Source organism: Triplophysa rosa, linkage group LG10 (assembly GCF_024868665.1).
Source record: "Triplophysa rosa linkage group LG10, Trosa_1v2, whole genome shotgun sequence".
NCBI lineage: Eukaryota > Metazoa > Chordata > Actinopteri > Cypriniformes > Nemacheilidae > Triplophysa > Triplophysa rosa.
In genome coordinates, this window is record NC_079899.1 from 6,101,387 (window position 1) to 6,173,475 (window position 72,089).

At 40.8% G+C, this 72,089-nt stretch overlaps 1 protein-coding gene and 1 long non-coding RNA gene across 5 annotated transcripts; one reads left to right on the plus strand and one right to left on the minus strand.

The window, feature by feature from the left end:
* Positions 1 to 19,622: 19,622 nt before the first annotated feature.
* On the plus strand, positions 19,623 to 48,387 carry LOC130560501 (BRISC and BRCA1-A complex member 2-like). Of its 3 annotated transcripts, XM_057344322.1 has the most exons (7): positions 19,623 to 19,731; positions 19,918 to 19,999; positions 25,715 to 25,814; positions 45,309 to 45,379; positions 46,723 to 46,805; positions 46,911 to 47,064; positions 47,672 to 48,387. In XM_057344322.1, exons 2-7 carry the CDS (start codon positions 19,953 to 19,955, stop codon positions 47,733 to 47,735), a joined length of 519 nt encoding a protein of 172 aa, XP_057200305.1. In that variant the 5' UTR covers positions 19,623 to 19,731; positions 19,918 to 19,952; the 3' UTR covers positions 47,736 to 48,387. The 3 variants fall into 3 exon arrangements, with proteins under 3 accessions (XP_057200305.1, XP_057200307.1, XP_057200306.1); XM_057344324.1 differs by lacking the exons at positions 19,623 to 19,731; positions 19,918 to 19,999; positions 25,715 to 25,814 and adding an exon at positions 33,106 to 33,630; XM_057344323.1 differs by lacking the exons at positions 19,623 to 19,731; positions 19,918 to 19,999; positions 25,715 to 25,814 and adding an exon at positions 33,749 to 34,095.
* Positions 48,388 to 60,128: 11,741 nt separating this feature from the next.
* Positions 60,129 to 67,790, minus strand: LOC130560503 (uncharacterized). Of its 2 annotated transcripts, XR_008963695.1 has the most exons (4): positions 67,486 to 67,790; positions 65,825 to 66,843; positions 64,550 to 64,671; positions 60,129 to 63,330 (listed from the first exon to the last, which is right to left on the minus strand). It is a non-coding gene; the product is annotated as an uncharacterized LOC130560503 (long non-coding RNA). The 2 variants fall into 2 exon arrangements; XR_008963694.1 differs by having other exon boundaries at positions 64,550 to 66,843.
* Positions 67,791 to 72,089: the final 4,299 nt, after the last annotated feature.

Below are 72,089 nucleotides of genomic sequence, written 5' to 3' on the forward strand. Positions count from 1 at the left end.
AGATGCTTTATTAATTACTTTTTTCTTTTACTAGGATCTTTTCTGTAATTTTAAGGGGAAACGCCCACATTTCTAAGAATTTTCTTAGAATTTCATCACTAGGAGCCACTCTTTGCACTCTTTGCCCTGGCAAACTATTGCTGCTGTAACCCCAATGATAAAAAACATGGCCTTGATCCCTCTTCCCTACGTAGCTATAGGCCTATTTCAAATCTATCTTTTCTTTCTAAGATATTAGAAAAAGTTGTAGCCTCCCAGTTACAGGCTTACTTAACAGCACAAGACCTTCATGAACCCTTTCAGTCTGGTTTTCGTCCTCTACACAGTACTGAAACAGCACTGGTTTAGGTTCTCAATGATCTTCTCCTAGCTTCGCCTGTTCCTAGCACTCGGTCCTGGGCCCTCTTTTTTTCACAATTTATATGCTTCCAATTGGTCAAATAATCAAACGCCACAGGCTTAATTTTCACTGCTATGCAGACAACATTCAGATTTATTTTAACACTCCTTCCACCTCTGTTTTTCCTCCACCTGCACTAACATCCTGCTTTAAGGAAATCAAGCTTTTGGAGCAAACCACCTTAAATTTAACTCTGGTAAAACTGAAATAATTCTTATTGGTTCTAAAGCTGTAACTTCTAAACTGACTGGTCAACTGATAAGATTTAGATGGTGATTTGATTATGCCCTCAACGACTGTTCGAAATCGAAATATCCTTTTACACCTTCGTAATATTTCTTGTATTGGATCCTCTCTTAAGTCATCAGTATGCTGAAATGGTTATACATGCTTTTGTCACATCTCAATTAGATTACTGTTATTCACTTCTTTATGGCCTTTCTTCTAAAAATATCAAACGACTACAATACAGGTGCTGGTCATATAATTAGAATATCATCAAAAAGTTGATTTATTTCACTAATTCCATTCAAAAAGTGAAACTTGTATATTATATTCATTCATTACATTATTATATTATATTCATTCTTGGACCTCAGAAAACACAGTGGACCAACACCAGCAGATGACATGGCACCCCAAACCATCACTGACTGTGGAAACTTTACACTGGACCTCTTCCTCCAGACTCTGGGACCCTGATTTCCATAGGAAATGCAAAATTTACTTTCATCAGAGAACATAACTTTGGACCACTCGGCAGCAGTCCAGTCCTTTTTGTCTTTAGCCCAGGCGAGACGCTTCTGATGCTTCCTGCTGCTGACCAACTATAGTTAAGGGGCAGTCGTGGTCTAATGGTTAGAGAGTTGGACCTTACCCCTACTTGCTCCCCGGGCGCTGCAGTGATAGCTGCCCACTGCTCCGGGTGTACGTGTGTTCACGACTTGCTGTGCGTGTGTTCACTACTCTCTGGATGGGTTAAATGCAGAGGTCACATTTCGGGTATGGGTCACCATATCTGACTAATAGGTCACTCATGAATGAATATAATATACAAGTTTCACTTTTTGAATGGAATTAGTGAAATAAATCAACTTTTTGATGATATTCTAATTATATGACCAGCACCTGTATGTACAAAACTCTGCTGCTCGTCTGATCACAAAATCACAAAAGAATGATCATATTACCCCTATCCTCTTTCACCTTCACTTCCGATCTTCTTGCATATAAACTTCAAGGTGTTAATCCTCACGTATAAAGCTCTTCACAACCTTGGTCCCTCATATCTATCTGACTTGCTCCAGCCTTATGTTCCTGCTCGTTCTTTACGATCTTCTAGTATGGTACTGTTAGTCACACCTAAATCTCTTTTGGTGACTATGGGAGCTCGGTCATTCGGTGTTGACTTTTTGAGTATCTGTACTTTACTTGAGTATTATTTTTTCTGAGTACTTGTAATTTAACTTCACTACATTTGAAAGACAAATATCATACTTTTTACTCCACTACATTTATAAAGGTCCAAAAGTAGAAAATGGTTTCTATGCAGCGGGGTTTCCTGTGTGCGCAATTTATCTGGCTTGCGATCTGCCAGGACCTTTTACTGTTGCCAAGTATTTCAGTTTTACTATGCTCGCGGTTTTCCGGCAAGCTTTGAATGGCCATTTGGCAGATTTTTTTACACAAATCTGGCAACTCTGGGATCTTCCCCGCTAAACTAATGTAAACGTAGACGCTGCTACACCATTGATAGCACTCTAAAAAGGCAAATAGAACAATAAAAAATGAAAAAGGCACATGTTAAAGTGTGGCGTAATCATATGTGTGTTACGATCAGTCAAAGATCGTAGAAACATTGTAATGAAAATGATCGGCATAGCGGCTAAACCGTAAATAAGCATCACATACACCTTGAGCTACGCGTGCGTGTTAACTTCTGATCTGCTGCTATATCATTTAAAGCGATTTGGAAAATGAATGATGTTTTTACTGAAGTAACTATAGTTGAAGTATTCCTGTTGAAATAAAAACAATAGAACCCTTCCCAAAATATAACACAAAATGTAATGGATTTAATGGTTATAATGGGAATTGTACTATGGATACTTGTTGTCTAGTTGTATGTGATGGATTCTATTGATGGGATGGTAAATCCTATTGGAATAAAACCCAAAACAAACTACAAAGAGGAATTTAATTTAAAAATCTCATTCTAATTCAAAAATTAATTGGTTTTTTTCAGCAGGGATGGTATTTGCAGTAAAACCACAGTATCCACAAATTTACCATTTTCTATATATAGGAACCATACTCCAATTAATAATCTTTAGTAAAACCACAGCAACTAAACATACCATAGTTTCATTATACTAGCTATAGTTTATGTTTGTAGTTAAATTATGGTAATACAAATGGTAATAAATCCAACAAACACATGGCTTCTACACTTTACTATTTACAAGAACCTTACTACTTACTGGTAAATTGCTGCTAAAACTGGTAAAGGGAATATACAAAATAAAAGAACACTGCTCATAAATACATATAGGCCTAGGGGGCTAATGAGGATAATTAGGCTAAATGATCATACAGGATTATATCTAAACTAAACATATATGTGCTAAACATATAAAGCTCTTAAAGGAGTTGCTCACTGCAAAATTTGCCCCCATTGACTTTCCATAGTAGGAATAAAAACTACTATGGAAAGTCAATGGGGGGAAATTTTGAAGTGAACTACTCCTTTAATACAACTGATACTATGAGCGTGAATTCAGTAGGTTGCTTCAGAGGCATAAGGTATACGACAATAAAACAATGCACAACTGACATAAAGGAAATTTATTTTTAATACTTGAGTACTTTTAAAAGCACGTACTTCTGTACTTTTACTTAAGTAAGAATATGTCTTTACAATTTTTACTTGTAGTGGAGTAATATTTGACCAGTAGTATCTGTACTTTTACTCAAGTAAGGAAGTTGTGTACTTCGTCCACCTCTGCTCCTATCCAAATCTCTGTTGGTAATCTAATTGTTGTGGACAATGTATTTCTATGTATTTCTCTCTGTATTTCTAACCTAACTTTGTTAATCTTCTATATTTCTTAATAATCTTCTTTTTATTTAATTGGCGGTTGGCAGTAAAATGAAATCTCCCATATTGCATGTAATTTATTATTGCATTAAGTAGGCTGTATTGTTTTAAACAGCATTTGTTTATTAATCTACTTTTAAATATGTTATTCATGAAAGGTAGTATTCTATATACCGTTTTTACCGTTATTATGTGAAGTAAAATAAGTTTAAATCAAGAATGTTTTGAAATTCACAACATTTCAACACAACTTTTTCTCACGAATTTAAAGGCTGCTATTGGACTGTTGAAGCTAAATGTCATATTATGCGACTACGCATTACTTTACGGAGAGCTTACGAACTAGCTACGTTCTGCATTAAGACCAAATGGTGCAACCGAATAACATACAGATTTAGTTACAAACTAGCTAGTAGTAGTTACTAAGCCTCTAGTGTGGACTTTACGTTCATGTTTAAGAAAGAATTTACGAATGGCTGGTGCAACCCTACCCTGATCCTTCTGCTCGCGATGAACTTCCATGGTACACAGACACACTGTCACGAAGCGAAGAGGTTAGCAGCTGTTCAGCTAATAGCACTCAGACTGTTTGCGTCAGTGCGTCAGCGTATGACATCATATTAACGCGAGAGTAATGTTCTCGCGTTACTTTCAGTGCATTCGCTAAATGATCTGCGCAGCACTCTGTAAACTCCGACACGCATCTCAAAACTGCTTCGCACAACAGAGGTGGCCAGATAGGTGGCCATCCATCATTCACGGGTAGCCGTGGCCACCCATGGCCACCATGTAGCTACGCCCCTGGTTGTATTTCACTGCTAAGTTTAATGTTTTTAACTATAGGAAACATAAATAAGCACTTTGCACAGCCTAATCTATTTATTTTGATCTAAAAATCCCAATGTATTAATATTTAACATTTTAAAGACATGTAGTTAATATTGCAGTGCATGAGAATTTAAGTATGTAGTATAATACGTTTCCTTGTTTATGATACAAGTGTCCGACTCTTCCGTGTTTATGCTGGAGAGTTTGCAGTCAATTTCCAGAGCTTTTTCGCCACTGTATGGCCCATTTTGTAACTGCAGTGGCTCCGGCCACGTTGTGTAAAACTCAAATCTAATTGGACGGAGAGTTTCATCGCGGGGAGGTGGAGGAAAAATCGACATACTGGTTGAACATAAAACCCATCGCTTTCTCGAGGCGCGATTGATCACGCGCACTGTGGAAGGTTTAAATGGGATCCATTGTTTTTATTCAAGCATGTCATCGCGTGCACTCTGAAGGACCCTTAACTCTACACCTCAGCTTCATTAAGTATACGCAGATACATAAATATGAATATTAGCCCCGCCCACACTCAGTCACACTCTGCAGTTCCAGACGGTGCTAAAACTGAAAGTGAAACTGAGAGCAGACACAGCAGTGCAGTGATTGTCTATGCACCATTTTTGCATATTTATGCTTTAAAGTTTAAACTGCTGATCCACAGGGGTCAAATGAGTTGATGTGATTGGTTATAGGTTTATGACATCATTAACCGGGGCAGTTTCAAACTTCATCTTTGAAGACTTCGACTTTGGCACATGGTTTGTCTTAAAGTATATTAAGTCAAGTCAAGTCAACTTTATTTATATAGCGCTTTTTACAATTTTCATTGTTACAAAGCAGCTGTACATAAAACATATTGACTAAGCAAAACATTTAAAGCACACATTTAAGATAAGGGAGAGAGAAACACAGTACAAATATTAAACAGACAATAAATTCCTATATGTAATATTAATTAAGTAAAACTTCAAAATAAATAAATAAAGCAGCCCCCCCGGCCAGGCAAACAGTGCAAAACAGTATGCAAACGGTGACGAGGAATCCAAAACTCCAATGGAGAAAAAAGAAACTCAGGAGAACCCAGGCCCAACCAGGGGATTCCAGTTCCCCTCTGGCAAAAGCTGCAGCCTCTGCTCAAGCTCAACAGTACTTGCACAACTAGGCTAAATAAAAAAATTAAAATAAACTTAGTAATAAGGTAAATTGTAGGTTTAAGATTATCATTAATAATCTAGTAGCAGTTGAAATTTTGTAATGAAGACGTGTCACGTCGCCGTGTCCGTCTTTATCCCGCTCTATCACCTCTTGTCCGGTCGCTGCTTTCCATTCTCTGCTCTACCATCAGGTCTGGGCATGAACTGCATCCTGCTCGCTGTGGTAACCTCGGAACAATGAGAGAAGACAGCTGAGAGTAGAGTACTGTTCTGCACTCTTTGATGCAACAAGTACATCATTTGTTTTTGGAAGTGTTCCTGGTTCCGGTTGATCTAACTAATGCAGCCTAAACCCTCAGAGGATTTATATTATGTAAGTGTAGTGTATGCAAGATTAAAAAGATGCGTCTTTAGTCTAGATTTAAACTGACAGAGTGTGTCTGCCTCCTGGACAGTGCAGGGAAGACTATTCCAAAGTTTAGGCGCTAGATAGGAAAAGGATCTACCACCTGCACTTGATTTTGAAATTCTATGTATTACCAACTGACAGGACACCTGAAAGCGTAATGCACGTGAAGGACTGTAATATAAGAGAAGTTCACTCAAGTACTGAAGAGCTAAACCATGTAGGGCTGTATAGTAGGGATGGGCGATATTGCCCTTAAACTCTATCACGATAATTCCTGGTATTTGTTGCGATAACGATAAAAAAGACGATATATCCATAACGCCATCCACCGCTGTTTTTTGCGTCAAGTGATAATAGCTGCATGTAGTCTAGACCCTCAAATATTATCAAAAAGTAAAACTTAGCCCAAATCAAACAGCTCCTAAAATATAGCTACAGTATTTTTGTAAATATAAAATATAATAGTGAGATTCGACTTCAAAAGGTTGTAGTAAAGACAAGTTAAATGAACTAAAGCTCAATAAACACATCATGTCATACCTAAAACTGCATATATTCTATTGTTGGGTGGAAACGATCGATCGCATCACGCTGTCAATCACTCTCTCTTGAACTGTGTGAACCTTCTCTTCTCACAGCAACATACACTGAATCTGTCTATGACTCGCGCTACAGAAAGAGAACAGAAAAATGTGGATAAAAGAAATCTAATTAAAAAATCCATGCTTTTATACGCTCATAAACATATTTAAAATAACGTAATACAAACTCGCATGTGTACTGTATGTAAACAGGCAGCAGTGCTGTGCGCGCTGTGTCGCTATGAGAGCACATGTGGGCGCGAGCTGCGCACGGGACGCTCCGTTCATCCTATATAACAGGCAAGAAATCATATTAAACAATTTGCGCACGCGCGCATAACATCTAACGAATGTTTAAATAAATACTTTTAGCCAAACTAAATGTTGTGGTGTAACGTATTATGACTATCAACGAATACTTAACAAACGAATTAAATAAAACGAAAGTGAAACTAAACATTAACTCGGATGCATCTACAGTGCCAACCTAAACGAGATTTAGAGCATGTCACAGTACAGAGACTGCTTTGATCAGAGTTACAAATGATCTGCTATTGGCGTCTGACCGAGGTTGTATCTCGTTATTGGTGCTGCTAGACCTTAGTGCTGCATTCGATACCATTGACCACAGCACACTCCTACATAGACTCGAAAATTATGTCGGCATTAAGGGAATAGCTTTGAAATGGTTTAAATCTTATTTATCCGACCGTTTTCAATTTGTAGCAATAAACAATGAGGTGTCACGCAAATCGCAAGTCCAGTACGGTGTACCACAGGGCTCAGTCTTAGGGCCTCTGCTCTTCGCATTATACATGCTACCTCTAGGAGATATAATAAAGCGACACGGAGTTAGCTTTCACTGTTATGCTGATGATACTCAACTTTATATTTCCTCGAAGCCTCATGAAACACAGCAGTTCCATCGAATAATGGAATGCATAGTCGATATAAAAAACTGGATGAGTAACAACTTTTTATTACTGAACTCGGACAAAACGGAAGTGTTACTTATTGGACCGAAAACTGCTATAAGTAACAACCAAGAATACTGTTTAACTATTGACGGATGTTCCATAAAACCCTCGTCGTCAGCAAAGAATCTTGGCGTTCTATTCGATAGTAATCTGTCATTTGAGAGCCACGTCGCCAACACCTGTAAAATTGCGTTTTTCCATTTAAGAATATATCTAAACTACGTCATATGCTGTCAATGTCAGATGCAGAGAAGTTAATTCATGCATTCATGACATCAAGACTAGACTACTGTAATGCACTGTTAGGTGGTTGCCCTGCAGGCTTATTACAAAAACTCCAATTGGTCCAAAACGCGGCAGCTCGAGTTCTTACACGTACAAAAAAGTATGAACATATTAGCCCGGTTCTGTCAACCTTGCACTGGTTACCTATAAAGCATCGCGTTAACTTTAAAATCTTGCTTATTACCTATAAAGCCTTACATGGTTTAGCTCCTCAGTACTTGAATGAACTCCTTTTGTATTACAGTCCTTCACGTGCATTACGCTCTCAGGCGTCCTGTCAGTTGGTAATACCTAGAATTTCAAAATCAAGTGCAGGTGGTAGATCCTTTTCCTATCTAGCGCCTAAACTTTGGAATAGTCTTCCCTGCACTGTCCGGGAGGCAGACACACTCTGTCAGTTTAAATCTAGACTAAAGACGCATCTTTTTAATCTTGCATACACTACTCTTCCATAATATAAATCTTCTGAGGGTTTAGGCTGCATTAGTTAGATCAACCGGAACCAAAAACACAACTGATGTACTTGTTGCATCAAAGAGTACAGAACAGTACTCTACTCTCAGCCAGTCTTGTCTCATTGTTCCAAGGTTACCACAGCGAGCAGGATGCAGTTCATGGCCTGACCTGATGGTAGAGCGGAGAATGGGAAGTGGGGACCTGACAAGAGCTGAGATGATAGAGCTGGATAAAGAAGGACGCGGTCTCTTGACATGTTTTCACCACAAAATTTCAAATGCTATTAGATTATTAATGATAATCTTAAACTATAATTTATTTTATTATTAAGTTTATTTATTTTATTTAGCCTTGTTGTGCAAGCTCTCTGGAGCTTGTGCAGAGGCAGCAGCTTTTGCCAGAGGGGAACTGGAATCCCCTGGTTGGGCCTGGGTTCTCCTGAGGTTTTTTTTCTCGATTAGAGTTTTGGGTTCCTCGCCACCGTTTGCATACTGTTTTTGCACTATCTGCCTGACCGGGGGGGCTGCTTTAGAATTTTAAAGTTTTACTTAATTAATATTGCATATAGAAATTTATAATCTGTTATATTTGACCTGTGCTTCTCTCTCCTTTATCCTAAATGTGTGCTCTCACTGAGCGTGTGTGTGTGTGTGTGTGTGTTTGTGTGCGTACTTGTCTGTGTACGTACGTGTGTGTGTGTTGTGTGTGTGTGCGTGCGCATCCGTGTGTGTGTGTGTGTGTCTCTATGTCTATGTGTGTTAGTACGTGTGCATATTGTGTGTGTGGAGTGTTTTGTATGTGGGTATGTCTGTCTTCTGTGTTTTCAACCTTTTCTTGTTTCTGCAGGTACAACTTTAATTATTTTGCTTATAGTCAATATGTCTCATGTACAGCTGCTTTGTAACAATGAAAATTGTAAAAGCGCTATATAAATAAAGTTGAGTTGAGTTGAGTTGAGTAATTCCGACTTACCAAGGTTGCTCGATGAATCGTAGTACTGTATATACACTTAAAAGAGAAACAGTTAACACACAAGACAAACTAGAAGGCAAGCTGATGTTCCACAGTGTAAACAGAAAGCAAGCTAGCATGCTAATGCTATGCTAATGGCGTTGACTTAACTATCAATCTTGGTTTGGAATATTCAAGTAAATAACAAGGACAGGGTTATTGAGATATCAGGATAAGTTAGCGACCACAGTAATAAGTAACAATTATAAAATACATTAATATTAAAACGAAGTGCAAGTGCAAGGATACAAACAAACAGGACAGGCAGACAGGAACCGAATTAAAACACCACATAAACATGTAAATACAATAATAACTTTACTTTCACCACAAGGGTGTACACAATGCTGTACTGGGGATCGGCACATTCTTGTAATCAAAATTGTTTTTAAAACTTAAGAAATGAGCAAAAGAGATTGCTAGGTCACCCCTATTTCCCTCTGTCCTTTTTGGTTACTACTGTATAACACAAGGTCACCTCTCAGAAGTGAAGGTAACATCAGCAGGACTTAACAACAGATATAAGAGGTTACTGACTGGTAATGCCAGCTTCTTTCTACCTTCTTTTTAGCTTTCTGTGCCATCCGCTTAAATCAACGTAGCAGAAGAGGAGGGAGAGCAAGCCCATTTTGTTTGCTCTCCAGCCATGTCAGCTTCTATCTGTCACATGGGGTTTGGATTATATGGGACCACACAGCAACCTTGCCTTCATATATGCACGTTAGCTGCTCAGACTAGGGAAAATTATGAGAAGGGACAGCCAGTAGGTTGTGTGTCTGTGGGTGTTTTTAGCAAAGATAAATGTAGAAACAGGCCTCCTGAGGATATACCTGAATATGATAATAAATTCTTAAACAAGGGCAAAAAGGTTTTAAAGCACACATTTCTATGTAGGATCTGAACTTTTGCACATGCACAAAGCTCTAACTTGTAAACAGATTTTCGGTGTTTTGTTTTGTGTTGGTGGATGTTTATCAGACACGTACCTCTATCTGTATTGGGCTTCTTTTGTGCTGTTGCTTTTTATGCATGTTTGCAAGTGTGTGCACATTTCCCATGCTTCCAGCACTATTGGCTTATACGTTCCCGTAGTCTTCAAAACCAACTTCAGCATCTCACTTCTCACCCTCATGTCATTCACTTTCTTTCAACCAGAATGTTAATCCTGCAACAAAAAGTACTTACAAAGGCAAAGACTCCAATTTATCCTTTATCACCGCACTCAAATTTAATTTATCTTGCTGTATGTGTTTGAAGAAGCATATCTGTTTGACTGCTGTCAGTATTGCAGCCAGTTGAGTTATACTGAAGTAAGTGTCAGTAAGATGTGAGAATTACTGTGGAGGGGATACAATTGAAAATGACTGAAAATGAAATTGATGGTTTTTGTCCTTTTAGTAGTTTTATAAGATGCAGTGACAATGGGCCTCATTTCTAAAATGAGCATACGACCGAAAACTGCACTGTAAAAATGATTCTGGAGGGTGGTAAATACAACCCATTAAAATCAGTAAGATTCTACTTAACTACATTAGTTAGCAGGTTTAATAAATAAGAATGGGTACATTTTACCCACACAACATATTTGTTTAGAGTAACAATGGCAACTTAAAAAAAAGAAGTAAAATGTACCCCAATAGGATTGATAAAAACAACCCATGAAACTTTTTACTTAAAGATATTAGTTATAGAAAAATGTATAAAAATGCTTACGTGTCTGTGTTATTTAACGTTTTTTGCCTCATTACTAGCTGCTTCGATAAAGCCGCTTTTAAAAGCACTTTTTCCAAATGTTGCTGCTTCTGTATCTTCTGGTTAGGCCACAGTGTTACAAGGGAAGGATTTATAGAGTTAATGTCTGTGTTTCTGACCTTTTCTTTCACAAATAGATGTTCAAACTATATGAAACATCAGAAGACCACGCAGGGAGAATTTAGCAGTTTTGACCAAGATAAATTTACTTCAGTACACGGAGTAATATTATAGGTGTTTTATTTTATTGGAAATTAATTGACTCTGCAAAGTATGCTGAAACTTAATCAGTGTTTCGCACAGAATTTTGTGAGACTATGGGGGCTAAACATATTTTCCTGTGGGGGGTCCGGGGGCATGCTCCACCGTAAGAAAATTTAGCATATTTTAAAGGTAAATGCTGCAATCTGGTGCATTTTAAGAGCAAAATTAAGTGACTCAATCTATAAGAATACAATAGCTACTGTATAGTAGTAATTTAATCATTGGCACCATAGATATAAATGGGGATAACACATGGTAAAATGAGAGTTCACAAACAAAAAAAGTCAAAAACATGTAGAGCATGAGCCATCAAAAACTGAAGCAAAAAAATGTTTAACAGTTGAACTAATTTATATATTACCATATACAGTATATATGGCATCAGGCCTTTTTCACAATGCCATTGTCCCACTCCCCCGCATGGCAGTAGGCCTATCACTTTACTATCTGGACCAGAGCATTCATACGTTATTATGATGCGGCGACTGTTTAGAGTTAACCCGTAAGAAAAGCGCACACTCTCTCAGCACAACAGAGTAATGTTAAGTTTGTGATTTATTATGTTTTCAACTTTATGCGCGCGTTGCACAGACCTAACACGAGAGCAGTTAATGACAGACGCTTTCTCCTGTGGTATACGGTATGTCCGACAAACCAAATATATTGACAAGTTTGGACACGGTGACACAGGGCAGCATGTAATCGTGTGTGGCACGCCCCCATATAATTTATTTTTCTTACGGTGACAGCCGAAGCTAAAGGGGGAATTTAAGCAGACTCATGCCCATCATGCATTCAAATCATTCAAATTGGCGGTTGGCAATCAAACTACGTTCTGTGCCTGAGCAACAAACAAATATACTCAAAACATTTTTCTAACCTAATAAAGAAACGAAACAAAATATAACTTTTTAACTGTTTATTTATTCTAAACTATTTTAACAGTTTAAACAGTGTCTTTCACATCATTAATTCAAATTCGTGCTCCAGCACATTTGGCTATCAAACTAAACGTTCTGCACGTGAGCCACAAACAAAAAAATAATCCAAACATTTTTCTAAATTAACTTAATATCGAAATGAAACGAAACATGAATAATTTGCCATTAAAAACAAAACGGAACTATTTTGGCGATTTGGAAAAGGTTAAATGAAGTGCTAGATAATCATTATAAATGCTGTGACGAGGGAGGCGTGACGAGAGCCGTGGGAGCAGGAAGCGAGGCCGGGACGCGATTGATAATGAGTGTCAGCTAGGCATCACACCGGCCTCATATCTCTCAAGAAGGAGATCGGAAGCATAAAAGGACGAACGGCAGGAGAATACGGCGAGAGAGGACAGGGCCCGGACATACGTTAAGTTTTGTTTATGTTCGTGTGGCCGGCAGTCGTCCGTGAGGGGCTGCTGGCCTGTTTTGCTGATGGTTTATTGTTTATTTATTTTTGATTAAAGTGTTTGAATGTTCGCCGGTTCCCGCCTCCTTCCTTCCATTTTATTGAGCTTTATTACAGTGGTGCCGAAACCCGGGAGGAAGGAGGGACATGCTGTCAAGAGTCCTCGCCGCTGAGGGGGATCGCGGTGCCGAAGAGTTCGGACAGCGCGGTGCCGAAGAGTTTGGGCAGCGCGGACGAGGGATGTCCGCGAGCGGCTGCCCGAGGCGGTGGTGAAGACCTCGCGCCATGTCCTGGGTCGAGGTGGGGTGGCTGCCGTCCGCGAGGGAGCGGAGAGGTCTGCCCCGCTTGCCTTTGGCCGGAGCCTGCTACCGTCCGCCGGATCGGGGAGGAGCAGGAAGCGGGGGACCTGCTGCCGGCTTCCCTCGGTCGGAGGAGCCACCGCCGGCCGCCAGGACATGAGGACCTCGGTGCTCATGGAGGGGAGGAGCAGGAAGCGGGGGACTTCCTGCCGGCTGCCCTCATCCGGAGGAGCCATCGCCGGCCGCCAGGGGGCGGACGAGGAGCGAGGGACCGTCCAGGACCACCGCATGGCACCGCGAGGAAGAACCTCTCGGCTGGCTGAGGACCGAGAGACAGCGTGTCGGGGAACCGGACCACCGTTCCTGGTGCTTCCGTCTCCGTTCTCTCGTCTCGTCTGTCCATACTCCCAGGCGCCGGGGCCGTTGAGACTGGCCCCTCGGGGGGGGGGTAAGCACAGTCTCGTGGGTACCCCCCGGGAGGGGCGATGGGGGTATGTGACGAGGGAGGCGTGACGACAGCCGTGGGAGGAGGAAGCGAGGCCGGGACACGATTGATAATGATTGTCAGCTGGACGTCACACCGGCCTCGTATCTCTCACGGAGGAGATCGGAAGCATAAAAGGACGAACGGCAGGAGAATACGGAGAGAGATTACCGGGCCCAGACATAGGTTAAGTTTTGTTTGTGTTCGTGTGGCCTGTTTTGCTGCTGGTTTATTGTTTATTTATTTATTATTAAAGTGTTTGAATGTTCGCCGGTTCCCGCCTCCTTCCTTCCATTTTATTGAGCTTTATTACAAATGTCATGGGTGCGCGTGCTGCATAGTGTAGATGCGCTGCTCATTTTAAACGACAGAAATGGTGCATGTCAAATAATATGATGCTGAAGCTGAACATAATGATGTTAATGAGGTAATGCTATCTGCTTGCTCTGTCATACACTGATAAAATCATGTTTGTACTGTGGATAACTGCAGTGAATAATACTGAAACATTAGACTTTACTTCCCTCAATCGATGTTGTATTCCGTATGGCTTGGCGACGTCTTAAATCCTGGCCAGTTCACGTGTCTGCATTTCAACCATGAAAGCTGAAACAGTAGCGAGCGAGCGTACATTCGTATGTACAGTATGTGTCTGTGTGTGTGCGTGCTGCGCACATTGCTCTGAAGCAACAGAGAGGGGGATGCATTTTTAGCCGTGAACAATGGCACAACAATGAAACAGCGGTGCAGAATTCAACGTTACAAATAGTTATGTTGTTGTAAGAAAAACAATTCAGCTCGTTTTAAGACTGTGGCAGAACAAAATAGTCTATGGCGGGCCGCCATAGTCTCGTCAATGAATGGGAAACACTGTTAATGTTTGTTACTTGTTAAATAAAAAGTAAATGATTCAATCTTTTGTGTCTGACCATTTTTAGGTAAATTTAATCTTCCTTAAATAAGTAATATATAAAGTTTAATTATTCTTATTGATTATTTCATATGAATAATAATTAGGTAGATGAAGGTTGCCTGATGACAATGGGTTAAAATTACTCAATTTTATTAAGTAATTAGTTGTATGTTTTAGGTAGACTTTACCCAATTTCTTTTAGTGTCTTATAGCTCATATACTCTTAACTCAAAAATAGAGGATAGAATGTACAGTGTGGGCGTACAGTCGTTTTCACGCAAAACTTGGCATTTATCAATATGGATGTGAGCGGTTGCTACGATCAAATCTCATGACAGGTCTCAGCAAGTTTTGAGATAGGGTGAAGGTCCGTGTACGTTTTACTCTTTTGATAACTGAAAAGGAATAATGATAAATAGAAAGATTGTGTTTTTTCATTTAGTATAACAAATATAAAAATAGATTCCGATGCGATTTCTTATTTTCCTTATGTGAATAAAGTATTTTCTTTTCTTGCCTAATTATATGATAATTGAATTGTTTGAAATTACAAGGTTAACGGGTGCTTTGGAGTTAAAAAAAAACTTTCATGAGATTTTAAGCTACTTCTAAGATAATTTACGGCAATTAAAATGCATAATTAAAAGTAAAACATAAAAAACGATAATCAATATAATTATAAGCAATGGGTAAGTTTACCTATTTGCAAGGTGATATCTTATTTGTTTGACAAATATGCATTCTAATGAAAACCGACAACGCATGCTTTAAGGCTTTTTTTTATTTGTGTGATGTTCGCTTAGGGGTGGAAGACGTGCACTGAGTCACATCTCGAGGTTGCCTGGCTTTGTGTGGCAGGCTCCAGGCCGGTTTGTGGAGGCTGAAGACCACTGGTTCTTGCCTCTGACGGATCAGAAAGGGATAAAATAAATGGAGCAAACATAAAACTGTGTGTGCTTGATTTAAGCAGCCTGAAATGCAAGATTAGCAGAATTAGATTTTAAACCTTTATCCTGTTTAGAAACAATAAATATCCAATAAAAAAACCTCAGATGGAGTTTTGGTTCACTACGCTAACGCTGTTGACCGCAGTAGTGATCTCTTTCTAAACTGTTACTTCCTTTGATTCCGCTTTTCAATGTTAAAGTTTCAATTTCTAAATCGGAAAAAGTCCTCTTTTTGGCCGGATTACGTTTCTCCATGCTGAATTTATAGGGGCGTGATATGTAAATTACGATCGATTTAAATAAGGCTGCATTTATTATGGTACGATCATTTGTATGATCAGATTGGCGGCATAGAATGTTTCATGAATCACACGTAAACCCTGTTGTAAGATGATTTCTGTGCACGGATCTGCGCATATCGGTTGAGAAATGTAGTCCACAGGATGTGATAAATCTACCATCATCATACCAACATAAACATTTTTTAACAACATGAGGGTAAAATGTTTTACAAAATTCATTTTTTTAATCATTTTACTCGCGTGTTTTTCTTGAAGACCATACAGTGTTAATGATTACATGCATCTCATGTAATGACATTAAACTATGAGCACATTCAGTTTAATTGATGTTTAATGTTTGTTATCTGTTTGCTTGAATTAAGCACTCCACTTATATAGTATTTAGTATTTACAAGAGCAGTACATATTTTAAGGTTTGTCTTTTGAAAACTGTACAGTTTCTAAGAGGAGCAACCCATCTTAACTTTATCAGTGTTTGAAGTGCTTTTCTTTAGAACACAAATTAAGCATCACTGGGTTGTAACACTGGTTCTACAGCAGACTCGCGCGACCAGTGTGACGCAACACGACATGAAAAAACGGCTTGTTCTTAATGGGTTTGTCATGCCACGTCACACCGCATCCATTCTCGCATGAAGCAAACACTATTATAATTCAACTCACAAATCACAAAATTATTTACTGCCATCAGAAAAAGCCATTCAATGCTGCTGCACTACTGTCACTGGAAGTTTCATCTGTAATCTTTCTTACAGGAGCAGTCCCATCACAGAACTAGAGAGAGCATGAGTGGGACTTAAAAAAGAAGACCGAAAGAGGTCTCTCTCTGCATGGCCTGAGTGAAATAAAAAGCCTCCCAGGAATCTCTATCATTCTCTCCTACCATCTTTCTCACACATTCAAGGTTTAGCTGCTGTATCGCTGTTAACTCCAAACATGCCTGCTGTTGCACTGATGGCTGCTCTCAACTCCCACACAGCAGGCTCTGTTATTATGACGGTGAAGTGCTCACTGAGTTTGACTGTGGACTTCACATCTTCAACATGCGATGGTGCGAGATTGACTCCTACACATTCGTCTACAGTTTGATGGAGCGCTGAATACTTTTTTCTTTCTACTTTTCAGTTGTTGATTGCATCTTATCTGTTTATAAGATGCCTGTTTGTTCCCTCTGTTTCATATTATTGCAGAGTTTGTTTGCATGTTTTCTTATTCTTCTCTGGCTCTTGTTTATTCTGCATTGATGCCCATAAGAACGTTTGCTCCTTAAGGGTGCTACAGACCTCTAATGCGAAAAGCCAATGTAATCTTCCGACAATTTTAACAGCATTCTGGAAAGCACAAGAACAACCTGTAATATTCCAAGGCAAGCTAAATTCACTTTTATTTTTATTATTAACTACCTACACTTCATTTTAATCAAGTATTAATGCACTGAACACACTTATTATGAGTTAAGTTGTGACTCTCCTGTTTTTGCCAAGTGGTTGATGTCCTTAGGGCAACATCATGTTGACCCTGGGACAACATTTAAATCAACCAACCAGATTTCAGAAATAAGTTTACAGTTTATTTTAAGTTTAATCTTCCAACCAGGATAAGGTGCTTCTAGACCAGGGGTCGGCATGCAAGTTTGTTATCGGGCCAAAAAACGAATTCGCCGCTAGATGGTGGCCCAGAAAATAGTCAAAGGATCATTTAAGAAATTAATTGATGAAAAATGCAACTACAATAGCCTACTTTTAAAAATATAGTTATTATATAATTACATAATAGTTATGTAATTATTTAACGTAGCCTATTTTTTACACTCCTCACATACTAAACTGCATTTTGCTATTACATCGTGTGCAGAGTGATATTAACATTTAAGCTAGCTAGATGGTGAGAGAAAATGGCACTATCAAAGAGTCTAAAGAGGAAAGTTGTCAGCAAAAATAGGGCATACGAAGAGGAATGGAAAGACAACTATGCATTCATCCTACCTAATTTTGTGAATGCAAAGCCGGTGTGTCTTATCTGCAATGAAGTTGTTGCTGTTTGCAAAGAATATAATATTAGATGGCACTACGAGACGAAGCATGGCACCTTAAAAAAAAAGGCAAGCTGAATTTGCTTTGTTATTATTCACGTGTTGGTGCTGAGCAGAGCATGTGAGCGACCGCTTCTGTGACATTACAGACAATATTTTTAGTCATTTTTTATTTAAAGACTGCCTAAAATAACTGTTTAATAACCGATAAAGTAAATTTGATTTTCGTAACATTATTTCAGTGAACATATAGCTGCCATAGTGCAACATTCAAAATAAACGCACACAAGATGAAATGTACTATGAACACCTTTATTATTACTGGGGTTAATAAAAGAAACATGCTCTAAAGAAAAATAGACCAAAACAAGGGGAAATGCGGTCTTAAAATGTCAAACGTCAATTGTAACAGCATTTTAGAATGTACTTTTAGAAACTTGGACAAAGTAGCTGCGTCTTTGAAGGCTGCATGCGTCCTCTGGAGATCATATTTGTCAGCCTCGGCCGGATATGACATCGATGTTTATTCAGGTTTTATTTCAGAAAAGCAACCATTACATTGGGTAAGTGACCCAATGTCTTCTTAAGAGAAATAAATATAAATGTTATAATGTTTTTTTTAACTGAAATGAGCCTGTATCAAACCTCTTGTCGCCCGCGCACCTCTGCAAATGGACGAGGCATTTGCAGTTGTTGCCGTTGTGCTATTATTCAGGCTTCAGGCTCATGTGGTGTACATGAGACAATAATCCAGCAGCAAAAAAGTAAATCACCAAGAGGGCTGAGCGAGCGGAGCGGTATTTTCAGAACGGCGCTTCCTGCTCAGCGAGAAATATTAATGCTACGCTCTTGCTCCGCTTCGCTCGCATGCTCTGGTGCTGAGGCCCCGCGCTATAAGAAAACGTTTCAATGCTTCACTGTTAGTTTTTTCATACCCCATATTTCATGACGGCTATTTTAGAAGTGTGTCGAGCGATCGACAGACTCCTTAGAATATCTTTCAGAACTTTTCAAATTAAAAGCTCTCAAACATTGCTGCAAAAACGTTCTCGTACTTTTATTTTGAAGGCAAATTCACTAAAGATGTGACAGATCTATTTCAGAACCAGCTGCGGGCAAAATAATCAAAATAATGCTGCTGGCGCAGGCCCGCCTGTTGCCGACCCCTGTTCTAGACCATTGTTTTTCACTTATCATTTCCCTCTGATTTTAGGGCTAAGTTATGGTTAGTGTTGGGGTCTGGTATGGGTTTAGGTTTTATTTATAAAAATGTTGTCCTTAGGTCAACAAAATATGTTGCCCTGAGGACATCAACCACTTGGCAAAATCAGGTTGAGCGTTACATTGTGGTTCTTTACAAACACTTTCTTACATAGTTTTTTAATATAAATTATGTTCCTAATAGACATAACATTATTCACAAAAACTATTGCTATTTGTCTACATTTAGCTGGCCATGACCATTATTTTTGTAAATACACTAAAGGGCAGTTTCCCTAGCCTAAGCCAGGAGTGGACTAGGCCTTAGTTATTAGGATATTTAAGTCATTGTTAAAAACATACTTAAAAAAAAACATAACTGTGTGCATCTTCAGATAAAAAAATCGCACTGATACATTTTAAGATATGTCAGTGCAAGTTGTTTTCGATCAAGACACCTCTAACATTTAAATTAATCTGGGACTGCTTTGGACAAAAACGTTGTTTAATGTGTTCTGGCTGAAAGATGAAATGATGACAATGAATTTGCTTACTAAGTAATGTTTTATTGCGTTATTTTATTTTAATATGAAGAAATCATTTTATAAAAGCAATAAGGCATTTGATGTTGTTGAACTTCCTTTTCGACTATATTATAATAGCACAAACTTCATCTTAAAATTATAATGTATAGCAGTCATTATTGCTTATGCATAGCAATTGTAAATTTAATACGCTAATGTTTTCTCTAATCTCTAATCACAAGTATTAAACTATTCATTCTTCAGACTTACATAAAAGGAAGGACCTAAACCATGTTTTAGGGACTTGGGAGTGGGCTTCTTTGCTTAGGCAACCACCTAAAACACCCCAGCAGTTGCATAGCAACACTATAGCAACCGCCCAGAATGCCCTAGCAGTGGGGAGACAACTTCTGCACAGGCAAGCACCAAGACATATCTTCATAAGGATGCAGCTCTATTGTCATTGTAACACAGCAACTACATTGTGTTATGACTGAGGCTGATGGAAATTTGACAGCTGAAAAGCGTTTGAGTGGCATCCCTTCTTATTTCCTATTTCCGCTTTTAATAAATAACATGTCTGTGCATTAACATCATTAAACAGCCGATGAATATGCTTCAGGATGTTGATGGACATGAATGACATTTCCATGCTTGTACACTGGCAAAGACTGTTTCAGCAAAAGGTAATCTTTCTGTCAGTTAAGGGCATTGTTGATGTTAACCCAACTGACAGTGGATTCTAGTTGCTATTCTTTATACATTGAAAGACTAGTTGCAGAAAATCTGAAAATCAAAGTCCTTTTTATAAGTGATTACATTGTAATCTTCCACTGAATTTTACAAGACATTTATTTTTATAAAAAGGCCCTTCAAACAAAATAAGTATCAAACACCTATGGCTCTACAGGGCTCTAGAGTGCGACCAATTTGGTCGCACATGCGACCTAATTTCTCAATGGTGCGACTAAAACAATTCTGAGGTCGCACTGGTGCGACCAGCCGTTGGAGGGAAAAAAAGTCTCTGCGAAAGTCTCCCTGTGGTTCAACAACAGACACATTAGGCCCATATCGTGGTCTAAACCAATCAGAGATAGTGAAGGGCGGACCCCCCTCTGATTGGCCGTGGTCCAGATATTCCTGTACATGTGTGTACGTTTGAAAATGCTGTGCTGCAGTCAGACAGAGAGAGGTGAGTAGCCTAGGCCCGTCAGATAAACAGAGTGGATGTAGCCGCGGATGATGAGAGAAGATGAAAAGAACGATTGACAACTTTTTCGTTAAGAATGTTAAAATAAGGCCTGATCCGTCCGAAAATCATAACCAATGCTCTGACATGCTAGACTGCGACTAAATGGGCTTATTTTGCGACAAATTTTCCTGCCAGTGCGACAAGTTTTTCTTAATGGTCACACCGGTGCGACTGTCAAACTGATCAATATATAATTTTTGCGTATTATAAATTTAATGCGCAGAAATGTTATATTGCGCAAGCTGCGCATTCAGTCACTCATTTTCGTCTCCCCTCCTTCAACCATTCACTTATCTATGAGTGCCCCGCCCCCAAAGACGTAATTCGTGGGTTATGGGTAAGAGGCGAAGGACCGAAAGAGCAGACGAGTGAAGCGCTCAATCTTGCAACTTAAATAAATATGCAGAATACAAGAATTTCCCCTGCTAAGGTACAAAACAGCAAAGATAACGAAATGTGTTGCAAGTATTGTATGCATGTGAAGCTAATGCAGGAAACACGTGTTTAAACTTTAAGCACTGAACTATTGTATAAAGATCTCTAACAATACTGCAAAGCATACAAAACGGTATAAATCACGCTAAATACTATTTATTTGTGAGTCGCTATTGATAGAAGCCAAACGTGTATCAATGCAGCTTTCAGGAAGAATAATCACTAAAAGCCTTCAGGTCTTGCGGGTTGTTTTAGATATGCGCGCGCCCAGAGAGCCAGAGCACAAAATACTAAACGGAGTTCTCTTTCACACATTCTTACTCTGAAACGGACATATTAACACAAAATAACCTAAAAAATCCCATATTAACAGAAACCTTGTAAAGGTATTCAGTTTGTTTCGTGACCAAACAGTTGGGAAACAAAACACGTGTTCCAGTATATTGCGCGAGCTCTTAAAGGGGCAGCAGCATAATAAAGATCTCTGTTTATAATGTTCATCAAACAACAACGGACGGGCCCAAAAACACTTACTGATATTAAAGGAATTGTGTTCTCTTATAGGAGTCGTTCACAACAAATAAAGGAAGAAAGTAGCTTTAAGAAAGATGTGCTTTAAATATGGTAAAGTGTTGAAAGAGAGTTTACATATACAATAAAAATAATTCAATCATAAACTGTCACGATGTGGCGTGGAGAGAACCCAAGCGCAGGCAGGCAGTAAGGGGTTAATGACAAAGACTTTATTTTACAAACAAAAAACAGAACCAAAAACACCCACAATGGGGGAAAACAGAACTAAGAAATATATATTAAACAAAAGACTTCCCACGAGGGGGCAAAATGAAAACAAGAACAGTAAAACTAAACTAAAGGACACGACCAAACGTCTAAAATTAAACACGACATTACAGGGTAGAACACAAAACTCACAAAGGGAATAAGGGTAATCCAAACACGAACTTCACAACTCGACACACAGGCAGGAACACACACAACGTAGTACACGCAATACAAGAGCACAGGACAAAGGAACATGAGGGTATAAATAGGGAAGACAAACGAGGGATAACGAGCAAGGGCAGGTGTAGAACATAAGACACAAGAGGGAGACAATACAGGAAACGAGAGGGGCGGGGCCAATGACAAGACCTGAGAAAACACATGAGATGTCAAAAAACAAACATCTCATGGTTTTCTCACATGAAACCTAAGGCTTTGCCATGGCTCTGCTACAGGACCAAGAAAAACATGACTAAGGAAGCAGAGCCCATGACAGAAGCCCCCCCTTTAATGAGCACCTCCAGGTGCTCACCAAGGGGTAGACGGACGAGACAAGACAGACTGAGACAGACAGGACAGACAAAACATGGAGAACAGAATCAGTGGCAGACAAGACAAAATTACAATGGGGTTGGGGTGCGACAATAAAAATAACAAACATGGGAGGGGGGAGGGGCCAAACCAGGGCCCATAGGGGGCAGTCCATGGGGGTGGGGAGAAGTCCCAGTCCCCGGCTGCGCTCGAGGGCGCGTAGTCCTAGGGGATTTAGGAGGAGTCCTGGGGGGACAGTCTTTGGCCCTGGGAGTCTCCCAGGGACCGGCTGGAAGGCCGGCTGTAAAGGGCTGGGCGCCGGCTGGAAGGCCGGCTGGAAAGGGCTTGACGCCGGCTGGAAGGCCGGCTGGAAAGGGCTTGACGTCGGCTGGAAGGCCAGCTGGACAAGGCTTGACACCAGCTGGAAGGCCGGCTGGACAGGGCTTGACGCCGGCTGGAAGGCCGGCTGGACAGCGCTTGACGCCGGCTGGAAGGCCGGCTGGACAGGGCTTGACACCGGCTGGATGGCCAGCTGGGACGCCGGCTGGATGGCCGGCTGGATGACCGGCTGGATGGCCGGCTGGACAGGACTTGACGCCGGCTGGATAACCGGCTGGGACGCCGGCTGGATCACCGGCTGGGGCGCCGGCTGGATCGCTGGCTGGGACGCCGGCTGGACCGGACTGGACGCCGGCTGCACCGGACTGGACCTCCCCCTCCTCGGCTTCTTCTTCCTGGACCGGCCCACAGGACATGTGGCCGGTTGCTGCGAAGTGATGGGGAGCCCGAGATACTCCGCACCAGAGGAGTCGGACGGGGAGTCCCACGACTCCCTTCATCTCCGCCGGCCACGGGTGTCGCTAGGTGGTGCAGCAGAGTGCCCCGAGGCAGATGGATCGGAGGGACCCAAGGTAATGGTGTCAATGTTAAGGACACCTTCCTCCGGAATCACCTCCAGGCGGGTCAGAGAGGCAAGACGTGCTGAGGCCCCTGGCGGATCCCGATTGTTAGCGTAACATACGAGATTCCCAAAGCCCAGGGGTCTCAGCAACCGCATCTCCGACCGGGAGAGTGGTTCCGCAAGACAGCCATTGAACATTACCTTGAGTTCCTCCTCCCCAAAGCAGCCTCGCTCTGCTACATCCAGGAACTGATCGGCGAACACCCAGATGTTAGTGTCTCCCTGGCGAAGGGAAAGGAGGCGGTGGGTCTCCTTAGCCCGGCTCCCCATGTCCAAAGAGCTGCCTGCTGGGCTCAGTATTGGCTCTTGTATTCTGTCACGATGTGGCGTGGAGAGAACCCAAGCGCAGGCAGGCAGTAAGGGGTTAATGACAAAGACTTTATTTTACAAACACAAAACAGAACCAAAAACACCCACAATGGGGGAAAACAGAACTAAGAAATATATATTAAACAAAAGACTTCCCACGAGGGGGCAAAATGAAAACAAGAACAGTAAAACTAAACTAAAGGACACGACCAAACGTCTAAAATTAAACACGACATTACAGGGTAGAACACAAAACTCACAAAGGGAATAAGGGTAATCCAAACACGAACTTCACAACTCGACACATGGGCAGGAACACACACAACGTAGTACACGCAATACAAGAGCACAGGACAAAGGAACATGAGGGTATAAATAGGGAAGACAAACGAGGGATAACAAGCAAGGGAAGGTGTAGAACATAAGACACAAGAAGGAGACAATACAGGAAACGAGAGGGGCGGGGCCAATGACAAGACCTGAGAAAACACATGAGATGTCAAAAAACAAACATCTCATGGTTTTCTCACATAAAACCTAAGGCTTTGCCATGGCTCTGCTACAGGACCAAGAAAAACATGACTAAGGAAGCAGAGCCATGACAATAAACAATGATTTGTATTAATTTCTAATTGATTTATTAATGTGTTAAACACATTTTAATGAAGTTTTAGTGATTCTTTTTTCTTACCTCACCCCACGACTCTGGTGCTATCAAATTAAGGGCTGGTGCCACCAACTGAATAACTTGGTAGCACCAGTGCCACCTCTCTCAAGTGTTAGTCTAGAGCCCTGCTTTCTTGTAGAATTTTGCTTCAAATAAAGAACTTTATGTTGACCAGATTGTTAGTTAATCATTTACAAGTCAATATTGCCTATATGGACAGCGATTTATAAAAAAAAAGTGAACTTGTAAAACTGCGGTGTTAAATGCGATGCGGTCGAAAATTTGGGTGCACCTAACTTTTGTGTTGGTGCACCTAAGAAAAAAAGTTAGGCACACAAGTGCAACCAGTGCAAAAAGTTAGTCTAGAGCCCTGCTCTAACTTAAGTTCTCTTCCTCAGACACGTCTACATCATACTTTCCATGAACCTGTCACGTAATCTCACTCTACATTGATCCGGCGAGTTCTGGAGTAACAGTTCTCTTAGAAACGGGTCTATTTGCGGCTTTTGTTTTCTCTTTCTTAGTAGCGAAAAATGACACTTGCCTGCTCACATCCATGCATAAAGCAGGAGCTGACTGTATGATGCTTATTTTTAAAGATAGAGATGCACTATAGTGTAGACAATCTCAGATTCGGATTTACATTGTAAACACTTAATAATAAATAAATTATTAAGTAAATAAATTATAAATAAATAATAAGTCAAAAATTTTAAACAATACATTCAATGGTGTAGACAAGTCTACAATGTATAATTCAGATTTTTTTTATGAAGTTGCACTGTAAACACTTATCACTAATTATACCATGGTCTGTTTGAATACTCGATTCTGATTGGCTGGAAGGCGTGCATTAAAACCGTTTAATGCACGGGTAGTTCCAGTCAGCTTGATCTACATTTGAAATTAACTGACTAAAATAACTGTAATTTTCACCTGTTTGCTAAAAAATTACACTGTAAACATCAATAACAGCTTTAACTTGGCAAATGACCATGGTATAAGCGGGATTATCCATGGCTAGCCGAGCATTAAAGGATTTTAATGCACTTTGCGGAGAGTGGTTCTTGGCCTCCACGTTGTGCATTAACACCCTTTAATGCACGGCTAGCTGTGGATCATCCTTTACATAAATTATTAAATAAATAATTAGTCATGTATTGAATACAATAATATTAGTCAATGCTAATTTAATACATTATTTATGAAGTTGTAAGATTTTTAAGTCACAAGATGTCTTTAATGTTTGGGGGGAAATGTAAATTTTTCTTTCAGAAAGAAAATAAATAATAATCTAAATCTCTACCCAGTGGCATCGTAGATGTTTTTCACTGGGAGCCATCACCTTCTCCCACCACCCTGATAACTGTTTTTTTTTATGTTTGTCATTTAGTTTGCCCTGTGAAGATCTTTTATGACTTAAGTGTTAACTTTAATGTTTTTTTGTTCCCCTCTACTCATAGTGCACTTGGGGGACCTTCAGCATTACACATTCCTGTGTTCCCCAGTGGAGGTTGTCTTATTGACTATGTGCCCCAAGTATGCCAGTTACTTACGAACAAGGTAAAAAAATCCTTTACTTTGTTTGTTTGTGCCCACACTTTACTATGCAGTTATTTGAAATAATCATAGAATGACGCGGAATACATGAACAGCATATGAAAGGAAGTGCAAGCTTGTGTGCATTACAGTGTTCTAAAATGGTGGATCGTGACGCAAAAAAAGGATCACAGGTTTGTTCTCATTATAGGGCCCTGAAAGAAAAAATACTTAAAATTCAAATAATTAAATGCAACTAACCATTTAAAATAATTATGTAGTTAGGGTGCCAGATGCCAACATACACAGGTGTGGCATGTCCTCATCCTCTAAAACCTGAATAAAACACAAGACAACAAAGACAAATGGAAATAAGATCTGTTGACTGTCATTGGCCTAAGGATTCAGAGACATTCCTTTCCTTTGACATCTCTCCTTTGGCCCCAGACCTTACTGTATATCCATATTGACAGCATGAATAATCAAGCCTTCCTTTTTCCACTTCATTCCCTGACAGTGCCCACCAGCTCCCAGGGCTCTAGAGTGCGACCTAATTTCTCAATAGTGTGACTAAAAAAAATCTGAGGTCGCACCGGTGCAACCAGCCGTTCGAGGGAAAAAAAGTCTCTGCGAAAGTCTCCCTGTGGTTCAACAACAGACACATTAGGCCCATATCGTGGTCTAAACCAATCAGAGATAGTGAAGGGCGGACCACCCTCTGATTGGCCGTGGTCCAGATATTCCTGTACGTGTGTGTACGTTTGAAAATGCTGTGCTGCAGTCAGACAGAGAGGTGAGTAGCCTAGGCCCGTCAGATAAACAGAGTGGATGTAGCCGCGGATGATGAGAGAAGTTGAAAAGAACGATTGACAAAATTTTCATTAAGAATGTTAAGTTAAGGCCTGATCCGTCCGAAAATCATAACCAATGCTCTGACACGCTAGACTGCGACTAAATGGTCTCATTTTGCTACAAATTTTCCTGCCAGTGCGACTGGCACAGCACAGGGAAGGTGGAATGAAGCGATGATGGGTGACTACGTTTGGAACTTGGTTCGTGAGGACTGTATAGACCCCTTTCTCGCCAACGTCACGCATACGTCACGGCACTAGCTGGAGGCAAAACAAAGGGAAAACTGGGAAAACAACACAAACCAGCACAGCTTCGGCTACATAAGGAGTTTAAAATATCATCTTGTTGTGTTGTTTAGTGCCACATCAACAGAATACAAGTCTCCAATTTGATATTTTAACACATTCCCCTGCCATTGTCGAACAAAAACACTGACGACAGCTGTAGTTAAACACAATAAAACGAGCGGACTGAAGAGAAACGATCATTAAACATGCTCACGTTTCACTTCATAACAGTAACCTAAGATTAAAAAACTACTGTCTTTTTTTGGTGTGGATTATGATTTGGGTAATTTATGTGTCTAAAAATATCTCACGTATGCCTAAATCTTAAACTGGGGAACAATGTTATTTTTCACATAGCGTTAACTTTTGAATGCATAGGGTATGCTAGCTAACTTTGTTAGCTATACAACTACTCAACTCAACTTTATTTATATAGTGCTTTTTACAAATTTTTATTGTTACAAAGCAGCTGTACATGAGACATATTGACTATAAGCAACACAATTAAAGTTGTACCTGTAATCTTGTTTTAGGGGGTGGAGACTAGCAGATCATTTGCACTTAAAGAGACACACACCAAAACAGCGCGTTTCTCCTCACATGCAAAACTGGGCAATTAGGGCATGGTATAATAAAAGATCTGCGGTGTATTTTGAGGTGAAACTTCACAGACACATTCTGTGGACCCCTAAGATTTATATTACATTTGTGTAAAGTAGACAGAAACCTCTCCTTTAAATGTTGACGTGCGTCAAATAGTAAAGGCAGATGCCAAGGGAGCGCAAACTCCCAAGCGCCACAAAGAGGGAAAAAGCAACGCAGCCAGCGTTTTGCACGTGTTTTTACACACAACATGTGGCACTCAACTCAACTTTACTTATATAGCGCTTTTTACAATTTTCATTGTTACAAAGCAGCTGTACATGAGACATATTGACTATAAGCAAAACAATTAAAGTTATACCTGTAAAAACAAGAAAAAGGTGAAAACACACAAGACAGACATACCCACATACAAAACACTCAGCACACACAATATGCATACGTACTAACACACATAGACACACACACACGGACGCGCATGCACACACACACGTACACAGACAAGTACACGCACACACATGCATGCACATACACGCACACACACATGCATAGTGAGAGCAAATATAAGAGACTATAAATTCCTATATGCAATATTAATTAAGTAAAACTTAAAAATTCTAATTCTAAAGCAGCCCCCTGGCCAGGCAAAAAACAGTATGCAAACGGTGGCGAGGAACCCAAAACTCTAATCGAGAAAAAAATATCAGGAGAACCCAGGCCCAACCAGGGGATTCCAGTTCCCCTCTGGCAAAAGCTGCTGCCTCTGCACAAGCACAAGCTCTACAGAGCTTGCACAACAAGGTTAAATAAAAATAAATAAACTTACTAATAAGGTAAATTATAGTTTTAAGATTATCATTAATAATCTAATAGCATTTGAAATTTTGTGGTGAAGACGTGTCAGGTGACCGCATCCTTCTTTATCCAGCTCTATCATCTCAGCTCATGTCAGGTCACCACTTCCCATTCTCCGCTCTACCATCAGGTCAGGCCATGAACTGCATCCTGCTCGCTGTGGTAACCTTGGAACAATGAGACAAGACTGGCTGAGAGTAGAATACTGTTCTGCACTCTTTGATGCAACAAGTACATTAGTTGTGTTAAGCCATTCTGTCTGCTCCCTGACCTGGGCCCCAGCGAGCATTAGCATTAGCATTATTAAGACTTTTTGCCATATTTCTAGACAGGATGGAAGGCCCGGCCCAGAAGGGATGGAGACCATCTCGTTTCAACAGGTCAGGTCTGCCCTCAAAACTCTTCCAGTTATTTATAAAAACTATATCATTCTGCAGGCACCACTAAGACAACCAGCCATTTAGTGATGATAATCTGCTATAAATCTCATCACCACGATAAGCAGTGAGGGGTCAGAGAATATTACAGTGTCTGACATCATGCTTGCGAGCTCACACACCTCTTTAATGTTATCTTTTGTGATCTCCGATTGACGGAGTCGAATATCATTTGTGCCAACGTGAATAACAATCTTACTGAATTTACGATTAGCCTTAGCCAGCACATTTAAATTTGACTTGATGTCAGGCGCTCTGGCTCAACAGCGCTCTCGCTAGTTTGTTGGACAACAACTAGCAGATAACTATCGGCCAGAAACTAAACATAAAAGAAACTGTCATCTATTTTTAGTTGTCACAAGTGCATTAGTATAAAGGGAGAGGGAACAGTGAGAAGACTCATGTTATGTGTCAGGTTTGTGTTCAAGTAAATACATTTGCTAACGGTTGCCACTGTTAGCACACGCATACATCTATAGATGTATATGCTCTCAGTTAAATCTTTACTATAAACACTTGGTTTCTCTGTCTGGTGGGTGTAAATGTCAGGCCACTTAACTGGAGGTAATCCTGTCAGTTCGTCTCTGGATCCATTGAGTGAGCGCGTACAAGTCGGGCAGATTCCTTGCGTTAATGTTAACTTTTTTAAAAAACAATTGCGGTCCTAGACAGTGAGTGACATTACATGTTAGTTTAATCAGATTTTTTTCGAGTTATTCTCAAAAAGCAAGCAAACAAAATGTGCTCCCTAGCATTAGTAATGTGGTCAGAGGGATCTTTCTGCCTCCAGCTAAGCTCCACCCACAAAAACGCATCACAATGTTTACTAACAGGAAAGGCGTACACTTCTGAAGTTTTGGACAACGCATTTTTTTGTAACTGTTATGTTAAACTGTTGTTTTGTGCTCAGTGTTATGCCAGTACCATGTAATTTCTGTGTGCGAGTAATAATTCCGAAATGTATAAATGTGTGAAAATATTTTTTTGTTTTTTTGTGAGTACCGTCAATGGTAAAAAATGTAATGTGATTTTCGTTTTCAGCATGTTAAGCTTCATAAAGAAACAAAATTAAAGCGATACACAACTTTTTAAACAATTTGTTTCATTGTGTAATGTTTACTCACAGACAACTTTTTGTTAAATACTGATCCAAAAAAAAGACAACCGAGCACAGAATTATAAAATAGCAGTGTGTTCTGCAACACACAGAGAAGCAAAAAGAACAATAAAAAAATTGCACTTAATGAAACTGTCACGGATGACGTGGCGGAAGAACCCAAGCGCAGGCAGCAAGGATGAAGGGGTTAACAAGACTTTAATACAAGACTAAACAAAAACATAACGAGGACAAGACTAATATGTATATAAACAGAAACCAAAAAACTTTCCACAAGGGGAACACAAAAAGCAGGACAAGGATAACCAAAAATATAACACAACACAACGTCTCAAAAAACAGGCAAGGTAATCCAATGACGAGCACAACACAGGCGGACACGTATACCAACACATCACATACAATGCACGAGCACAAGACAATAGACACGAGGGCATTACATAGGGTGACAAACAAGGGGAGATAACGAGGGGCAGGTGAAAAACATAAGACATGGCAGGGAGGCAATACGGGAAACAAGAGGGGCGGGGCCAATGACAGGACACCAGAAAACACATGGAGTGTCAAAACATAAACACCCCATGGCTTTCTCACACTAAACCAAAGGCTTTGTCACGACTCTGCCACAAGACCAAGAAAACCATGACAAGATAAGGCAGAGTCGTGACAAAAACGGCCTGCTTTTACAACAGAATGCATAATATCAGCACTGATTTCTTTCACATTAAGAGACTACCTCTACCTTCACTAGAATCATCTTTGTGCCATTAACCAGGGTCAGTCATCACATTAAAGTCTTAATAACTTTCCTTCCTTTCCTATCTCCTTTCTATTCTTATTCGGACAGCGAAAAAGCATTTCACTGCATGTCGTACTATGTATGGTTGTGTATGTGACGAATAAACTTGAACTAATAAACTTAAAGCTAAGGTACAGGACGAGTAAATGTTTAACTGTCCATCATACAGTAAAAATAAAATGTATGATGCTGCAAATCCCTTAAAATAATCAAATCTATTTTAACAATAAAAATAATACACAGAAAACGATGTATGTGCAACAATAACATGCAGAACAGTGCTAATGTAATGTCTTAACATAATATTACTGACAATATGCGTTGTTTCTATTTAAATAGCTCTGTTTTACACATTTAGTATCAGGGGGTCCCTGCTCCATGCATCTCTCATCTAAGGGGTCCTTGCCCCAAAAGACGTTGAAGACCCCTGCTTTCTTATTGAGGTTTATTCTTATGCATGCAGTGGCGTAGCGTCTGGGTATGCATTTGCATATGGGCCCAGGGGATTGGGGGCCTGCATCCAAGTTTTATTTATGGCCATACAATAATTCATAAAATGACTTGCGTTAGATGACTGATCTCAGATCTGGTCTACCCATGGGCAAATGTGAGTGGGTCCTTCACTGGAAAAAAAAATCAAAATGTAAAAACGCTATTTTCCCAACAGCATTAGTGGCGTAATGAGTAAGATGCGTGACAGGTAGTTTACATTTACATTTAGTCATTTAGCAGACGCTTTTATCCAAAGGGACTTACAAAGAGTTCAGGGAGCAATAAAGCGATGTGTCATACAGGAGCAATAATACAATAGGTGCTAATACCAAGTTACTAGTTTCCACAAAAGCCAGAACAATACCTGTTGAGAGAAAGAGAGAGGTTTTTTTTTCCATTTGACTGTCAAGTATTCACAGAAATCTGATTGAGATGGCCAAACAAATGATGAAAGTTAAGGATTACTGTCCAATCACATGAAGCCGAGGTTGAAAGAGTGAAAGAACAGTGCGATGTAAGTAACTTAATGTTTGACAACTGTTTTATCATAGAAATGTTAGGGTCTGTGTGCGTGCTTGTCTGTGTGTGTGTGTGTGTGTGTGTGTGTGTGTGTGTGTGTGTGTGTGTGTGTGTGTGTGTGTGTGTGTGTGTGTGTGTGTGTGTGTGTGTGTGTGTGTGTGTGTGTGTTCATGTTTGTATATCCCGGTGGGACCTAAACCTGAATACACACCAACACATGGGGACTCGTGTCACCGTGGGGACCAAAATTGAGGTCCCCAGGGGCAAAAAAGCTAATAAATTGTACAGAACAATATTTTTTACAAATCTAAAAATGCAAAAAGTGTTCTATGATCTTTAGGTTTAGGGATAGGGTTAGGGATAGGGGATAGAATATACAGTTTGTACAGTATAAAAACATTACGCCTATGGACTGTCCCCACGGGGATAGTCAACCAAAGCCTGTGCGTGCTTGTCTGTGTGCGTGTGTGCATGTCCGTGTGTCTGCGCGTCTGTGTGTGTGTGTGTGTGTGTGTGTGTGTGTGTGTGTGTGTTAGTACGTGTGCATATTGTGTGTGTGGAGTGTTTAGTATGTGGGTATGTCTGTCTTCTGTGTTGTCACCTTTTTCTTGTTTTTACAGGTATAACTTTAATTGTTTTGCTTATAGTCAATATGTCTCATGTACAGCTGCTTTGTAACAATGAAAATTGTAAAAAGCGCTATATAAATAAAGTTGAGTTGAGTGCCACATGTCGCGTGTAAAAACACGTGCAAAACGCTGGCTGCGTCGCTTTTTCCCTCTTTGTGGCGCTTGGGAGTTTGCGCTCCCTTGGCATCTGCCATTACTATTTGACGCACGTCAACATTTAAAGGAGAGGTTTCTGTCTACTTTACACAAATGTAATATAAATCTTAGGGTTCCACAGAATGTGTCTGTGAAGTTTCACCTCAAAATACACTGCAGATCTTTTATTATACCATGCCCTAATTGCCCAGTTTTGCATGTGAGGAGAAACGCGCTGTTTTGGTGTGTCTCTTTAAGTGCAAATGAGATGCTAGTCTCAGGCAGGCTGTGAGCCTGTGTGCTTCCATCGTCAAACGAAGGGTCACATAAAGCGAATGCGAAACACTGTTTCCGTGGACACGGACGCGGGAAGTCAAGTATGCCCGCGGCTTTAGCAAGGAAGAAGGCCAACTGCAATTTAGTGCTGTAAAGTATATATTACAATAATGTCATACTTTGAAGGTAGAAAATTCTACCAATAAGTTTCAATGGGAGTCATTAGGAGATTTTCTACCTCACACATGTATTAACAGGTATAAAATGTAATAAAAATAGATCAGGGCCAGGCCCATATGCAAAAACTTTTAACGGGGACCCTCCATCTGTTCTCGACTGCGTTGCGCATTACTGGACACAGGTTGTTTACTCAGGTTCGTTATTTAAAGGGGACATTTCATGAAAATCTGACTTTTTCAATGTTTAAGTGCTATAATCGGGTGTCTTGTGCATCTACCAACTCAGAAAACGTGAAAAATGACAATCCAGTAACTTTGTTTACGTGAGCCTATCTCTGCAAGCCTATGAGAAAACAAGCCGTTCAGATTTCGCTCGCTTTCTGATGTAGGTAGTCGTTCTTATTATAATATTACCTCCCCCTTTTCTGAACGTGTCCACCCATGGCGCTGCCGCCATTTTTGTTTTCGGAAGCGACATATGTGAATTAGTTCCGACACTATGGCAAAAGTAAGCAAAGCAGGGCAAAGCATGCTAAGTGTTCTGTTGTTGGCTGCACAGAGCAGCACAGAACACTGTTCCCAGCCTGGAACAATGGATTTATTTTGTTTTCAATGGAAATCCACCAGACTGAACGAGGCAAAGCTGCAAATAAAGACATTGTAAGTACCGTTTTTTTTAAGTAAGACCTCAGGGACCTGTGGCAACTTAAAAGTAGGTAAAACGTCATAGTGAAACGTTTGTCCGTTCACGCAAAGTGTGTATGGTTTGTAAACACACGATGGGATTGTCCTGTGTAACGTTACTTTCACTTAGAGAAAACGCGATGCGTTTGTCTTGAGTACCTTCACTTATAGAAAGCAGTGTGTATGGTTTGTAAACATGCAACGGGTTTGTCATGGTAACATGATTTCCTGCCACCCTCCCTTTTGTTATTTGACCCGTGAAACCCCGTGACGCGATCGCGGGTCTCACTCCCGAAAGCGGTCGTGACCGGACCAACAGGGACCGGAGCGCCTTCGCGAATGGCCCCGGGGGAAACATGTGTGCTTAAAGATAACAATGTGTTTGGTGTTCAAAGACGAGACACAGTAGTTCTCATTCGCTTTGTGACCCTTCTTTCTTGGGTAGGCTACTTTCACTTGTAGAAAGCAGTGTGTATGGTTTATAAATACGCGATCGGTTTGTCATGTGTGTTTTCGCGTATAGAGAAAACAATGCGTTTGGTGTTTAAAGACGAGATCTTGTTTCTCATTCACTTTATGTGACCCTTCTTTCTTATTTTGTCGTTGGAAGCACAGGCTCTAAGCCCTGGCTGCGTTTTCTGTGAAAAGGGGGCGGAGACTAGCAGCTCATTTGCACTTAAAGAGACACACACCAAAACAGCGCGTTTCTCCTTGCATGCAAAACTGGGCAACTAGAGCATGGTATAATAAAAGATCTCTGGTGTATTTTGAGCTGAAACTTCACAGAGACATTCTGTGGACCCCTATGATTTATATTACATTTGTGTAAAAGTAGAAAAAAATCTCCCCTTTAAGTAAATGCATTAGCTTAGGTATGTAAGATTTGGGAGAAGCTTTTGGGAGACTCCAAATACTTAAAAAAATATATTCATAATGACAGGACAGAAAATAATGGAGAGAGGGTGAATGGGATTCGAAACACAATGTGTTTTCACATGTCAAAATTCAGGCGACCTAACAGGCATTTGCCACAGAAAGCTAGATGTTTTTTAATGATTCATTATTTCAATATTTTATGACTTGCATCATTTTTGTGTGTAAACTGATAGTGACACTGTTATAAAAGATGCCATCTGTATTAGTAAAACCAGTTATGAATAGTATTTCTCAATTTCAGAATGAGTACAGAGACAGTGGAAGCTGGGCTCTGTTCTTCTGTTTTGTGATATAATGTGCATTAATATATAAGCATGGATCTCACCTGTCAACTTCTCCCACGCTCCCCTGTGTGGGTGTATAGTTCACTGATCCACAGTTCCTGACACACCTCCCCTGAACAAACAAGCTTAGAGAAACATAGAGAACAAATGTGTGTTTATGCATGTGACTGTTCATAGCATAACATTTCTCTCAGACGGGATCTTTTCTCAACGCATGCTGAGTCATGAAATGGAGAACGGAATTGATTCTTACATCAAACATGATGCAATCTAACATCTCAGCTGTTCTTCTTCTGATGTCACACTCTAAAAACGGTTGTTAAAACAACACATTTTGTGTCCTTTAATGAACACATCTCTGTGTTATTTCTGGGACAATAAATGGTGTGTTACTTCTAATACAACTTGAGTTGTCCCTTTCATTTAGTTAAAAATGTGTTCAAATAACACACAGTGTGTTAAATACTATAACACAAACAATGTGTTAATTTGTATTAACATACCTTTTTTAAGAGTGCACCTGTAACAAAGTTGTCACTTCCTGTTAAACCATTCAATTTTAGATCAGTGAAAAAAAACTCCTCACTGTAAAAAATTTCAAGTTGTTTCAACTAATTATTATTTAGTAACTAGTTCCACAGAAATGTTATGTTCACTCAATGTTTGACCCCAAAGTGTTACTTGAATTGTTATTTTTTAGTTGTCCCAAACTTGACTCAAATATTAAAAAGTATGCTTGCTCAACTAGTTTTATAATTCATTCAACTAAAGTTTTTTAATTAGTTTAATATTTGAAAACATACAGCAAAGATTGTCAATTAAATGTAAGTATTTACCCCACGTTTTATCCATTACTTCAATTAATTCTTATTATTTGGGAATTTTAACTAGAAAAACCTGTGGAACTAGTTATAAATAACTGCACATTGGGGTTGTTACCAAAAAATAATATCTGGAATCTTTCAAGTCACAAAAAGTAAACCACGCAAATAAACCAAGACCTTTTAATTCTTAACAATCACTTTTCATATAGACTGAACATACATGATTAAGTGCTCCGTCAGACATAACGTTACAACGTAAACTAGGGATGTAACGATTCACTCAGCTCATGCGATGCGATTCACGATTCTGATCTCACGATGCGATTTATTCACGATTTACTCACGATTTATTTTGAAAAAATGAGTTGAAACCAATTAGAAATGAACAACGTCCCTTGCATTATTTCTTAAATGCTTCACGTTTCTTTGTATGATAAAATAATGTTTTATTTCAAATAACAAAACTAAACTGCAATTTTATAACAAATTAATAATAGAAAAAGTCTCTTTAATATAAACAAACTAATACTGTCTGTGCTTTTCTTGGATTTTTTTGCATTTAAGAAATATCAGCATCCACGTTTATGTTTGCAGTGAAAATAGCGGCCCCTGCTGTTCAAAAAATGTATTGCGATTCAGTTCAAGCCTCAACCGATTTGAATCGTCGCTCATAACCGATTTTCAACCGGCTCACGGTGAATCGTTACATCCCTAACGTAAACACTTAAAGGTACAGTGCGGGATGTTTTGTATGATCTATTAACAGAAATGCAATATAACATACAAAACTGTGTCTTTAGATGTGTATAAAAACCTTACGTAATGAAAAGTTATGTTTTTATTACCTTAGAATAAACCAGTTGTATCTACATAGGGAGCGGGCGTATCTACATGGAATTTGTTATGTTGCGCTGCCATGTTTTGTACAGTAAGCTCTAACGGACAAACAGCTCTACATAGCGCGTTTCGTATATGTTGGTCTTCGTGTGTGTTTTTAGACGCAGCTTGCGTCATCACTGAGTTGAAGACGCACAAAGTAGTAAATCGTAGTACGGAGAGGAGGAGGAGTAGTCGTCATCTAGCTGAAGCACCTGATTGTTCTGTCTTAGAAGTTTTGATAAAATGGAGGACCATGCGTATTGTGCACAAGAGCCGACAGAGCGTGAATCTCCGTCGTCAAAGAAGCGCAAACATGATGCTGCCAGACAAATTAGAGACAAACGGCGGCAGAAATCCAGGATAAACATCGGTGTATCTATTACCAGATGGAAGGCACTGTTGAAAGACAAATGTTTTCAAGGCGACGCCGAAGTTGCCTGTTTTCTGCTAGACGGTAAGATAATTCAACATTTTCAATGTTTCCACTTTTTCAATGTTTACCAAACAACTGTTTTGTTGAAACGGTAACGTTAGCATTTTATACAAATGGCCATATAACCTCCGAATAATAATGTTTTTCCATCCCTGCGGTACGTACTCCGGTTGTTCCTGACTTTACAAAGGGGCACACAAACGTCTACTAACTTACACCTAACTGCCTATGTCGCTGTAAGATCAAACGCTTTGAACAGCGTTGCTATTTACGATTAGCTAACTTTAGTTACTTCACTACTCTCAGCGTGTACTAGATAGCACGCAAGAAATATATCTAATTATAGAATTGTAACAGTAACTTTCGCAATAGAATACATGTTAAATGATTAATTATGTTAATATATTGCCTTACCTTTGCAAAGAAACATCGTTGCTTGTATCACTGCTATCTGCTGTCTCAGTAGACGACATCTTTTTTTACTGTTGCGGCAACCGTCGTAATTCGGAAGGGAGGGGTGGGCAAATGACTCAGAGATTCGTTGCAAAACTATAATACAACGCTAGTGGCCGCTGATTTTTCAAGAACTGCGCCTTTAATCCTATATCTTAACTAAAAGCTTTAATTTTCCTTGGACACTTACCATATAACACACCCTTATATATCTTCACAAAAACATGGAATATTTGCGTCTTTGTCAATTAATTTAGTCAAAAATGAACTTTTATTTACTGCCACTTACCTGACGTGAACTTCAGAAAACGGCTGCCCGACTTGTGTGAAACCGGCGGAAAGTGACTCCGGCAGTTATGTGCGGATTGATCCCGAATGAGCAGTGATCCTTCCGACTAAAGAAATCTTAAATTCAATAGCATGTACACTCTCACAAACGTAGCACTACACACAAATATATGTTCTCCTAAATATTCATCTAAATGTATATATTCAGAAGGTTTATTTCAATTGTGGTATATTGGGGACTATTTCTCCATCCGCTCCTTCAGACTAAAGTTAAAGAAAAGATAAAAGTTATGAATGTTAACTTTGCCCTAAGTCAAAACGATTTGCCCAGGGGAAAATGATAGATTTATAAGACCAAAGATTGCGCTTTAGATATAGCCTAAATGAATTAAATCCCATGTTTAAACACCACAGAGACATCATAGCCTGCGATAAATTTCAGAAGCACTTGTCCGAGGTGAGGCTGCGTTAAAAGCGTCCGAGCAAATTTTCAAATAGACGCTATCTTTGGGTGCGTTTACACTTGGCATTAACATGCGATCTCGGTGATCCGAACAAGCAGATAGGATCTTCAGACAATCAGGACACAGCGCGTTTACACTTGTCAACAAGTGGCTTCCACATCTGGATATCTGATCGGATCTCTATAGTTTCCCGCCCATTATTTTAATAAGCCTGCAATTTAAAAATAGCCCCAGTGCGGGGAGATTTCACACAACACGTATAACGGGGAGGATGAGCATGTTACACATTTGATACGCAGCCATGTTGAACTCGAGGCAGTGGTGGGAAGTAAACCGCGGTTAAAACGATTAATGATCTTATATGTGAAAGTATAAGCAGAAGACGTTTGTAAAATGACAAACAACAGCTTTTGTACTTGAGCTGTGGCGGGTTTCACTAGCACGCACGCACGCACGCACACACACACGCACGCACCCACACACACCCACCCACACCCACACACACACACACACACACACAGAGACTCTAACGGTGTTTTTAAACACATCATTTGTTTATTCATGTCACAGACATATAAATAATCACATAAGTATGCCGAAGTTCCTATGATCAAAAGCGACCACTTACATCGTTCTCGTGTATTTGGGTTGGTTCGGCTGAAAGTGACAGCGTGTCGTTTCTTTGGTCTGCGCCCTAAATAGCGTGCTTACTGACATCAGCTATTAGCAACACTATACAATCTTGTTCCTGTGTGTAAATGATATACGGTGTATTCAGAGCTCCGTTTCAAGCTGCCCGTCTGCCGCTTAATCTGTCTTCCGTGGACGGTACTTCGAGTCAGATCCGTGGGCGTGGCTTGTTGGTTTTGACTAAATCTTTGGTGTTTCAAGTCTTACGAAACCTTTACCCTAACCCACACCCTAACCCTAACCTTACTCTAACAATCTAAACTACCTATGATTGTTAAAATTGATGAAAAAACACGTTTGGGTGATGACGTCAGACTTGAAACACCAAGGATTTAGTGAGAGCCGTACGAGACACAAGCGGCAGCAGCCCTCGGGGAATCGGAGAGTTGATTACGCCGTATAGGCTACAGTAAACACACACACACGTATGTTAGAAACAAGCTGGTATAGTGTTGCCATTCGTGTCTGTGACATGAAAATAAACAAATGATGCGTTTTAAGGTGGCGCTGTGTGTGCGAGTCAACGCCATTCATGGCAGTCACAAATACAGCGATGATACAGCTGAAGTGGTCAAGTAAAACATCTCGTGTGATTTGACATAAATCCTCTGTAGGTTAAAGTATCCATGATAATTTCGTGGGAAAACGAACGACTGTGCAACGTTCGGGAGCAAGAGTAAACTTTCCGCTGCATTTGTCAGCTGCTCCGCAGTCTGACATGTTTAGGACAGACGAGAGAATAATGATAGCGGGCGGGGTTTTCTGTGAAATTGTACCGGTAAATGTAGATAAACTGTCTGGATTGCGTTTACATTACACTGAGATCCGATCACAATGCGTCCTCGACTACCTCTGGATCAGGACACGCTGATCGGATGAAGCGCGTTTACACTTGTCTTTTCAATGTGTATGTGGACAACAGATACAGGTCGCATGTAAATGCCAAGTGTAAACGCACCCTTTATTAACCGTCCGCATATTTGAACTTAAAACAGATACATTCTCGCCCGAACAACTCTTTAAACTACATTTCATGACCAAATAACAGTATTATGGGCATTTTACTGCGCAACGCATGAAATATACAGTATAGCTGTCTTAAGTCCATATATGGACTAGATTTGTCTTAATTAGTTCAGCCAACATTCCCCATTCTGAATGTAGACTGGATTTGAAAATAACCCTTCATTTGAAGTTTTTAAAATATATTTATAGTAGCTTAAAATAATATATCTTCCTAACTAAGCCTGAACAAGAATATTGGTTCAACTTGTATATTTTTGCCCTTCCAACATTCAATTAATTGCCGTTTTTACAGTGCTGTTTCCATTTCAAAGAAATGCAATGGTGGAACTGCAAATGCATAAAATATGTGGCAAGTAGTGGTTAGCATGCATGCTTAGAGCTATGGTCCAGACTCATAGCTAAAATTCACATGGCCAACAATTTTCATGTTTGGACTCTCTTTTATGGGGTTAAAATTGTTTTATATACTCTGTTCTGTAAAAAGGGATATATAAAAGGCACATACAAATAACTGATAAATACATACAGTCAGGGCTGCCAAATGCAGGTATATTTCAGCTGTGGACGTTAAGACAGCCACTCCCACTAGTAATTTGGGGGGTTGTTTTTAATTGTAGTTTTCTTAAAAGTCATGCAAAATAATAAACAGTGTTTCCCATTCATTGACGAGACTATGGCGGCCCACCATAGACTATTTTGTTCCGCCACAGTCTTAAAACGAGCTGAATAAGAAAAATAAATTATACGGGGCGCGCCACACACGATTACATGCTGCCCTGTGTGTCACCGTGTCCAAAACTTGTCAATATATTTGTTTTGTCGGACATCAAGCAGCGCTTCTCAGACCGATAGGCATGTACCGCAGGAGAAAGCGTCTGTCATTAATTGCTCTCGTGTTAGGTCTGCGCAACGCGCGCATAAAGTTGAAAACATAATAAATCACAAACTTAACATTACTCTGTTGTGCTGAGAGAGTGTGCACTTTTCTTACGGGTTAACGCCGCATCATAATAATATATGAATGCTCTGGTCTGGATAGTAAAGTGATAGGCTTACTGCCATGCGGGGGAGTGGGACAATGGCACTGTGAAAAAGGCCTGATGCCCAGCCTGCGTTTTAATATATGGTAATATATAAATTAGTTCAACTGTTAAACACTTTTTTGCAGTCCTGTGCATAACTGTGTGTTCATCTATTACATCCACAATATGTTTCAAATTAATAATAAAAATACAAAGAGCTTGTAGACGACAAAGAGCTTCTAGGTACACTTTTGTTTCCGCGGAACTCAGAACAATGAATAACACAGCCGCACCAGGCAACTACAGTAACTCTATCTGCCCGTCGATGTCTTTCCGGGGCTGTCGAAACTACCGTCAACTCTCTATAACTTAGGTGCAGAAAAATCAAACAGCACATCATGAATGACACATTTCTGTGCGCTACAATATCATCATGATAATTTTCTAAAGTATGCCATCATTGGTGTGAAGTGATGCTTTCATTTTGCTGGAGGTAACGTAAACAACTAACATTAGTTAACGAGGGGTGAACACAGACAAAACTTTTTTTACAGTGGATGGGAAAGGGTCTTGTATCGCTCCCGCATCATATTAAGCTGGATTTATAACAAAGAATGGCAAAAATGCAGATGTCATGTTAATGCACACACCTTGTAACGTTACTCTGCTTATGACGTTCACTCCAATGTGCTGCTGACTGTGAGCTGAAGAATGCGCTAAATAACGCAGCCTAACGCCGTTTTCATAATAAGAGTTTTAAAGGGGACTATAAAGCGATCTCGAATTCTTGTACAGATTACATTATTACTTAGACTGTAAATCGTATTATATTGTATTGTCATTGTGTTGAATGTCTGTACTAGAAGCTTCCAACACCAAAGAAAATTCCTTGTGTGTGCAAGCACACTTGGCAATAAAGCTCTTCTGATTCTGATTCTGAAAATATTTTAGGGGGGCTAAACTAGAACTTTAGGGGGGATTTAGCTCCCCTAAAAAGGGCCTAGCAATGCCACTGTTTTAAAGCCTGACTTTTATCCAATGTATGAGAAGACGGCAGTGATTTCAGTCATCAAGAGGCTGCGTCTGTCAGTAGATCGGGTGGCGATCCTCCCATGTCAACTTGCTGGATAAAAACTCACTAACACAAACAGATTACCTGTCCCACATTTGGTTTGTTGGGTTGTGGTCACCCTATGTGGCCGGTGAACAAAAAAGTTAATGTCAAGCCCCACATACAGAAGATAAAGAAACACAAAAAAATGTACAAAAAGTACATTCACAAACTAATAAAATAAGATTTGTTGTGTTGTGTATCAAAAAGAGAATGCTTAACATAAAACGTTGCACAGTGAAATTGGGGATCAGTTTGCTTGTAGATGGTTATAAACAGTAATAAGGTGCAAGCCACAATTGGGGTTTCTATATCAGTGTGTTTCTGACAGTCGTGCTGAAATAGCCCTGCTTTGATTGTAAAGTACAGATTGAAAAGTAAAATGTTATATCCAAAATGGTCAAGGCAGTGTGAATGTTCATTTGACATTTATCTTTGTATTTCTGAATATGAGAATGAAGCAATACTAACTCCTTACCCAGTATGAAATTTAGCCACATCCGGCAGTGAGGTTGGGTTGCAACCAATGGCTCAGTTAACCCCTCCCTTTTGAAGCACCACGGTGGTTGACACAGCACTAAGATGTTTTCGATTCTTTGCCATATTTATGAAACGCGCTCTAGAGCAGTTTGTCCGTTTGGGGCTACTGTAGAAACAACATGGCGAATTCCATGCAAGGGGACCTGCGGTGGATGTAGAAAGAAATAGCTCATTCTAAGGTAATAAAAACAACACATTGTTATGTAAGGTCTTTATACACCTCTGAAGACATAGTTATGTACATTATATTGCATTTGTGTCAATAGATCCTCGAAAAAATGACACACTGGACCTTTAAAGTCCCACTGCATTTTATAAGTTTATCACTTAAATCTCAAATTTGAGCTTAAAAAAAGCATATGTAAAAGTTTTTTCCTGTGTTGATCATTTTTTCATTCCTTAAAATTACTTGAATTTAACTATACACCCTTACCTCATTTAGTATATTCAAGAATTAGCGATTTAGTCTTCACTTCCACTCCTTTGGATGTACATGGATACTGCACTCGGCAGTTCCAGACGCTGCTAAAACTGAAACCGAAACTGAAACTGGGAGCTAAAACAGTGATTGTTTCAAAGATTAGTCTATGCGCCATCCTCGCATATCTATTAAGGATGGTAAGATTCATCGATTCGCATTGGTGCATCGGCATAAAAGTAAACGATGCGATGCATAAATAAAAAAATGTGTGCATTGGATACAAGTTGCTCTTTCATCGTGATGCATCGCTTCAAACATACTTGCATAGGTAAAAATCATTTTGTTTATATATAATATTAAGGAGATGCGCTATACTTTTATTTTTTTATATGTAGGTTGATTTCTCTAAACTGTTTCTTTAAAACGCGTTCTCATTACCACTGCTGCTATGTGAATATGATGTACCACAGCACTATGGTGGTGAGGCCTGTCCTGACAGTCACACACAGGATGCATCCGACAGCTATAAAGTGCTGTCTTCAGATGCTGCATTTCAAGACAGGAAGGAATCAAGGCACTTCCGAATCCCATGTTTGTTTAATTCCTGTCATCTGATCGATTTTGAAGGCAGACGTGTCATTTTTAGCTGTAGCTACTAGCTGTTCCACTACCGCTAGCATGACACAGAGTGAGCAAGCGAGTAAAACCTTTTTCACTCCCCGCTGGATCGCCTTTTTTATTTGTAAACATATTCATCATTACGTAGAAAGATTGCTTCCAATACCTCCTTCACGTCAGACCTGTTTGTGAAAGTGCCATGCGTTAGAAGTCAGGAGGCACTTAAGTTAACCATTACAAAATTACTTTCTGTATTGTGTTTTGGGCATTATTCCAACAGGATTTAATGGTGTTCTATTGGTTCCCATCTGCCAGATAACATACCAGTGGACACTATTATAGTTTCCATTAAACCAATACAATTCCCACTATAACTAATACATCCATAGAATGTTATATTGTGTTTTGTGCAGAGTTCTATTGTTTTTTTTCAGCAAGGTTTTTGAATGCAACGTATTGCAATGAATTGCATTGTGTTGTATTGGATCGAATTGAAATCGGATCGCACTGCATCATAATAGGGGTGAATCGTATCGCACCACATTGCATCGCATCAGTCGCTGCTTCATATGCATCTTTAATGTATCGTGTGGAGATGCACATCCCTAATATATATGGCTCGAACTGCTGATCCACGCGGTCAAGTGAGTTGACGTGATTGGTTACATGGTTATGACGTTATAAAGCAGGGCAGTTTCAAACCGCATTTTTAAACTGTCTTTGGTAAACTTTAGTTTTATAGAGAAAATACTCAGCAATGGTTTAAAATGATACATTTGCACATGGTTTGTTGTGAAGCATATTAAAAACACCACATAGACATATAAGCAACAATAAAAACTTGATTTTCACCACAGGGGGACTTTAAAAAGGATTGTAGCTACGTATTCAAATCAATCAGAACATACTTTCTTTGTAAGTTTGAGCCACAGCTGCCCTAAACTTACAGTATTGGTTATTACCAAAATAATTGTTATGTTTCTGTAATGGTTAATCCACCAGTATGTGTAAGCTCTTTAGTCACAGTATTTCTAATGCTAAACTATAATTATTGTTATTATCCATATTTTTTTATATATTTCTGTTCTACAAGAAAAATAGTACTTTAATTTAATTTAATCAATCATTTTCAAATTCAGATGTCCAATTACGACTGATGATAATAGTAGAAAATAAGACAATGCAAGCTTTTATCAAGGCCAAAGGAGGCTATACAAAATATATTTTTTAAGTTTTTGGTAGATTACTAAAATATTGGTGTTTTCTTTTTATTATGACATTTGAAAGGGAAAAACACCATCATTATTTTTTTCAGTAGTTTGCCATTTAGCTTAAAGGGAACACACAAAACAACACAGCGTTAGAGCCTTATGGTGTGGTGCTTATGTGGGTGAAGCGAGTTTGAAATGTTCAAATTCTGTTCTCACAATTTCTTCCCCCACTCTCTTTCTGTCCTGTTCTGATCTTCGAACTGAAATTAAATTACAATGCCCATTATACTCGTCATTGACCACCATTCCCTCTAGGTATTAAAAAAAATATTTTGTTTGACCTCTTAACAAATTTAAAGTGTTACATAATGATACTTCTGGTGTTCGATAGTGACCTTTTTCTTTAGCCATATACATTCTGTTATGTGATCTTTGTAGTTTTTCTTGATTTCAGGTGCAGTATGTAATTCAAGGATATCACAAGAGAAGAGAATACATTGCAGCTTTTCTCAGTCACTTTGGAATGTGAGTTCTGTTTTACCCTTGAAGACTGTACTTACTTTTTGACATATGAAGAAAAGTTAAGTATACTGGTGAATTATGGAACCATTTTGTTGCGAGCACTGGCTTGTTCTATAACTTGTAAAGGCGCTGAAAACAGTGGCACACCCCTGTGATCACAAGAAATTAGCTACCAGCACTAATTCCTCTCTATTTCTTAATTACTTGGGATAATTCTGGTTCTAATCTCACAAACAAGCACAGACAATCACCTTATAATAGGCCATAAAACACAAGGCACCAGGACGTCTCTGGTTTATTAACACACCTTAGTACAGCAGCAGACATGGCATTCTGGCATGGGATGGAGCTATGACATCAATTTATTTGTTAAAAGGTAATGGGCTATTAATGCTGTTTTTTTTGGGAAATTTGGTTGTGTGGTTTTAGTAGGGCAGTGCAAGGTTTGGGTTGGACTTCATCTTAAAGTATGTGCACTTACAGTGTACTTAACCAAATTACTGGTTGATGTGTGTACTAAATATGAACTTGCATTTGGTTTAGCGCTAGTACAGTAGGCCTACCTAGAGGTTTCACAGTATGTAGTATATAATACATACATACGTATGTACAAACGTAAATGTTTATTTTTTTAACAACACATCCCAGCCATCCATTACATGATATACCCTGTCTCAATCAGCTCCCTAGTTCATAAATCAGTATTTAGTGTACACAGGTTCGGGCACTGGTAAGGACCCTGGCTCACTACACATTCTTTTCCTGTGACATTTAAGTACATTATGAAAAACACTTTCGATGTGTGTTTATAAATTAAATATCATTAACACTTTCAAAACTTTTGTTGCATTTCATGATGTTTATTGAGTTGGCTCGGGCGTTAGACATTTAAAAATAGTGATTTCCAGTAAGCGAACATAGGGTGCATTGATGCTTACTGGTTTTTGCATTGTGGGAATTTCTAGGGAATAAAAGTTTCAGTGTACTAGAAGGATTTTGCGATTGAGACAGCCTTTAAAATGGTCAACTCCCTGATTTACTGAACAAGGGACCTGAATGAGACACACCCATATTCTCTGAGATGAAAAACATGATGAAATGTTCCTATGCAACATATATATACTGTATAATATTTTATGAGTGCTTTTAATAGCTATGAGTGCTGTTCAGTATACAAATAGTAACTCAGTGAAAAGGAAGTGTGTAAAAGCATGTCTGCTCTCCAATCAGCATCCAGGACTGGAATTATCCTTTTTATTATGACCTGTATTATCCAGCCACATAGTAAAGCATATTAAGACAATAAAACTATAATATTGAATATTTCTTTGTTTTTGTCCGCACAGGGGGGTGGTAGAGTATGATGCTGTGGGGTTTACCAAGCTCACCCTTTTGCTAATGTGGAAAGATTTCTGTGTCCTTGTACACGGTGAGATACACAAACAACACAGATCTTTATGCATTGTGATAATAGCACTAGTTTTGATTTGATCAGATCAGTAGTTGAACTGTGCTCTGTTCTGTCTTCCTGTAGTGGACCTGCCTTTATATTTCCCAAGAGATCAGCCTACCCTCACATTTCAATCAGTCTATCACTTCACCAGCAGCGGGCAGCTCTACTCTCAGGTGCAGAAGTCATACCCCTACAGTCCACGCTGGGATGGCAATGAGATGGCCAAACGAGCCAAGTAAGAAAAAATTAGCAAAGAAAGAGCTGTAGTACTTCAAATTTTCACAGATACCTTTTGTTTTCTCCTTGCAAGATAATATTTCTCAGATTTGGGTTTGCTTCCTGTGTAATGCTGATCTGAATGCAGTGAAAGCCTCTCTTCTGCAGGCCACTGGAATATGTAGCGTGTAAATTAAGTAGTGTTCACCTTTGGACTGTTCTTCCAACCACACCTCATTCCTGTAGAGCACTTATTGCCCTGAGTGTGATAAGTGTCAGAGATAATGTATTCACTGTTTGTGTTCAGCCCATATCTTATCTTGGCTTTAATAAAGCAATAACTGCCATGATTACTTCACCACCCTGCATGAAAATGTTTTGAGGCTTTTTCATTTTTTCAACCGTATCTTGTCCTCTAGATTTCTTCTCTTATTCAAACACATTTAATCACATTTCCTCCCTTTTTTAATAGTAGCAATGCCAATAACAATGCTAGTAAAAGACGCAGACCTTTTAGTTATTGTATCAGAAAGTCAGGGTATTTTCAGATGTAGGTTTCTACAGTACTTGACATTGCTGTTGTTTGTCTCTTTCTTTTCTCTCTCTTGTTTTTCTCTTCTCCCCAGGGCTTATTTCAAGGGCTTTATCCCTCAGTTCCAGGAGGGGGCTTTTGCCAATGGAAAGCTGTGAACATACAGAATTTGGTCTCTAATTTTACTGCTGACTGTTGGAGTTGAATGTAAGGTCTATGAAGTGATTTCTGTTTATTGGAAAACCTGTAACTCAGCTAATGTCTTCTGGGCCACTTTAATGTTTAGCCTTTTGACCTCATTAGCAAGTGGTACATGTAAATGTACTGTATGTACTTTTTCATGTCATCTTTTTTTTAATTTGTTGCTTTATTTGTGTTTGCCAAATGTTCTTATTGGTGAATTACAACAATAAATCATATTTCTTTTACTGTCCCCAGTTTCAAATTTTGTATTATTAATAAATTTCTTTTTACACAAAATTGGTTTCATAAAGAAATGAGTGGCAACGTTATCAACATAAGTGTGTTTGTTATAGGGAGTGTAGTTATAAAGGGGTGTGTGGAAGAACCTACAGCTAAGGGAGGGTGAGACTGTAAGAGGGAATAAGAGTTGTTTTCATCATTAAGCACAAAGGTCATTGTCAGGGGTCTTCTTTGGCCTGGGGGTCCGGCCTCTTCTGTATTTATTGTTGGTTATGTAGCAGCTGTCATGCCTCATTTGGAAGCACAGAATGAATGTATCTGGGGCATTTAATAGCATCAAGTCTCCTAATAAAAATGTTATTAACAAGATTCTATTGGTCTGTTTTCAATTGTGTCTGTACTTGACCCTAGCCTTTTTCTATCTGCTGTCTAACTGTCCTAGTCAGACTTCACAGTGACCGTTTTAAGAGGTGGTAAGGGAGAGGTTTTTTTCTTTTTAAACCAGCATTCAGATTAATAAGAAAGTGTTGTTTATTTTGGACTGGGTGGGCGGGTGAAATACTTCCTCAACTGTATTTCATGTACATATCAGCAACATATAAAAGCCTAGGTTTTATGTTAAAAGTTTATCTCAGAGGCCTTGAAGAGTGGCAGTAGATGAATAAACAGCTGTAAATGAGGTGTAGCATGAGCCTGTTTTCTTTCGCTCTACACTTTTAGTGTCAAGGTCTTGCTTGCCAACTTTGATGTTAATTCCTTTAAATCCACTAATCCTGCTTTATTTAAACTAGGGCTGCAATGACGCATCGACGTCATCGATTACGTTGACTACTAAAATACGTCGACGTGCGTGAAATGCGTCGATGCGTCGTATTATTTAAGTTTATCTGCTGTAATAGCAGTTTCTGTTCCCGGGCGTGTTTAAGTTAATCAGCAGAACAAGAGAAAGTATAATACACCCGACAAACAGCGATCGAGAGCCTCGCTCGGACGCAGTAAGTTAGTGAATGGATGGAGGCATTCCCCCTAACGTAACCCCCAGAATGCCATCATCACAGCATGGACACGCAATCACAAATGGACAGAGAGGGGCACGTAGATGTAGACTTTCATAATAAATGACTTTATTTTAACACTACGCTTTACATGAATGATTTACATTAACGCTATTGTACTAGTGTAAGTTAGTGTATGTAAACCTTTGCAGATTGCGACCCTGCTTAAATTACTCTTAAGCTTCAAAAAGGACTAACTATCATGAAACCACCAATGCACTTATGTCATTCGATAGCTTTATGCGAGGAATAAACCAATATAGCATAATGAAGAAACTCTGACCTCCGCTGGTGCTGTCTGTCAATCTCCAGTCAGCATGCGTGTGTACAGTGACGGTCAGGACGCTACTCTTTCCAAGATGTTCCAATATTTTCATTATTCTTCATAATGACAAGATGATAGTCTATGGTTTTGTTTATAATGTATTTTGCTAGAGACTGTGAGTTACTCGCTGAGTGTAGTTTAGCTTATTAGAAGCACTGGAAGCAGTCTGAATATTTTGTCTTCATACGAAATAACTCTTTTTAAACCTCTGATTTAACTAAACTGTTGGATTGATGCAACACTATGTGTTAAACATGTAACATATCATCTCTTCTCGTTGTGTTCTAACTATGATTTACTTTGGGGAGCAAAATGATAACAGGTGTTGTGCCTAGAAATGCACCCCTGCCAGATTATGCACCCTTCCTCCCCACAATGGTTAGGGTGAGGATTAGGTGTTAGGGGAGGGATTAGGATTAGGTGTGGGGAGGGGTTAGAATTAGCCAATCGGACAGCGTGTTATAGAAGGAGGTGCATAAACGCATCATTGTGCGTCTGGGATGCGCATAACTGTAAATAACGAAGCGAACGCAACGCATTAAGCGCATCATTCTGAGTTCAGGGTGCGCGGGCTCGCTTTAACATCACTCTGCATTAGAGTCTTTTATACGGTGATAGTCTTGTACAATAAACCGAGACAGATAGTAGTATTTTAACTTTTACTCAATTACACCATGAGACTGAAAATAGAGTCGGATATTACTTGGAGGAAAAAAATACAGAGCATGTATCATGCTCTAGTATTTCATAAACATATTTTTAAATGTATTTACATTTAGTCATTTAGCAGACGCTTTTATCCAAAGTGACCTACAGATGAGGGAAACAATGGAAGCAATTGGAACAACATAAGGACAACAAAAAGCATAAGTGCAATAAAAAAAAACTGGTCTCATATAGCCTACCACAGTATACAGAGCTAAGTTTATTTTATTTTTTACCTTTAATAAAGTACTTAAGTACATAAAAAATCTGACTTTTTTACTTTTTAAATTAAAACTACTTAATTAAAAGAAGATAGTGATTTTAATATAAACACGGATTAAAATGTTAAATCAACAATATTTATTTATAAGATGTAGTGGAGTAAAAAGTATGATATGCTTTATAATGTAAGAAAATACTAGAACTTATTGTTTATTTGCAAAGTTTGCCAAAGGATTAATAAAGTAATCCCAAAAATCTTTATTAGATTAATAAAAAATAATAATCGTTAGATTAGTCGACAATTAAAATAATCGTTAGTTGCAGCCCTAATTTAAATCATCTTGATGGCAGCGGGCCAATAGAAAACAAAAAGCTTAGCCATCTAAATGATGCCCAGATTCATCAATTACCATGGTATTGTCATTCCAAGCTAGCAAGTTAACCTCTGAAGAAATTGCTGCTGACAGTTGCAGTTGTTTGTGGCTATTTTAAAATTACTTTAAACCTCTTAATCTGAGATTCGCCTTATTGTGATATGCATATTTCTAGAAACCTTCAGAGAAATCCCAGCCACAATCACCTGATGTTTCCTCCTCCAGGTTATCCCTGTTCCTTTAGCATAACTGTTAGAGCATTGCACTAGCAACCCAAAGGTTGTTCTTTCAATCCCAATGAACACAAATACTAATAAAAGACACACTGTAAAACTTTGCTGTAGTTTTGCAGCAGGTTTGCCAGTAACTTACTTTAGATTTAATTACTACTTAATACTACTTTCCTATTAGTACGTCGCAGAATACACAAAATGTACAACATGTAATAAACCCTTCTCCCAAACATCATAAAATAGAGACTGTGTCTGTCCCCCGGATTAGCAAACATAAAATAATGCGTAAACCTCTAGAAAATAATTTAATAAATGTTAAACAAATTAAACATGAACAAAATACAGATAATCAACTGTTACGACACGGATTGCTAAATATTAGATCTCTCTCTAATAAAGCACTTTTTTGTTAACAATATGATAACAGATCATAAACTAGACATGCTCTGTTTGACAGAAACATGGCTAAAACCAGATGATTATATTGCTTTAAATGAATCTGTCCCCCAAGATTATTATTATGAAGGCAGAGGGGGCGGCGGTGGTTGTCGCAGCACTTTACAATAACTCTATTAGCATTTCCCAGAAATCTAACTCTAACTACAATTCTTTTGAAGTCATGGTGCTTCATGTTTCAACACCTAATACTAAGGATAAAACATTTTTAAAAATGTATTCTGGCTATTGTATATAGGCCTCCAAGGCACCACACAGATTTTATTAAATAATTTGGTGGGTTCTTATCAGAACTAGTACTGGCCGCAGATAGATTCCTTGTCGTTGGTGACTTTAACATCCATGTAGATAACGATACAGATGCCTTAGGAATAGCTTTCAAAGACACTCTTAACTCCATGGGCATTAGTCAACATGTGTCAGGACCCACTCACCTTCGTAATCATACTTTAGATTCAATACTGTTTTACGGTATAAATGTGGACGACGTTAAAATCCTTCAACAGAGTGAAGACCTTTCGGATCATTATCTGGTATTATGTTTGCTTCACTGGCCTACGGCTGCAAATAAAACTCCTTGTTACAAATATGGTAGAACAATAACTTCAACTACCAAAGATGCGTTTCTCGATAATCTGCCTGAATTGTCTCAAATCTCTAGCATGAGAAATAACGTTGAAGATCTTGACACTATCATTGAAAATTTTAACTCCACCTTCTCGGAAATGCTAGACACAGTTGCTCCTCTACGTTTAAAGAAGATTAAAAATGGCAGCCCAACACCGTCGTATAATGAACACACTCGGGCTCCTTTAAGAAAACTAAATTAGAGGTATTTCCTACAGCATGGAAGGATAGTATTCGAAAATACAGGAAAGCCCTATAAACGTCTAGATCCGCCTACTTTTCATCACTAATAGAAGAAAACCAGCACAACCCTAGGTTTTTATTTAACACAGTGGCTAAATTAACAAAAAATAAATAGTCAGCGACTTCAGATTCTGGATCAGTGATGAATTTATGAACTACTTCACAAATAAAATCCAAGATATTAGAGAAAAAATTATAACAATGCAACCAGAAGTGAAACCAGCTGAACAATCTAACTACAGCGCCCCTAAGGAGAAATTGCAATTATTTTCTACCATAGATCACGATGAACTGTCTAAAATCATTAGATCATCTAAATCAACAACATGCATGCTAGACCCTATACCTACAAATCTACTGAAAGAGATGCTCCCAAAAATTATAGATCCTCTTCTTAGTATTATTAACTCATCTCTGACATTAGGACATGTGCCTAAAGCATATAAGGTGGCTGTTATAAGTCCCCTTGTCAAAAAACCCCAACTCGACCCTAGAGAACTAAGGAACTACAGGCCTATATCGAATCTACCTTTCATATCTAAAGTTCTGGAAAAACTAGTTTCAACCCAATTATGCTCCTTCCTCCAAAGGAATGACATCAATGAAGAATTCCAGTATGGATTTAGAGCATGTCACAGTACAGAGACTGCTTTGATCAGAGTTACAAATGATCTGCTATTGGTGTCTGACCGAGGTTGTATCTCGTTATTGGTGCTGCTAGACCTTAGTGCTGCATTCGACACCATTGACCACAGCACACTCCTACATAGACTTGAAAATTACGTCAGCATTAAGGGAATAGCTTTGAAATGGTTTAAATCTTATTTATCCTACCATTTTCAATTTGTAGCAATAAACAATAAGGTGTCACGCAAATCGCAAGTCCAGTACAGTGTACCACAGGGCTCAGTCTTAGGGCCTCTGCTCTTCGCATTATACATGCTACCTCTAGGAGATATAATAAAGTGACACGGAGTTAGCTTTCACTGTTATGCAGATGATACTCAACTTTATATTTCCTCGAAGCCTCATGAAACACAGCAGTTCTATCGAATAATGGAATGCATAGGCGATATAAAAAACTGGATGAGTAACAACTTTTTATTACTTAACTCAGACAAAACAGAAGTGTTACTTATTGGACCGAAAACTGCCATATGTAACAACCAAGCATACTGCTCAACTATTGACGGATGTTCCATAAAACCCTCGTCATTTGAGAGCCACGTTGCTAACACCTGTGAAATTGCATTTTTCCATTTTAAGAATATATCTAAACTATGTCATATGCTGTCAATGTCAGATGCAGAGAAGTTAATTCATGCATTCATGACATCAAGACTAGATTACTGTAATGCACTGTTAGGTGGTTGCCCTGCAGGCTTATTACAAAAACTCCAACTGGTCCAAAACGTGTCAGCTCGAGTTCTTACACGTACAAAAAAGTATGAACATATTAGCCCGGTTCTGTCAACCTTGCACTGGTTACCTATAAAGCATCGCATTAACTTTAAAATCTTGCTTATTACCTATAAAACCCTACATGGTTTAGCTCCTCAGTACTTAAGTGAACTCCTCTTGTATTACAGTCCTTCACGTGCATTACGCTCTCAGGTGTCCTGTCAGTTGGTAATACCTAGAATTTCAAAATCAAGTGCATGTGGTAGATCCTTTTCCTATCTAGCACCTAAACTTTGGAATAGTCTTCCCTGCACTGTCCGGAAGGCAGACACACTCTGTCAGTTTAAATCTAGACTAAAGATGCATCTTTTTAATCTTGCATACTCTACAATTCCGTAATATAAATACTCTGAGGATTTAGGCTGCATTAGTTAGATCAACCGGAACCAGAAACACAACTGATGTACTTGTTGCATCAAAGAGTGCAGAACAGTACTCTACTCTCAGCCAGTCTTGTCTCATTGTTCTAAGGTTACCACAGTGAGCAGGATGCAGTTCATGGCCTGACCTGATGGTAGAGCAGAGAATGGGAAGCGGCGACCTGACAAGAGCTGAGATGATAGAGCTGGATAAAGTAGGACGCGGTGACTTGACACGTCTTCACTACAAAATGTCAAATGCTATTAGATAATTAATGATAATCTTAAAACGTCTTGGTTACGGATGTAACCTCGGTTCCCTGATGGAGGGAACGGGACGTTGTGTCGAACCGACAGAATGGGGTTTGTCTTGAGAACCTATCATCTTCTGAGTATTTAGAAAAGGCCAATGAAAATTGGCGAATGAAATTTGCATGCCGGGCTCCTCCCCGGATGTCCGGGTATAAGAGGGAAGCCGGCGTGCTCATTCATTCACCTTTGGTCTGAGGAGCCTAAAGCATCCTCCCCCGACCGCTGGGGTGGGCGGCCAGTGTTGTGGCATGAGGGACACAACGTCTCGTTCCCTCCATCAGGGAACCGAGGTTACATCCGTAACCAAGACGTTCCCTTTCTGTCGGTCTCTCGACGTTGTGTCGAACCGACAGAATGGGGTTCCTATGGAAAACGCCACAGCACTGAGCCGCGTCACAATCTCTGCGGAGCGACGTTGACTGGCCTGGGCGAGTCAGACGAACACGCTAACGCGAAATTATGACCTTCCAGTGAGAGGAAGGGGGACCCAGAGCTTTCCACAAAAGTTGGGAAGCCCCCTAACGCCGGCCGTCACGGGCGGAGGCCTAATTCTCTAAATGGCGAGAAGCCGCCCGGCACCGTACGGGCCACTGGGTAAGCATTATTCCCCCTGGGGGAAAAACGCTGCAGAGGCCACTACCTACCGTAGGGAGGAATTAGTGGAGACACCACATGGTCTCACCATCAGGGGAGAACTCATGGGAGGAATGTGCGGACTGCAGGAGTTAACCGCAAGGTGGGAGTCCACCTGGGGAGGTCATGGGTTGCCAAGGTGGGAACCATTCATGAGGATACATCAGACGGAACAGCCCACGGAGGGGGGATTACCACGTCTGGAGCACTAGGTCCGGTTAGAGCCATCTGGGAGATAACTCAACTGTTCCCCGGCCTAAGGGGGCAGGGCTGCTCTGCCCAGCCTGTCCCCTGGAAGGGTGCTTAGTGATGGATGGAATGCCTGTTCTTTACCCAGTGGGGGAAAGAGGGGAGGTGTAATAGCCGCTGATCCCCCTAAGGAAGGGGGAAGGGCTTTCGCAGGCGTACACCCTACCAGCTGCCGGTCGCACACCTTGCCAAGATGCGGGCTGACACTGGTTCTGCACGTAGGTATTAGAACCTCACGGAGTTGTTGGGCATAGCCCAACCCGCAGCTCTGCAGATGTCTGCCAGAGAGGCGCCCTGAGCCAGTGCCCATGAGCGGTGTGCCTCACTCCCAACGGGCAGGGGCAAAATGAGATCGGTATGCCCTAACGAGGGCATCCACGATCCAGTGCGCCAGCCTCTGTTTGGAGACAGCCCTCCCTTCTGCTGACCTCCGAAACAGACAAAGAGCTGCTCAGAGCTTCTGGGCTCTGCGTGCGGTCCAAGTAGAGGCGCCGTGCGCGTACTGGACACAACACGGATAGGTTGGGTCTTCCTCCCCGGTGGGGAGCGCCTGCAGGTTCACCACCTGGTCTCTCGGGAGAGTGGTGGGAACTTTGGGCACGTAGCCGGGGCGGGGTCTCAAGATAACGTGAGAATCCCGGGCCCGAGTTCTAGGCAATCTGTGGACACGGAGGGTGCTTGCAGATCCCCTACCCTCTTGGAGGTGAGCGCCATCAGGAAAGCCGTCTTTATCAAGAGTGAGAAAGAGCGGCAACTCCGAGAGGCTCGAAGGGGGCGGGGCCTCTTGAGGCCCGCCACCTAGGTCGCAAGAGGGTACGGAGCGCGGATAAAGTGGTCACCTTCTCGCACCCCTTAGGAACCTAATGACCAGGTCGTGCTGTCCCAGAGGCTACCCAGCAACTGGGTCATGATGAGCGGCCGTAGCGGCTACATACACTCCCAGTGTGGAGGGGGAGAGGTTACTCCCCAGTCTCTCTTGAGGAAGGGACAGCTCATTCCCGATCGAGCAACTCAGCGGGTCTTCTCGCCGAGAAGAGCCCCAGGACGAGAAGAGGCACCACCTATGGCCGTATAGCCGCCCAGTGGCCGAGGCCCTAGCCTGAGTGACGTCCCAACCAGACCGGGGGTGGGTCACTCAGGATCTCCTCGTCCCGTCCAGACATGGAGACCAGGTTCTGCCTGGGATGCCGTAACGTGCCCCTTCCCCTGGGGAAGCAGGATCTTCACCAGGGGGAGCGGTCAGGGGGGGAGTTGTTGTCAGAGCCTTAGCTCCGAGAACCAAGTCCTGGTTAGGCCAAAGGGGCGTAACTAGTACCACTTGATGCTCTCCTCTTCTCTGGCCTTGCACAGGACCTGTGCAATGAGGCTCACTGGGGGGGAAGTCGTACTTCCGCTCGTCCTGCGGCCAGCTGTGCGCAAGGGCATCCGTGCCGAGGGGTGCCTCGGACAGGGAGTACCAAAGTGGACAATGGGTGGAGTCCGGGGAGGCAACAGGACCACCTGTGCCTGGCCGAACTGCTCCCAAATGAGCTGGACTGCGCGGGGATGGAGTCGCCACTCTTTGCGAGGCATCGACTGACGAGAGAGCTCGTCGGCTGTCTGGTCCAGGACGCCTGGGATGTGTGTGGCTCACAGGGAACTGATCACCTGCTGCCTCCAGAGGAGGAGGCGCTGGGCGAGTCATGTTAGCTGCCGTGAGCGAATGTCACCAAATGATATATGCCACAGCAGCTGTGCTGTCCGACCAGACCAGCATGTGCTTGCCCTGCACGAGATGTAGTAGCCTCCTCAATGCAAGTAGCACAACCAACAACTCTAGGAAGTTGAAATGCCAACGCAGGTGGGGGCCCGTCCACCGCCCCGACACTGCGTGCCCGTTGCACACGGCATCCCTAAGGGGACCCTGTCTGCAAGAAGGTCATGGGAGACCAGGGGGTTAGGGTGTGTCGGCAGAAAAGCGCGATGACCATATGCCTGCTGCCGGTGTGCCACGCTCTCCAAGGAACCTGACTCTGTAGCCAATGGAGCGGTCGCATGTGCATCGACCTGAGGGGGACTCCCCCAACGAGGAGGCCATGTATCCCAGGAGCCTCTGAAAAAGTTTCAGGGGGACCGCTGACTGCCTGAAAGCTTCAGGCAGTTCAACACTGACTGGGCGCACTCTGAAGTCGTGTCATGGGGACAGAGTTGAGTTCCATACCGAGAAAGAGGATGCTCTGCACCGGGGAGAGCTTGCTCTTTTCTCAGTTGACCTGTAGCCCCAACCGATCTAGGTGTCGGAGCACCAGGTCCCTGTGTGTACAACACAACGGATCTCGAGAGTGAGCCAAGATGAGCCAGACGTCAGGATGCGCTTCTGCGTGATCATCCTGAAAGGCAGCTATTGTGTAGGTGCCTGTTCAGAACACACAGACCCAAGATAGGGCGCAGCCCCCCGCCCTTCTTGGGGACAATGAAGTACAGGCTGTAAAGCCCGTTGAACATCTCGGCTGGTGAGACGGGCTCGAGCACTCCCTTCACCAGAAGGGTGGCGACCTCGGCCCGAAGTACGGGAGCATCCTAGCCTCTGACTGAGGTATAACAAATGCCCTGAAACTTGGCGGGCGTGAGGCAAACTGGATCGCGTAGCCGAGACTGATCGTCTTCCCTAGCCAGCCTGACAGTCTGGGAAGCGCAGGCTCCCAGAAATGTAACAGGGGGACTAAAGGTTCGATCTTTTTCATCGTCCCCCCGGGGGGTGGTTCGATGGCTAGCAGTACGTATTCCTTGCCGGGGGAGGTCCCCCGGGGAGGAGATTGGCTCTGCTGCGTTTCCTGCCTGGCAACTGCGCAGCTCAACGCACTGTCTGACTGAGAGTGCTGAGGGCTGGTGTTTATACTCGACATTGCGCTTCGCCGTGACGCAACGTCGAGTTTGCCGTTCACCATCGTGCAGAGGGTGGGAGCGGCTGTGATAACCCAGAGAGAGAGGAAACTCTCTTTTTTGAGAGTAAGTGGGCGCTAGCCCCCCGGAGGGGGCCAGCAGATGGAGAGACGGGGCAGGATCCGTCCCTATCAGACTTCTTAGCGATGTGGCTGGGGTCGGGCCCAGTGGTAGCCTCGATCCCCCCGAGGTCTTCCCATGAGGGCCGCTTCCCGTGGCTGCTGATGGGGCGATGGTCTCCTCTTCGCTGTCTCCTCCGGGGGGGCCGCCTGAGTGGGGGGCGCCAGAGCTGGAGGGTGTCGAAGAGGACCAGGGCTGCTGGGAAGCAGACGGTGCACGGGACTCGACGGCCGAGGCGCGGCACGGAGGACGACTGCTTCTTTACTGTCGAGAACTGCGGCTCGACAGTATCACCAACCAGCCCCCCCCCCCTTGCGAGATGGGTGTGTCGAGAAAGCGGACCTTCTCGGCATTACTCATCTGCACAAGGATCGGCCAGAGGAGTTTCTCATGGACCACAAGTGTGGACATTGTCTGACCCAGGGCCCGCGTGGTCACCTTGGTCGCCCGTAGAGCGAGGTTGGTGGCGGCGCGGAGTTCCTGCATAAGCGCTGGGTCGGTCTTACCCTCGTGGAGCTCTCTCAAAGCCCTGGCCTGGCAGGAACCATAGCGTGGAGAGAGGAGGCAGCTTGGTCCGCCGCAATGTAAGCTCTTGACACCAGAGATGCCGAGACCCCACATGCTTTGGACGGGAGTCTAGGTCAAGCCCCCCCAGGTGGCCGCCGCCTACGGGCACGAGTGCACCACGGCAGCACCACCTGGGGGACATCGACGTATCCTCTAGCTGTCTCAACCTCGAGGGAAGAGAGGGTGACAGAACTTTGTTTGACGTGAAACGTGCCGGAAAGGGGGCGTTCCAGTTCTTACTAAGCTCCTCATGCACTTCCGGTAAACATGGCACTGGGGGCGGGCGCGGCTTGGAGCCGTGCTCAAACCCGAGGCGCCATGTAGCCAGCCGCGAGCGCCGGGAGAGGCAGTGCGGGCACTGCAACCCAACACTCAGGCCGGCCCGGGAAAGCATGGCTGACATTTCGACGTCTGCTTCTTCCTGGGCTCGACCCCCCGAGGGAGGGAGCCCGAGGAATCGTCGGAGTCGGATGGCAGTACGTCACCCCCCGATGCTGCAAGAGACATCTCATCATCACGCATCGTGTCCGAATACGTGATTGAGGAATAAGACGGCGGACCGTCTCCTGGGGAACGGTCAGACGAGTGAGACGAGGTGCGAACGAACCATGAGCCAGTGGCTGGCGGATTATCGCTCACAGTAAACCTCATATCACCCTCGCTGCTTGCCGTAGCGGACGGCAGGGCCGTAGTCCTGCCGCCACGGAACAGGGAGCAAACGAGGTGGTGGCTGAGTCCTGTGGGAACACAGCCACTCGTGACGCAACGTCTGAATCGTCACCGCCCGCAGTGCGGGCAGGACGTATCCACAACGTCTGCCCCAGCATACTGGAAGCAGGCATCGTGTCCGTCCCCCTCCTCGATGAGTGTGTTGCACCCATGAGAACAGCGGGACATGCCAAGCTGGAGAAATTTGCTCTTTTAGAAAGGAAATTAGCTCCAACACCTCCGGAACTGCTGAGACGCCCAGGGGAGAGTCACTGCAGGAAGGGACCGTCCGCTGTCCACGTCGTAGATTCCAGCAGAAAGATGATCACCAAAGATCATAGAGAAGCTCATCAGATGTGTAGGCTCTGAAGAACAAAAGGTGAATGAATGAGCACGGCTTTCCCTCTTATACCCGGACATCTGGGGAGGAGTCCGGCATGCAAATTTCATTCGCCAATTTTCATTGGCCTTTTCTAAATACTCAGAAGATGATAGGTTCTCAAGACAAACCCCATTCTGTCTGTTCGACACAACGTCGAGAGACCGACAGAAAGGGAACTATAGTTTACCTCATTAGTAAGTTTATTTATTTTCATTTAGCCTTGTTGTGCAAGCACTGTCGAGCTTGTGCAGAGGCAGCAGCTTTTGTCAGAGGGGAACTGGAATCCCCTGGTTGGGCCTGGGTTCTCCTGAGGTTTTTTTTTCTCAATTGGAGTTTTGGGTTCCTCGCCACCGTTTGCACTATTTGCCTGGCCGGGGGGGCTGCTTTAGAATTTTGAAGTTTTACTTAATATTGCATATAGGAATTTATAGTCTGTTTAATATTTGACCTGTGCTTCTCTCTCCTTTATCTTAAACGTGTGCTTTCACTGTGCGTGCGTGTGTGTCCGTGTGTCTGCACGTCCGTGTGTGTGTCTATGTGTGTTAGTACGTGTGCATATTGTGTGTGGAGTGTTTTGTATGTGGGTATGTCTGTCTTCTGTGTTTTCACCTTTTTCTTGTTTTTACAGGTACAACTTTAATTGTTTTGCTTATAGTCAATATGTCTCATGTACAGCTACTTTGTAACAATGAAAATTGTAAAAAGCGCTATATAAATAAAGTTGAGTTGAGAGTTGAGTAGTACTGTTTTCCATTTGAGTTAAACATTAAAGGGGTCATATGGCGCGAATACGTGTTTTTCTGTGTCTTTGGTGTGTTATAAGTTGCCCATGCATGTATTAGACACGTAAAATTGCAAAAATGTAAGCGTCGGAACAAAAGATTTGACAAATCTACGTCAGTTTGTGGTATGATTTGACTAAGACCACCCCAATGTATACGCAAGTAAGGTGGGCGTACCTGTCAGTACAATTGCTTTGGAACCTGATGTTACAAATATGGTAAGAAACGTTACATTTCCATCACACGCTTGCAGTATTCGACCAATCACTACACACTGGTTAACTGTCCAATCATAGCACACCTCGCTTTTCAGAGCGATGAGCTTTGTAAAAAAATCTGCGCGTTTCTACGATGTGGGGCAAAGAGGAGATACAAACATGCACGATATGTGGAAAATACAGCGGTTTTGAACCTCAAATCGTGTATACACATTGCATTACATCCAAAACAAACGATAATATTCGTTTTAGCCGTGTCATATGACTCCTTTAATTAAAATTAAAACACTTTGAGATTTAAAATTAGCAAGAAGAGACTCACAATGTGCATTGTTCCAAAGCAGCTTTAATTCAATTCAATTCAATTTTATTTATATAGCGCTTTTCACAATGTGCATTGTTCCAAAGCAGCTTTACAGGAGCAAATAAGAAAAACACAGAAAGGTAAAACACAGCACAGTGCATGGTGTTTATAGACCAAGCAAGATCATTATAATAAATAATATCTAATAAATAAATGAATAAATAAATAAATAAATGCAGTCTCCCGGTGAGCAAGCCAACACTGCACTGCTCTGCTGTGGCGAGGAACCCAAACTCCAATGCTGAATAATGGAGAAAAAAAAACCTCGGGAGAAACCAGGCTCAGCCGGGAGGGCCAGATCTCCTCTGACGTGTCATAGCTGCACTCAGTGACCCCGACCAAAGCCACCGAGCAACGTCCACGAAGAACAGGGAGAGCCCACGAGCAGCGACCCAGGAAGCCCCACCCGCCGAAACCATGCAGGTCCAACCCGGTCCAATTCCGCGATCAACAACAGACAACAGAGGAACAACCAGGGAAAAGTAGTAATGGCATAATTAACTTTATTCCCCTGTTGTCCGACATCGACCACAAAACAAGACCAAACCAGACCCACACAGCCCCAACAAATGAAACCCCCAAACCACAACCAACAAGACCCCCCTACTCCCCACAAACACCCACCCAGCAACCTCCAATCAAAGTCACTGAGTGCAGCTATAACTTCTAACTGCTGTCGTGTGATGTAAATTTAGCATTAAATGCCCAGTATTGTAAATTTAGCAGTAATGTGACAAGTAGTCCGTCTTTGCTCTTGGTTGGGGATGGAATTGTCTGAGCTGGGATGGTCAGATGGTCGCTTTTCTCTTGGGTGGTGATGGAATTGCCTGAGATGGAGCTGGGATGGTCAGTCAGACTGCAGGGGGATGGCAAGGGATTTACAGATGTAGCCGGCGTAATCTCTAATTGGGCATGGGCATATGACATTCATCTGGGCCTGGCGGAATCTCTCCTGGCGGGGGCAGAAAGAGAATAATTAGCGTAGCTGCTGTTCATTAACTATGCATTAAGTGGAAGCTTGGATAAAAAGATGCGTCTTTAATCTAGATTTAAATTGGGAGAGTGTGACTGACCCTCGAATAGTATTGGGAAGGCTATTCCAGAGTTAGCACAGCAATACTGCACAAAATGACATTCTATCTAAGCATTTTTGTTTCGTTTTCTAGTAAAAATATTTAAAACGTCTTAAAGGAGAGGTTGTTTGAATGGTTTTACTAGATGTGAAATAAGTCTCCGGTGTCCCCAGAGTTTGTATGTGAAGTTTTAACTCAAAATACCCAGCGGATCATTTATTATAGAATGTTGAAGTTGCCCGATTTTGAGTATGTGTTAAAACACACCGATTTTGCTTGTATCTCTTTAAATGTTAATGAGCTTTTCGTCCCGGAGTTTCAGGAACTCGTGCTGATGCGTACCGGCCAAAACAAAACATCAAAATGTCAGTAATTGTTAGTGGTTTCCAGCCCTATATGTACGAACTGGAGTCGGACACTGATGGAGAGACATACGAAGTGACAACCTTAAGAATTGAACAGGACGTTTCCGAATGGTTAGTTGTAATTTTGCAGTTATTGTGAAATTAACGTTCTTCAAGTGATCGATAAGCATTAGCATGGTCCGTCATGATAATGTATAAATCGCTGTGCAGGAGCTCGTGTGGGAATTGCAGTAAAATGACTACAGAGCCTGATAATAAATGCTGCATGGAGATCGAGCAGGTATAGTTTAGCGTTACTACTAGGGCTGTCAACGTTAACGCGTTAACGCATGCGATTAATTTTTTCAAATTAACGCGTGAGAAAATATTTATCGCAATTAACGCAGCATCCGTTTGTTTTGACATAATTGTTTTGATTATTGTTTAAGCACAAAGATAATTATTATATTATATTACTCTAAAACAACATGCATGCTATTGATATATTACATATCAGATACTCCTGTCATTGATCTTGACCAAGGCACCTCAGAATTGGAGTTGGTCCCCAGGCTGGCATGGCTACCACTGCTCTCCTACATAGGGTAAATACAGAGGACAAATTTTCCCACTGGGTGCAAGTGCAACTTCATACTCATGATACCTATAAATTTATTGGGAATTCATCTATTAAATGTTGAAACAAAACCTCACATTGTAAATGAACCACAAAACATTGTAAATGAACATGAATCCTCTCAAGTCAAGTCCATTTTAATTGAAGTGCAAGAACAAATGGATTAAACAAATGTACCATTTACAAAATTTGAAAATAATACATATAATACAAATACATAGCACCACCTGACATTTCTTAAACTTGAGGTGGCCAAACAAAAGACAAAAAAGGGGAAGCAAAATTAATAATGGATCAGTTCAATGCTGCAATGCTGCCTACCCCATTCTCCCCTACAGTATCTCATAGAAGCTTCCAAAGAGTTTCATAATCATGTTTGTAAATTAAAACAATGGCATTATGGTTTTGTTAGAATGAGCAGACAGTCAAGTAGCCTACTGTCAAGTTAGGTTTTTTTATAAAATAAGAGGGCAGTCACCTAGCCCATATTCAATTAGAGAAATGTTTACTATTCCAGTAACAGGGTTTCCCCCAGAAAATGTGTTAGTTTTGTTAGTCTTTAATTTCATGCAAGAAAAAGTAATGGCTAGTAATGGCTTTCCTTGCACTTGCCATATATATTTTGTAGAATGTTTGGCGAACGATGATAGATAGCGCGATGACATTCCACCAGATGCCGCTGATCGGACAGGACAGAGTAAACACGGCGGATAACACTCATAAAAAAGTTTTTTTTTCTACTTGGGCTAGTTAAGGAGGCAGGCGTGTGTTGCTTAGGCGGCCACTGTAAAGTGCTGTGGGAAACCCTGCAGTAAGATATTCCAGGTGAAACAGAAACCAAATCTAACATTAACTTTGTGAATGTAAAGTCTAACCTGACGTAGCTAGCTGGCGTTAGCTAACAAGAAAAAAAGCTCCAAACTAACATCGTTAACTGTGTTGTTATCCCCTGTGTCGAGAGATTCCGCCTTTGAAGTGAAGTGAAAGTGACCTATTGGTCAGATATGGTGACCCATACCCGAAATGTGACCTCTGGATTTAACCCATCCAGAGAGTAGTGAACACACGCACAGCAAGTGGTGAACACACATACACCCGGAGCAGTGGGCAGCTATCACTGCAGCGCCTGGGGAATACTTTTGGTGACATATCAAAAGTATTCCTGACTCTTGACTTACCTTCTGTGCTACTTCTTGCCCTCTTAAAGCCGAAGTCCCTCAGGTCAAGCTGTCCATGTCGCTTGGGCTTGGCCATGATGCTGAAATCACCGGCACCAGCACCTGCGCCGCTATGTCGCTGACTGATGTGACGTAAATTTAAAACAAATCGTCGTGTCATTATGTGCACGTTCCCCTCGTCCACAGTATTTTAGCCTATTCAATATTCGCAAAAATAATAGTGGTAAATTACCACTGGTAATATTCACACATTCATTGATAAAATAACAGGGGACGGGAAGGGGGATGCCATCTTTTAATTCAAAGGGGGATGCCATCCCCCCTCAACTCGAGTACTGGTTATATTACGCTTTCAACGTTGTTCTATCATGTACTGTCACACTTACTTTACGTATTGTTTACGATAAGCCCGACAGTATGTGAGGGCAGCGTCAATAAATACAGTTAGACGCTGTACTTCTATTGTTAGCAACATTACCAATATAGCGCGATAACAAGCCCATTAAGAGTGGCAATTTTGAAAGACTAATCAGCAACAATATGAGGTGTGATACTTAACGTTACTGCTTCATCTTTGCTTTTACCAGCAGGGTTTTTGAATTACGCAAATTATTAAAAAAGGAGTGAGCACATTTTTAACTGTTTAGACTGCTTGTTTACAGACACTGTGGACACGTATTAATGTTTTAACACATTATAAAAGTGAATTTTTCAAAATACGTGCCCTTTAAAGGCGCAGTTCTTGAACATCAGCGGCCACTAGCGTTGTATTATAGTTTTGCAACGAATCTCCCTTTCGAAGTACGACGGTGGCCGCAACAGTAAAAATAGATGTCGTCTACTGAGACAGCGGATAGCAGTGATACAAGCAACGATGTTTCTTTACAAAGGTAAGGCAATATAGTAACGTAATTAATCATTTAACATGTATTCTATTGCGAAAGTTACTGTTACAATTCTATAATTAGATATATTTCTTGCGTGCTATCTAGTACACGATGAGAGTAGTGAAATAACTAAAGTTAGCTAATCGTAAATAGCAACGCTGTTCAAATCGTTTGATCTGACAGCGATATAGGTGTAAGTTAGTAGACGTTTGTCTCCCCCTTTGTAAAGTCAGGAACAACCGGAGTACGTACCGCAGGGACGGAAAAACATTATTATTCGGAGGTTATATGGCCATTTGTATAAAATGCTAACGTTACCGTTTCAACAAAACAGTTGTTTGGTAAACATTGAAAAAGTGAAAACATTGAAAATGTTGAATTATCTTACCAGTCTAGCAGAAAACAGGCAATTTCGGCGTCGCTTTGAAAACATTTGTCTTTCAACAGTGCCTTCCATCTGGTAATAAATACACCAATGTTTATCCTGGATTTCTGCCGCCGTTTGTCTCTAATTCGTCTGGCAGCATCATGTTTGCGCTTCTTTGACGACGGAGATTCACGCCCAGTCGGCTCTTGTGCACAATACGCATGGTCCTCCATTTTATCAAAACTAAGACAGAACAATCAATTGCTTCAGCTAGACGACGACTACTCCTTCTCTCCGTACTACGACTTACTTTTTTGTGCATCTTCAACTCAGTGATGACGCAAGCTGCATCTAAAAAATAACACGTAGAAGACCAACATATACGAATCGCGCTCTGTAGAGCTGTTTGTCCGTTAGAGCTTACTGTACAAAACATGGCTGCGCAACATAACAAATTCCATGTAGATAGGCCCGCTCCATATGTAGATACAACTGGTTTATTCTAAGGTAATAAAAACATAACTTTTCATTACGTAAGGTTTTTATACAGATCTAAAGACACAGATTTGTATGTTATATTGAATTTCTGTTAATAGATCATACAAAACATCCCGCACTGTACCTTTAAAGCCACAATATAGAATATTTGGACCGCTGGATGGCGCACTTTCGAAACGACAACAAAAGGCGAAGCTAAATGACGTTATGTAGTAGTGATGGGAAGTTCGGATCATTTTACTGACTGGGATCTTTGAGTCTCGTTCAGCAAAATGAACGAATCTTTTTTCGAGTCATATCGTTCATTTCGTTCATTTTAGCAAAATATAATTAAAATGTTACATGTTACTTTCCTAACACATCTACTACTTATGCAAACGTTGATCACATTACAAACAATACAAAACTATAATGCTATAAGAAACAGAAAAGATTAATTCATAGTTTACCTGGGTCTTAAGTCTATGATTAGCTCACCACACCTCTTATCTGACAAGTCCTCGGGTTTGACTTCTTCGTTCATCACGTGACAGCGTCGTAAGCTAAACCAATGCAGTCAGAGCCGGAAAGAGAATTGATTAGTTCACCTCTCGAGTCTTCGGGTTTGAATCGTTCGTTCTTCTTGAATTCCAGTACAGGACCCATAGAATGTTGCGCAATGCGCATGCGCGACTGAACGAATCACTCCCTAAGACGACTCGTTCTTCCCGAGTCACATTAAAGATTCGTTCAAAATGAACGAATCGTTCAAGAACGACCCATCACTATTATGCAGGAGAGTGGAATTATGGGACATGTCGTTTTCACCATCCAGAGGCGTATGGAGACCGCCCATCATTTGCACGGACGAGGTAATGAATTAATTTTATTTTGTCATCGTAAGAAATTAGCTTGCAAGAAACGTGGAATGTAATGCTGCGTTACCCCGCGACTGATATTGGACTTTATCAATTGATTTGGTAGCGTAATGCTACGCAGTTTTACGCGTTTCAAACAGTCATACAGTCGTCGTTTAAAAAGTACTGTAAATTTGAACGAACCCACAGTATTTACGAGTAACTTTACTGGCTACATATTTTTGTGCGACATATATTGTATCTCATAGGGTAACTGCATTCATACTGTAACTTTTCAAATAATCTGTGCATGAGTATTTCGTGTACAATAACATGTTCTTTTCTTACCTGTCTATTAAAACACATGCGAGAGCGAAGTCTCTGTCGAATCCAAGTTGGTCGCGAAGCTCTCTCCATTTAGAAAACGCCATGCCGATAACAGCTGTGTCCCAATTCAGGGGCTGCAACCTTTAAGGTCGCGGACTTAAAAACGAGGACTTGGTTTTCACAGCACACACGCAGCCTCAAAAGTTCAAGAAGCGAACTGAAAGGAGACGGTCTAGCCTCGCGGAGGATTTCCTAATTGCGTGATTTGCGTCACCTGCTGCTCCTGTTGCGTGGTGCCAGCAGGACACAGCAGAGACGTTTCTGACTTTTTTAAACAAATACGGAGCCAGAAAAATTATGTTTTATTTTCAAGAATATGTAGATTAAAACAGCCCAACATTATATTAAATTAACCAACCTTACAAATTCAAAAAACACAATAATGCACCAATAATGTTAATTAACAACATCATGTATAATATTAAAATACTGAAATTGACCGTTTTTGTGAATTACATACTTTTATTTAACTAAAGTTTTGATAGATTATTAAAAAAATTTAAGCCGTTACAGGCACGCAATGAATCTCGGGATAGCCAAAGCTGTGAAGGATACATTTGTTGTATCCTTAAAAACCTGCGGAAATAAGGTTGCATTTTGGGGCTGCTTTCGAAGCAACCTTTGAATCGGGACAGCCTTACCAGACTTCAGTCGCGCTGCTGTGAGCCTGTGACGCAATTGGTCTTAAAATGCAGCCTTCAAAGCACGCAGCCCCCGAATTGGGACACAGCCATTAATCATTGTTTTATTTCTTCATTTGACCATAAGCCTGCTTCCCTCATTTGGCCTATGTTTACGCTTTTTTGGGGGTTTCCTTTACTCGCCAAAGTGTAATCGTGATCCACAATAATAGAACAACAGATGCTGTGTCCCAGATGCTGTATAACCACTTCCGCATTTGCGTGTTCCCTTAGTTTCTACAGCCGGAAACTGAGGGTAGTGCGGAGCAGCGGATATTAAGTCACTGATATGCGACAAATACAAGGGAGACAAGGGACGGGCCATTATTTTAAATAGGAATTTCTCTGGATTTGCACATTCTTGGGAACATTTGGGATAATGTAAGTACACAACTGCATGAAATATATCACACTGTGCAAGTTATTTTTGGATATTTCATAACAAAATTATTCCATATTGTGGCTTTAAATTACGATACATTTACATAACAAGAAAAGGGACCTACGATATTTAGTCTTGTTTTATGAACGTAAATATAAGAACTAGGTAAGTTTATGTTTGAAACAAAACTGAAAAATAAATCTAAATTAAGTTACTGGCAGCCTGCTGCAAAACGTTTTACAATGTATAGACTAAATGCACTGCAAGTTGCTTTGGGTTAAAGCACCTGCCAAATGCGTACATCTAAAAGGGTGTTATGCTGATATTTAGTAGAATGTAAAATCTACAAAACGTTTTAAGAATTCACATTTACATATGTAAATATACTTTTAAGAAGCTGTTCCTCCTGAACCATTGCTTCAGTGCCGTTTTAGTTTTTGTCTTTACTTCAGTAAGTATTTCTCAAGGTAGATTGATTTTTAAACATATACCTTTTATTAAACACCCCATAAACCTGTAGTGGGCATGTTGTCACATTGAGTAAGCTGTCATAATGGGATCTTGCTGTTATTGACACTGTTAAAATGGAAATTGTTATAAACATGATCAGCCTATTACACCATGTTATCCTTCAATAATTACTCAGAAAAAAAACAAGAAGGATAACCACTTCCAGAGAACTCAAGCCCGTGTAGTTACTGAGATATAGCCTGTGTGACAACTTCCTCATGTTTGTCATAGCTCTGGCCTCTCTTGTGCAAGTTCCAATCACAATCTTTCACAGTAGATGTGACAGCTCCCACTTTACTAACCGTGACCTTTGCCTCCACCTTCACGTTTCCTCAGAAGAGCATCAAAACTGGGAAACAATGAAAAAGGACTTCTCCACTATGTGTAATGCATGGGCTATTTTTCCATCAGAACACTAGTACTATGATGTCAACAATAACAAAAAGAAAAATGTACGTGATTGAAAATCACATCTGCCACTCTATATTATCATTATTTTGCTAAAGACACTAAAAAGACAGGGCAGCAGCAAACACAAGTTAATCAAAGTGAACTAGGACACATTATGACATTATAAATAGTAAACAGGCCTGAAGTGTCCGTTCGTAGTTTTTTTCCAGCGAAGGAGAGGAGGGGGCGACAGGGATTGAGTATTTTAACTGTGGCAGCGATGATTTAGGATGATGGAGCTGAGAGGTTTAGCTAATTTGGAAGAGTGGGGAAGATTTCAGGCCTTTTACTGCAAGTTGTTTGATCTGTTGCATAAAAATGGCCTCCAAAATGTAATGGAAATGAGAAAATTACTGGGTTTTTTTGCCTGCGTTATTATTTCTCGCTTTGTAAACGTGTGAGATATGTTTTCACTCCTTTTTGATAATAACTTCCACTTGTTAAGCTCTGACTGTTAATTGCTAATTACTCTCCTACTAGACATGAATCAAAAAGGAGGAGAGCCATACTAAGCGGATCAAATGTAGTCTGTTAATGGCTCTGGCTGCTTCCTGCTTTTGTCTCCTCCTCATGTTGTAGAGGCTTGTTTAATTTTTTTCCTCGTCTTCTTTGGTTTATGATTAGGGGTGAATGCAGATTTCTCCCATCTTCCTCTGGGCTTAGAATCATATGCATTTTGAACTATTTCATAGGCAGTTTAAACCTGTCAAGGATTTACAGAAGCAAACCCCTCAGGTGTCTTAGCCCTGACAAGGAGCTCTTCTTGGACTTCACAAGGAATTAAAGGGACCGATGCTCCATTTTAAATGGAACATCTGAACCTTTGTTTCAAAGCCACAGTCTCAGTGACTAAGAATATGAGGATATGGTCACTTCTTCTGACAGTTTCAAACAAATTTTAAGGGCAAGCTTTATTAAGATCAATTATTTTTATCTTTCGTATTTTGTAAATCTACCAAGTGCAGATAATTCCTAACTGCATTTTCAAACTGTGTTGAAGAGTCTTGTTATTTTTGTTTGAGCTCTGCATGTTCCTCTTCTTGCATACATCCTGCTTTCTATGCGTGGTACTATCTGGCTGCCGGCAGTATCTGGTCAACTGTCAGGCTGCATTGAGTGTTGACCGCTGTCAGGTGGGAAATGCACTCTGATAGTCTGTCTGGCTGATTGACCTGTCAGCTGGAGTGATGTGTACAAGGTAGAGTGACATGGACAGGTGCACGCTGCATATCAAATGGTGGGAGTCATTATCTGACATTCTGTGAACCCTATAGTTTGGTATAGTTGTAGTATTTTTGTTTTACTACTAATTTAGCAATAGTTTTGAATATTAGCTAATTATTTCTTCTTAATTTAATCAAATTTCATTTTGTTCTTCAATAGAAGTGTCAGTCATTGTTTATAATGCTGATATTGTTTTCAGATTAATGGAAGTGAAAAAATTGTTTATTCTGATTATTAAATACACTGTAAAAATAATTCTGAGCCCAAACCAAACCGGTCTAGTGACTGGTAACGTCTTATTTTTTCAACTTTACTAAGTTGAGATTTCATAACTTTATCACTTGTGGCAACACTCTTTTCAACAGGCGTTTGAACTTTAACTAAGACAATAGAAACATTTAAATGCAACAAGTCAAAAAAAAACTGCAGAGATGATTAATCATACTTTTAAACAAGCAACATACAACATTTTAAACAAGCATATAGCCTCTGCTATAAATTAACACTTAAAGTTTGTTTTTAGAACTTCAGGACCTTTATTATAGCCTACAATTGTAGCTCGTAACAGAAGAGCAAATAACTTACCCCAGGGGTGTGGTTTGTAAATTTGGGTTAATTGTAAATTTCTATTTCAACACAAAAAGTTCAGTACTATTCTATCTATACTATACTATTACCACTAATTGTGTGTGTTAGTACATGTGTATATTGTGTGTGTGGAGTTGTGAGTCGTGTTTTTTATGTGGGTGTGTTTGAACCGGTGTGTGTGTGTGTGTCTGTCTTCTGTGTTTTCACCTTTTTGGTTTTTACTTATATAACTTTAAATGTTTTGTTTATATTCAATATGTTTCATGTACAGCTGATTTGTAAAAATGAAAATTGTAAAAAGCGCTATATAAATTGACTTGACTATTAAATTTTTTACAGTAGGTGGATATTGTTTGTGCATCCATCTGTCTATAATAGATATGCACATCTATCCATCCATCCCTCATATAACCATCCTTCTATTATGAAACAATACATATGGATAGATATAAGAGAAAGGGCTGCATATGACAAAAAAAGAACAGTTGTTAGTTATTTCCCATAATATTCTAATTACAGTTATTGTTTTGTTTAATGGAATTCACATTTTCATTTCATTATCATTGTAGGCTATTGAAGGCTAAGTTGTAACACTGTTTTCAAGCCTACAGAACAGTGGTTATAAGAAAACAAAGAATGTTCAGTCATGGGTGTGCATTTAACTGCTTTCAACAATGTTAATCTAATCAGAATTTAGTCAGGATTTATTATAAACAGATTATTTACAGTAT

Coding starts and splice junctions, on each gene's coding strand:
- LOC130560501 (XM_057344322.1), top strand. CDS start 19,953: ATGACATTTCCATGCTTGTACACTGGCAAAGACTGTTTCAGCAAAAG. Junction 45,380..46,722: donor TTTCTCAGTCACTTTGGAAT/GTGAGTTCTGTT, acceptor TTGTCCGCACAG/GGGGGTGGTAGAGTATGATG. Junction 47,065..47,671: donor GAGATGGCCAAACGAGCCAA/GTAAGAAAAAAT, acceptor TCTTCTCCCCAG/GGCTTATTTCAAGGGCTTTA.